The sequence below is a fragment of the Phaethon aethereus genome (assembly GCF_964289735.1).
Source record: "Phaethon aethereus genome assembly, chromosome: 1".
In the NCBI taxonomy this organism is placed as follows: domain Eukaryota; kingdom Metazoa; phylum Chordata; class Aves; order Phaethontiformes; family Phaethontidae; genus Phaethon; species Phaethon aethereus.
In genome coordinates, this window is record NC_138575.1 from 41684333 (window position 1) to 41756421 (window position 72089).

At 39.0% G+C, this 72089-nt stretch overlaps 2 protein-coding genes across 2 annotated transcripts in view; one reads left to right on the forward strand and one right to left on the reverse strand.

Moving 5' to 3' along the window:
- Positions 1-247: 247 nt before the first annotated feature.
- ZFC3H1 (zinc finger C3H1-type containing) lies at positions 248-42633 on the reverse strand. The gene is made up of 35 exons (XM_081999446.1): positions 41868-42633; positions 37635-38054; positions 34742-34806; positions 34283-34481; positions 33873-34099; positions 32157-32280; positions 30401-30498; positions 29241-29444; positions 28366-28530; positions 24770-24907; positions 24245-24363; positions 23763-23909; positions 22530-22704; positions 22211-22342; positions 20923-21474; positions 20730-20839; positions 19555-19686; positions 18342-18463; positions 17618-17719; positions 17114-17230; positions 16054-16237; positions 14077-14263; positions 13481-13672; positions 11285-11522; positions 10038-10143; positions 9769-9967; positions 9206-9300; positions 8124-8234; positions 5725-5829; positions 5473-5638; positions 4628-4728; positions 3381-3482; positions 2744-2783; positions 541-603; positions 248-415 (listed from the first exon to the last, which is right to left on the reverse strand). The coding sequence occupies exons 1-35, from the start codon at positions 42625-42627 to the stop codon at positions 278-280; spliced, it is 6135 nt and encodes a 2044-aa protein (XP_081855572.1). The 5' UTR covers positions 42628-42633; the 3' UTR covers positions 248-277.
- A 26619-nt stretch (positions 42634-69252) lies between these two features.
- Positions 69253-72089, forward strand: part of TMEM19 (transmembrane protein 19) — a gene marked incomplete at its 3' end in the record, with an annotated part of 13565 nt that continues 10728 nt past the window's right edge. The window contains exons 1-2 of the mRNA XM_082002441.1: positions 69253-69320; positions 69454-69604. Of these exons, the coding sequence (XP_081858567.1) occupies positions 69288-69320; positions 69454-69604 (184 nt within the window). The 5' untranslated portion in view covers positions 69253-69287. The remainder of the gene's footprint in view (positions 69321-69453; positions 69605-72089) is intronic.

A 72089-nucleotide genomic window follows, 5' to 3' on the forward strand; every position in this document is an offset into this window, starting at 1 on the left:
CATATAAAAATAATGTCTGTCATTTTGATTAACTATACTTACGTACATGACGTTATGAGAATCTGGCAGGGCCCAGAAGCAAGGCCAGACAGGGAGTTCATTTTTCCAGAGGAGGGTCATGTTAATTGTTTCCAGGTTCAAGGAAAGCAGACTGGAGACTTGATATGCTCAGCAATACTCATCTGCCTTACATAGATCTTAGGCATGGATCAGCCTGAAGAATCATTCAACTGATTTTGGCATTTAATAGGACTTATGGCTGACCGTACCCAGGCGTTCAGTGATTCTTGCTTTCTGTTCTGTAAGTGTTTAAATTTAAAAGCTCATCTAGGCTGACTCCAACCTCTTGGCACTTGGAAACTAGTTTTCTCAGGTTATCAGTTTTACCTCCTCCTGATGCTTCAAACAAGAGTTGCTGTAAGAGATGGGGAAGCAGATATAAGATTTAGCCAGAGCTTGAGCATCACCACATCTATGGATATGGGATATGCAGAAAATTTATATGAAACCTCAAACTGAATCATAAGGAGAAAACATTACATCTTTCCACAGTGTTGCACATAGAGGTAACTTCTGAAGGGCTCTCTGATATAAATGATGGACCTGTAAAATAAAAACAAGTATTAAAGGTCAGCATAATTTGTGCACTCAAAAGAAGTGATTCGAAGCACAAACATCTCGCAATAATTTTTAAAATCTGTTTTTAAAAAAGTTTCGAAGTCAAGCATTAAATTGCTACAAAAAGCAAAGGCAAGTTTATGTCTGACCTTAATTCTGACCCTTGTATGCACATGATTAATTACATGAGGACATTCTATTTTTCTTCACAAGACTCTTGCCTCATTCATTGCACAGGATGGAACACACTCAGGGAATGAAGCAGCTTACTGAATATTTCTCTTTCACCACTCAGTATGTAGTCTCAAGGTCTTGCTTATTGCATACCATCCCAACCCTGCAATGAAAATAACTGTTTCATAGGCTTTTTTCCTTCAGCGTCTATCTATTCGTGCTTTAACAATCAGTATGTGTCTTTGCAACTCTCTGAAAAGGAAAAATGGTTTTACCATTTTATGGTTGGAAATAGAGGACCAAAATGTTTAATAAAGGTATTTATTCATGTCTCCTTCAACTACTAGTATCTGAAGTACCAACTTTAATCAGAGTCATTAGGGGAGGCATTTGTTGGCATTTTAAATACTCATACCCATTTTTATATTTTTAGCAAACCTTTACATGACTTCTGAAGGGAGTAAGTGACAGGTTCTCCAGGAACAGGAAATCCTGAATCTGAATAACAATTCAATTTTAAAACAATATCCTGCTTGTTTACTAGAAAATCCAGTTATCTGGAATGGTCACGGATTTGTATAAACAGTTGTAAGCGCTCACTACATCCCAAACTAACACCCACCCACAAAACCCCAACTGCACTGTGCATGCCTACTTAAGCGATTTTACTCCACACCGTATAGTTAGTGAGGTGGTTGCAGAAGAAAGTCACAACATTTCTTCTGGGTGTAATCCAGCTACAATGTTTTACATATGCCTTCATTCTAATTGGTTCATTTTCTTTAAGGACCCTGTTTTTGATTCATTTGAAATACATTTTTCTTTCTAACACAAAAAAGCAGGGATCTTTTAAGTCACCAGCCTCATTTTAAGGCAGTGCCTTAAAATGTAGTCCATCTAATACAATGACTGAAGCAGGGATCTGTGACTAATTACAGATTACACCAAACCATCAACACGGAGACAGAATTAAGGTTGAATAGGCAAGCCATGCCTTTGATATCTCCTGACTTTGAGCTATTTGATCTTACAGACCGAGTAACTGCCTGCTTGGGGGGTGTTCTTTTTAAACATTCTAGGAGACAGTAAAAAAGGAAAGAGAAGATTTCATATGTGAGTCTAACAATAGCCATGCTACCCATTATGAATCGGTGAAACACTATTAAAGCTTTAAAAGAAAGACTAACAGAAAAGAAGGATGCTGAGAATCAGCCACTACAAGAATGACACAAAACAAGATACAGCACAGAAGTAGCTCAGAAACACCACAAGCAAGTGGCGAGTCACAAACCCAGGGCCTCATGATCCCCCCAATACACAGCATCTTTCCACAGGCAGAAGAGTTATTTTGAAGGTGACAGCAACGATACCAGGAAAATCCATTCTGTTTGAACTGAAAAGCGACTCAGTTGCTGCACCAAAAACCTCTTGTATTTATATATAGAGTGATAAAAATATTGCCCTCCCCCAAGGACCAATGAGTAAACTTGTTATTTTCGGAGAAAAAGAACTGATGTCTTTGATGGGTTTGGGAATTACTCAAACTCTCTGCATACATTGGCTTGGCACACTCACCCTTACAACTACTTGTTAAGATAGTCATTAGCATCTTCCAGCACAACAATCCTTCCTTCCCTCTACTGTATTTCAAGTGCTAGCAATCTCTTCCAGGTAAAAAAAAGTGGGAGAATATAGCCCCCCTGGTAAGGGCAAGATACACACAAACAGTATGCACAAGTACTCATGATGTAATCTGTTCTACCTTGATTGCCACAGATATTTTCCACACTTGAGGCAAATGCTTCATGCTTCGGTGTTTTATATATAGAGTATTTCAACTGTCTAGAAATCTTGGGTTTCAGAGATGACCATTGCTTTGGATGAAGCCAAGGTATGAAGAATTTTACAGAATTTTTTAATTACTCATTTTAAGTAAGCTATGTTGACTTACTTCTCTTTGTCCCATTAGAAAGCATTCGGCAGCAATGGCTCTGAGGAAAAGAAATATATAAAAATATTTATTCTTGAATGATTTTGAATGCCATTAGTGGCAGAATACTGACTGTGGAATGGAATTACAAATTCCTTGAGAAGAAACTGACTAACTTCCAATGATGTTAATCTACAGTGAAAAGATAAAAATAGCCATTTTTTAAAAACAACCTTACATGAGCAAGACATTTCAGTGGTTCCCCATTATGAACAAACACTGAAGAAAAAGATCAGTTCAGCATCACTGGATAATGGAGATTACTGCTATTGTGATATATAAAGGGGAGGGTAGAGAGGGGGAGACAGAAGTCAATAGTTGGATTAGAAAGGCAACTTGTAAATACATCATTCATATTTATCTGCATAATATCCATTCACATCGGTTTTCCCAAGAGGGAAATTCCACTTCTCATTTTAAAGAGGTGACAGTACCTCTGTCTGTTGTAACAAACAGTTACTGTTTAAATAATAAGCTAATGAAAGAGAGACTTCCAGCACAAGCCCAACTGGAAGGATGTTTCAGATTTACCTTTGTGATGTAAACCTTATAAACAAAAGCAATATCTATGAAAACAGATGTATGACTGTTGCATTACATTTTCCAGATGGCCAGGCATGTTGGGATATTATATGTAAACATCTTGGCTTGCAGTTTCAGAATTTGAACATTGCTCTCCTCCCAGTATCGCAGCAGCAGTCTGTAAAAGGCATTCATGAGAAAGGAACACTGCTCTAATCACTGGGAACAGAAAAGCAATCTGAAGATACAAACACATTACACAAGTTATATTGTATGAGCCAAGAGTTGCAAGTAGGAAAAAACCCCAAGCCACTATACACAATATTGACTGAACATGCTCTCAGAACAAAACAAAAAAGATAATTATTCTCTGAAAGTGTAAGTGTGAAATCAGAGAGAAAATATGATCTTGACACATTACAAGATCCATTTATTAGCATGCACAAGGTAACTGTATATTTGAAAGAAGGCTAATCAGTTTTATAGTCACGGGGCTAGGAGATACTGTTCAGTCAGTTCTGCTCACCTATTTCATGTAGTATCAACATTGCCTAAGGAAACTGCAAGTTCCATCTAGACAGAATCGCAACTTGGTTTAAAATGCAGCCAACTTCATGTGCCAGAGGCAGGTGTGTCATACTCTCCCCACACCCCCAACCACACACTTTTTTCAAGTCTTGCTTTGAATACTTTGGGGTCACTGTTGATGATGAACAGTAAATGTTTGGGGACTTTTCAAAATTATTCAGTCGAATGTTCGTAAGTTCACTGCAGCTGAATACAGTAAAACATGGACTCTCTAATCCTGAAAGAGTACATTTTGAAATACTGTCCAAGAAAGAATCAGTGCAATGCTTACATTAACTGTTTCCCATAAACCTTTCTTAAAAAAAAAAAAAAATCTTATCTTTGCTAAATAAATGTCAATTTACACCTTAAAGTAGCACTATTATACACTGGTGTATCCATTTTTATTTGTTCTATGCTGGAACTATACTTTTAATAGATCATTAAGTAACAACAAGATTTTCGTATATATATCTGACATTTCTCTACACGCTTGAAGTTTGGACCATTTGTACTCATCATGTACAATGCAGACTTATTTCCTGTATAATTGTAACCTTTCTGTAGATAGAAGAGAATCCTGGCAAATACAAGAAAGACTGAGATGATGTCAGGAGGCACAATATGTCTCAAGCAACACGCATAATAGAGAAGAGTTTTACTTTTGTAGTAGAAAGCAAATCATGCATGCCTTACACAAAAAACAGTAGTTATGTTAACCAGCTGTTTGTCTTGATTACACGTATTTTTACGTACCTCAGTGCAAGTCCAGGATTAGCAGGCATGGTAGAACAAAACCGTTCCAAGGTTTTGGAATGTTGAGATTTTGGAATGCAGCTCAAATAAAACAGAATTACCTGTAGAGTTTGAATTATAAACATTAATCCACTTTATAGCTGTCTAATTTTGCTAAGAATAACGGAACGACAAACTATGAACATTATGACTAAAGTGAGTTACCACCTACAAACCTTATCAGCTACAAACCTCATCCCTCAAGGGTACAGAAATGAATTTGTCCATTAAAAAGTTAGTGTCAAGTTGCTAACACCACATATTTTAGTCCTTCTACCCTGCACTTAGTGAGAAAAGAGAAATGCACTGGATGTTAGCAAAATGGGACCCAGGATTTCTACAAGCTTTATTCTGCCTAAGTGCTCATCTTGTTTTTACTCCTACTTCTACTTTACTACTTCTGTTTCTCAAGCACTGTAATTTCTCTGATCAAAACTGACAGCTTAAATACTGCTTCCATCTGCCAGTGTTACAGCTCTGCAGACCCCTCTTGCTCAACCATCTCTTCCCTCCCTTACACATTTTCTCTTTTCTGTAGGAAAGAATAGTTTGTCATTAAGAGCTGAATTCACACTACTAAAGCATGCCATAATAAAGTTTCTCTTTGCCTTACACACCCTTTATTCAAAAGGTCATTGCTAGATAGCCTTCTACTCAGAACACTACTCAGATACTTGTTTCTTTTTCTACTAATTCCTAGCTCTCAGTATTCATATACTACTGGTGCTGTATTTGAACAAGTAAATTACAGGTACCTGCTAAAAGGTCATCAGTCTAATTAAAACTGTCCACAGTCACATTTTTACCTTATTATGAAACTCATAATTGGTCCAATAGTCAGCAGTACTAAAAGGAATTGGGTATCGCGTAGGGACTGTAACCAGACATCTGTTCACTAGGTCAGTAAAAAGCTTGAATTCTTGAACTTTGTTGTTGGATCCAACAACTTTGCTATTGATAAAAACAAGGTAACTGGAAGAAAAAAAAAAAAAGATGGTTCTGGTAGCCTTCACTTAATAGTTCTGAGATTAAATTACTTTCCTTCCTTAAGAACTTACTCCAGCCAGATGTTCTGCACAGTTTCTTGCTGCATCACTGCCCCCAGAGCTGCTTCATAAGCATCCAGTGCTTCGCCAACACTCGCATGAAGAGACTGGCACAAACTGTTTATATGAAAAGTTAAAAAGTGTTGTATGTCATAAACAATGCATGTTCATACATATTAAGAGTAAGAAACAGTGAAGAACTTCCCATTCTGAGATGAAAGAAAAAACAGTGTTTTCAGTTTAGTGGCATTATGGACTAATTTACTAGTCAACTTATTAAAATAGGTAAGTCGCAACTGCAGATAATACAGAAACCATGCAGTTTAAAATGCAACTCTTAAATAGACGTGAAATATTACGAGTTGTATTCTGCTCTTGTAGAGTACCATTTTACTAATTCTTATAACAGGGATGCTCTGACTGCTACAGAATGGAGACAAGTCTTAAGCTTCTGTTCAGAAAGCTCCAGAACAATAAATTTCAAAGTCAGATTAAAACCACTTGAGAAATGGTAACAAACTGTGGCAGCAAAAATAGTGTTCTGAAACAAATGCTACTTGGGATGTGGGGTAGAAATATGGTAGAAAAAACACCTGACAATAGTCAAAAATCCCCTCAACTTTGTTCCACAGCCCCTCAAAGAAACATATGGTCAAACCAATGTATAGGACCTCACTGAAGACAGATGTAAACACTTTTTTTTTTTTTACTAAGAGTCAGCAAAAAATCCTTATTTTCAAAGTGTAAAGTAACAGTGAAAAAAGGTAAGACTTTCAGTAAGTCATAAGAGGGGAAAAAAAACCACAAAAGCAAATCCACACTCACGAAGAGAAAGACTACAGAAATGCAAAACTAAGATAGGGCTGATGTTGCTACCTTGCTACAGAACCCTCTTGACTAGGGTCACATACTCAGAGTGCCTGAATCTACTCCTGCTTTCCCCCGAGAACTACAAACTTTATCACTAATTTGCTACTCTTTCTAAAAAAAGTGTGTATACGTTTGTGCACACACATGCACTTGTGTACACACACAAAATGATCTTTCCAAGTAAAACATTGTGCTTTGAGGTTTTGCTGATTTCATTCAGACTATTTTCAATGGGTAAAAGTGAACTTCTATACATTTTGGCCTCTGTACCTTAAAAAAGGAAAGACGGATACATAGGCCAAAATACCTAGGCACTTACTGTAGCAAAATGCAACCAGAGAAACACTAAATTATTAGCTCTGAAAGTCATTTAGGCACTTATTTCAAGAGCACTAATTTTCCTTTCAGAAGCAGGTGCTAAAATACAGAAGTATCTGAGCTTAAGTTAAGGTCCCCACTGACTAGACTAAACAGTAACCTCAAGTGTCTTTTTCACAGTGTTTCTACTGTGCAAGTACCAAAAACTTAAAACTGAACTTGTGAAGTACTTTCTAAAAAAACAATTTCTTTAAATTAGTACTAATGGACAATAACAAAAGAAAACATTAAGATAACTTAATCTAAACCTGATATAAAGGTGTTCTTGAAAACTATACATTTTACCTGTTTATAAGTTGTCCACCAATTATAAACTATAAGCAATAGTGTTGAAGGAGTTCTGAGGAGTTCTCAATCAGTATGTCAAGCATTATCATCTTTGCCCCTTTACTTATCTGAAAAGCCAAATAGCTACTTGAAGACTGAGAAATCCAGACCATGAAATGGTAAACTTCTTAACCAGCCTAAGTCAAGATCTCAGTAACCACAGTTACACTAGTATAGACATCTAATATTCTGGTGCTTGCCGATCCTGGATATTGCTGCTATCAAAAGGAATAGTGGAAGAAAACAACAAAAAGATTGTGTATACATGACAAAGATCTGTCACCTTTGCCAACTCTTGCAGAGGAAAAGGTCACTTGGCTGTATTACTTTGCTACAGAGGGGCATCTGCGGCTAGTTACAACTTTGATAGCCTGTTGATAGCAGCTCCATAAACAGCTGAAACAGTGAGTCAAGGAAGGTGGAGAGACAGGGGCTAAACAAAGTTAAACAGAGTGGGGAAACAATTGTTAAAAAAGGGAGATAACTGAAAGCCAGAAGAATGAAGAACACTACCACTACTACTAACAGTAGCAACATAAAACAGAAGTAAAGCAAAAAAACTTTTTGTGAATGAACACACCTGTTACTGCTCCCATAGGGCAGAATTTCTGAAAGATTTCTTAAGTGGAGCATTTAAGTTGACATGCAATTCACAGTTCCATAAAATTGTCTCTGTTGTGCAGCAGGCAGGTAGGTTCTCTAAGGACTGGCAGATCATTTATTGAAAGAACCCAAAGTGATATAACCTCAGGCAAATAATCAATGTTCTGCTTCTGAAAATGCAATTTACTCAAGACACAATAGCTGTTTCTCAGAAATACTTTATAAAGTCTCACCAGTAGATCTGCCACAGATATGGGATTTGCTGGTTTACAACATCATCTGTCAGATGTTCTTTATAGAGGGGTGACGTAAATTCAATTGGCATTGGAAAATTCAAGAGATATCTACAAGAGATAAAAGTAGTAGTAAATGAGAATATCCTCTACGTGAAAGAGCCCTATGTGGATGTAACTTCTAGTTCCAAAATCCAATTCATGGGAACTATTAAAAAAGATGCACTTTTCCTAGATTATAGTTTAACTCCAAATACAATTTATACAGAAAGCATTACAAAGAAATACAGAAATAGTTACATAGAAAGCATTTACTCCCTCATGATGTACAAAGTTCAATGCTCCTTTACATCTCAGACACTCTACCCTCCACCCCATAAAATACATCAGGTAAGGTACAATCATCTACCTACAGTCAGCTAAGCCACATTGCCAGCACTAAATTTAATGTAAACAAATGTAAGCAGGAATAAAATCTAACACTTAACTTGGAGATAAAAACATTTCAAAGCCTTATCTACATAAGCTTAGCACAGAAGGTCTTCCTTTGAAGATCCCCTCAGAGGGATCTATTTTGACTACAGTGAACTTGCACTTCAGAACTTCAGTAAGTCTCTCAATCAGGTGCTAAAATTTGAATGGAAAATCAGCAGGCTAGATAGGAACCGGTGCCTTTTTAGCAATAATAATCGGCCAATTAATAGCATGCTGGACCTCTGGACTGAGGACTTTAGCAAGTGTCTAAATAGAGTATTTTAGGTATGCAATTTTAGGCTCCTAGCTTTGAAAAACACAACTAAAATACAGAGCCAACTTTGGCATACTTATGACTGATCTCCATTCCCCAAATCCACACATTAAACTTGCTGGCTGTTTCATCCTTAAATGCTTGTGGTTTTACAATTTAGTGTATATGCACAAACAACAAGTATAAACCTTATAAACTACCAAATCATAATTCACTGAAGTTTTAGCAAAACATACCAAGCCAAAAATAGTTTAAAAGTTCTAGATTGTCTTGTTTTTCAAGAAAATGCCAACATTACCAAAATTTAAATAGAAAAAAAATATTCTAAGTGTACCTTAAGAGATCCATGGGACCGTGCTGTCGGCACATATTCTCAAAGAAAGCTGCCACAAAATCTTGTAACAATGGAAGAATACTGCTTGACCTTCCCTGTTTTGGGGTTTTATTTTTTTAAAACAAAAAAAAAATTAAAATCAGACATCAACCTGAAAGTGACAAGAACAATTCAAGCACAATAAATAAAGTTGTGTGTCTATCTCTCTGCAATGCTCCATAGTCTTCACTCTCTGAAGAATGAAGTCTAACTGGGTTGATCTGCAGGTAGCAGGAAAAAGCTGAAAACATATTACAGAGTTTACTGCTAACATCTATTCTTGCATAAGGATATTAACACTGGATTAGAACAAAACTATAGATTTTTGATTTTATATAATTCCTGATTATCTTTAATCATGTCACTAATATTGCCAACTCTGTTTTTCCTATCTATGAAGGAGAAATAGACATTACAAAAATATCATTAAGATTAATCTATTTGATAAGTGTTTGAAACAACACACAAACCCCAAACTTTATAAAGCCAGCAGACCAACAAAATGAGTTTGAGTGGAGGATTACCTGTGAAACAAGGAATTTACACAACCGATAAAAAATTTCTGCATTCTGAGGATTCTTCTCAAAGGCTCCAATCCACACTTTGTAAGCATTGTCACTCTGCTCCATCTGCAAATACAAGGTGGCCAAACTCTCCAAGAGCTGACAGTTGTTAGGGCAGAGCTCCAATAAAGATCTACAAAGTTCTGCAGCAGACTCCCACCTTAAAGAAAAGTGAAGGTAAGTTTTCAAAAAAGCAGAGTTGAGTACTCCAATGTCTTGAAACAACTTACCTTTCAAGAAGTTTCTGCAAAGCTATCATGTTTCTGTAGAGAGGAAAGCAGATAGCTATTTGTTTGTCAGCCTCAAGGCTTTCATCAGTACATGTTTTGACCGCATCTTCAAAACAAAAGTATAAAATAAAACTTTTAGACCTAAAGCAATGTCAAAGTTATTTGAAGCCTTAACATAATAAAACATCTCATTTAACATAATGAAAATACCTAAGCGTGGAAAGATACTTCTGAGAGTGCTGCTTTCGCAAATTATTAAAAAAAGGAAGACAATTGCCTTTGGAAAAGCTTTCTTAACACATCACCACAGAGCAAAGACAACAGTCTTTCAGAAGATATATCCCTCATTCATTTAAAAAACAGGAAACATCCTACCAATGAAGTGTTAAAGCTACATTAGCGATAGCAGCGTATCACTATATTTAAAACTACAGGCCAGGATTTCCAGCATAGCTGCTGAAAGCTACTGAAACAAAAGCTGATGTTATTTTTCTTCTCAATAAAAAGTTACCCAATCATGAACACCCCATTATCATGGCTAGACTGCCTTCACCCCCACAGCTGGGCTACTCCATCTGTCCTTGAATATTTCCATACTGCATTACCATTTGCAGCTAAGATATATTCTCAGTGACAATTCAATATTCCTGCTGGCTAACACGCCAAGTACTGACATTTATACAATGCTATTATAAAGTCTACCTCCGGCAGCACCACAAGTCAAAAATTCTACCTCCTCTACTATCTTCATTTTACATCTTTTAAAAAAAAATATTCAGTTTAATTAAACTTTGAATGAAGACATGTATTCAAGAATATGTATTGCTCTGCCTCTAAGGAAACACACCAATCTTCCAAGAAAGTATCTTTCCAATACACACATCCCATTGAGGGGAGGGAGAGTAAGAGAGAACAGCAGAGGCTTGGCTTTATGCTTGCATAAACCCAAGAAAACTAGCAGTGTCATACTGTCACAAGCCACTGGTCTTTATCTGGATAGAATATCACAGTTCAGAGAAAAAGCTACGGCTTTGAACCATAGATTAAAAACTCAGTGTGTGTGTTAAGTACCTGAGAAAATGGACTCTCCTCATTGCTCAGTTCAAATCAAGCTGAAATATTCACTGAATTAATCCCAATGATTTAACATAGTTATCAGCAATATTGCACTGCCTTGAAGTTGGATAGTATTTCTTGATTTACAAGAAGTGAGCAATGTATTAAGTAGTTTACCTCCTTAATCTTACCTTCAAACATAGCTAACAGCGTATCAGGATCGGTCTTCACATCTTCAACTGTTTGCCATGGTATTAAAAATGGCTCTTTGCTCATGATCCTTGAAGGACTGGCATTAGCTGGATCATAGAACTTGACTGGGAGAATGCCGAATTCCATTAGATGTATGTAAGCCAGCCAAGCCAAGCAACGGTCACTTACAGTAAGGCGTTCTGATATTACCTTTTCATTTGCTGATTTTAAAGCATTCTGTAAAGGTTAAAAGAAATACATTGGATTTCAACCATAAAATCGTTAAAGATCTAAGAATGAGAAAAGGAAACAGTAAGTTTTAATATTCACAAATGTTTTCCATAGAAGAGACAGGAACTCATTCTTTAAGTAAATCATGATTCTATTTGGCTTATGTGAATGTGTGACTGTATTTGAATCGTATGCATAATTTCTAGTAACAGGTTTAGACAAACTGTAGAGGATTGCTACTTTGGAAAGTGAATAGACTTTGAAAACATGCATTGCCCAATACGTGTTCCATTTTTCTGCTTAATTCTTGGACAATTACTTCCAGTTGCACAGAAATAATGCATTAGCTCTAGAGACAACTCATCTACAAGTTGGATTCAGCTTGGTATATCCTACTGGGTTTTGTGGTTTGGGGGTTTTTGTTTGTTGGTTTTTTATGAAGTTCTAGTTATATAGCTAACTAAGTTACAGCTATCCAAGTCTATTGAAAACACCACCATCTCTAGACATTGTTTAAAAAAAAAGTGTTGGAAACATTACTGAGAACAAGGATACGGCTTTTTCTTACTAGTCATATGCAAAACTAGAATAGCCCAGTTAAATTGACAGATCCTAAATAAAATCATTAAAGCATACAATTCAACAAAATTTTTTTTTAAAAACACAGAACAGAATCTCATGGCTAGTGTTGTGCCAACATTTTTCTCGATAAATGCAGTACAATCCAAGAAGGTATTTTCAAGGGAATAAAAGTATTTGCAAATTGAAACAAAATTCAGCAGGATATTTGTCTGGTAAAAGGCAAAAACTGAAGTTTCAAAAACATTTCACTTATTCACCCACCAAAATATTTACTTCAGAAAATATGCTTTCAGGTTTTCAAAGAGACACGTTGCTACTTACTATGAAGTAGCATTTACTTGGAAATTATCTTCTCTTAAATATGGTTAAATAATCTCTCCCCAAAACATTCTTTTCGACTACACATTTCAGATGAATATAAAAAACAACAAAAAATGTTTGGTTTGGTGATGATGCTTTGGGGAACAGTAAGGGAAACTAACCTATGTTATTCCTCCATATACACTGGATTTCCATGTCAATTCGACACAAACTGAGGATTTTTTTCTCCCTCTCTCTTTTTGTTCATTCAGAGTTACATTTATCAGTACTGCTGTGTTTAGAATACCTTTTGGAGGAAGTCAACACAGCATTACACTTTTCTATTTAAGCTGGAGCTAGAAAAAAGCATTACAACCTGAAACCACACAACTGAGAAAAATGTTTTAGGGTGTAGCAAGCAACAGGTGCCACCTGCTGGTAGGAATGAATAAACTTGCAACTGAAACTACAGCAGTTCCCGCTTTTAGCAGGAGCTGATGTCAGCACTCCCATTTCTCACCTTCATCCACCTCTTCTATTCGCTATAGAACAGTAAACAGTGACCTAAATTCTTTCTACAGTCACAGTAAAAGCCTGAGATAACTCCATGACTTCAGAGTTCATAGGATCAATAAAGTCTGATTTAACAGTGTCCAAATTTCGGGCAATACTGTTAGATTACATCATACTACATTCTTTCCCAAGAACTACTGGTTTGATAATTTCTGTAGCAACAAACACTTGCGTACTTAAGGCAATAGATTACTCACAGGCCCTTCACTGCAGAAAAGTGTTCTATGGCTTACCAGAAATCAAGTCGTAAAGCAATTCCCTGGGAATTATTTTCAGATGTAGTGGTCTAGGCTATTAGCTACACAAGCAAAGCAAAATACGGAACAAAACTCCCAAAGGTATGATGCCATTGTAAAATTTGGATATATCTCAAACCAGAAGTCTCTAGGAGAACTCCTTCAGCAAATAAATGAAGGAACAGTTCTTCTAAAGTTGACACTATCAGAGTCACAGACATTAGAAAGGTGAAGGTATGAAGACAGTTACTGGGGTGGTAACCTTCCAGTTACCTGCAGCAGAACAAGAGCATTCTGATGTCTTCCTGTAAACAGGTTTAAGTGAACCCTGTACAGGAGAGTCTCCAGCAGCTGAAAGGACACAAGATTTGGGTTTTCTTCTCCCCCTGTCACTTCCATTAGGAACTGCAGCATCCTCCCACATATGTAGTCTTTTCCATCAAAGGAATTCTCCAAATTCAAAAACTAGAGAGAAATAATTCATATTAATAATAATAATCATCATCAGAATACTACTTAGTATTAGTATAATAATATAATTTAAATATATTTAAATTTAAATATATATTTCAAATATATATTTAAATTTAAAAATATATTTAACCTAGAATAAGCTTCTAGGTTAAAGTTTACAATCACATGATACAAACTTCAGATAATGTCTTTCACCACCTTATGAACCATACTTCCCTCTCTCACACCGAATTTTCACATTAAACCTCAGATAGAGTTTAAATATTAAAGAATAAATAGTGAAAGTTAAATTTTGCAAGCTTAAGCACTGAAAAAATAAGAAACGTAACATCTTGATTTTAAGTAGAAAATGCACACTTACACGAACATTTCAGCATATACTTTTTTATACTTACTGTCCACCAGATTTGATAACAGGGAGCATATTCCACTGCTGTTTCACACATTTCCTGTATCTCCTCCTTGGTTCCTCTTTTTGAGAAGAGTCTGAGGTAGTGACACCAAATTTCAGGATTTTCTTTATTGTTCTCAAGGGCTCGAGCCAAAACATTTAAAGTAGAATCTAAACACTCAGATGATGAGCTGTAACAGTTAAAAAATTAAAAACACACAATCAACTTTGGCAGTTTTATGACTTACACAATATCAAATATGAAAATGGATGCTTATAATTAGAATGGAAGTGACACACACTCAGTCTTTTTTTTTTTTTAAAGATGTGCTTTACTATGAAAGTATCAAAGTTTCAGTAAGTTTTCATCCTTCAAAGGTTATTATGTGCAATTATCATAGCACATAGAAAAATAAGGTTTCCAGGAAAAGAGTGCCAATTCAAATAAAAGTCCAAATTTAACTGAAAATGGGTAAGATTCATCTGTAAGCAGAGGTCTCAAGCTGCAATCATATAAAGACATTTACATGATACAGACTTAAAAACTTAAGTAGAAATTTCAAAGGCTTTGTAAAGTTAGAATGTTTTTACTACATATTTAATTTACTTTCTACAGTCAAATATAAGCCTTTATTTCAGGTTTCTGTGCATGTCATGCAGGTTTCCTCTGCCTCTAAAGTGTAAAAAAGGAGACCACTTTTTGAGACAACTATCATGAGATGATATCAGCAAAAGTAATACAAGATGAGTTCAAATAACTGACTATATTGCAAACCACAAAGTTGAGCTTTAATTCATAAACAAACTTCCATAAAGCCAAGGAAAGCTTCCAAGATCACATTTATTCTGAAAACATCTTTAGAAATTACTTTGCATAGACATTCATGAGAGGAAAAACACATGTCCCAAAATAAAACTAACACAGTTAGCCATGTATAAGTCTGAAGACTCCCCAAACCCCTCTATCACCACTGCCACCTACTAAACCAATTTCTTCAGAGTATTAAAGTGGGGGCGGAGATGGGGGTGTTTTTAAGAAAAGGATGCATTGTCTTCCATTAGGTTTTCTCCCTTTTTTTCTTGGTCTTTTTCTGAATACACTTATGTTTAGAAAGTGTGCTCTTCTTGCCCTGCCACTTGCTGGTAGTATTTTCTTTGAGTACTGGCCTTATCAGTTATATCGCTTCTAGTGTTCAGGCAGCTATTGATATACCTAAATTGATCTTTTCCTACATTTTCCATTATCCACAGTTTACACAAGGCTTTTGAAAGAGAGCTGCTCCTCTCCATTCCCTTTCCTCCCTGCTGCAGCAGCTGCTCAAGCCAGTACCTCACTATTAAAATCTAAGTCAATCTCTAGAATGAAACCGTAATGACAGAATTCCTACCAAAATTATCTGATTGCCAGTAAAAACACAGTACCCTGCAGAATAATTTAGAGGAACAGAAACTAGAGAAACTTAGAAATCCAAAAGTTAAAAAGGTACAAAATAAAAAACTTGAGTGCTCAACTGGACCATTTCTACAGGGATAAAACCATACAGCAGAACTCTTCTTATAAGAAAGCTTTCTGATGAAAGTAGTTTCAAACATTACTCCAATCATCTACTTTGTAGAAGAGAAACTGATTTGAGTTTATTGGTCCACTACTTTATCATTGGGAGTAAAACATTCTGCTGTAATCTTGGGAATGCATTAGGTTGTGCACTTCTCAAAACACAATTATTTCTCCCATACTAATTTCCATCAGCTTCCGTTCGGAATCAGAACCTACCCAAAGATAAACTGTCAGTGTAATGTATTATTCATATACTGTACTGCATACAGTAGGAAGTCTAATCTATTTTTTTAATCTGCTTTTAAGTAATAATTATTTGTGGCATTGTTGAAGAAAGTTCCTCAACATCTGAAAGGAAACTTGGATTACAGCAGCACAAAAGCACAAAATCAAAAATGTAGATGTAAAATGTATGAGACTCACCCTTCATTTTGATTCAAGTATTTGTATGCGAGTTTAATCCAAAGCTGTACATCACAGGGGTTTTCTTGGACACTTGCCTCCAAGTTGGAAATGTCATCAGTCTCACTTGTAAAATACCGGACATCATCTGGAGTCACCACGGCATCAAGAGCTGGAACTCTTTTTTTATGTTCTGTGGGATGGGCTGCAAATAAAAAAAATTAAAACAGTGTGTCTTTTCAAACGAGAAGTGACCTGCAAGATTAAAATGCAACATCTTGTGCGAGTTCATGTTTTATGTATAGCCATTGACCAGAGCAAAATATAGTTACTTCAACATCCTCTAAAACTTAGAAATGTGTAATCTGTAGAAAACTGGTTATATTTCAAATGCAAAAGCAAAAAAGAAATAGCAGTAAAAGGCTGCTTTGATTAACAGACACCAATTAAGGCAGTTAAATTTCTTTGTCAGATGTGTCTATTTCCTAATGCTACCTAATTATCTCAATTCTGAGTCTCTAGAAATCCTTTTTACAGGATTTGCTAACAAATCCTAGAGCTCCCACTTGCATGAGTCGTATGTGAAACTGCCAGGTTGCTGACACTCTAGCAAGCTTTCAAGTATCAAATGCCATTTAACAGCAGCTTTTTTTAACTCCTGACCTCAACACCAAATACTAACTGTACAAATTTAAGATGACCAAACACATGAAGGACTACTTATAGTTCTGGGAGGGGAAAAAAGCAAAAATTAAAAAAAACCCCAATGGTCTATGGGCAAACCAAACACTTAAGGGAAATAGTTCCTTATGTTTCTTTAAAGAACAGGTACGTAGAAATTCCACCTTAACTTCGTCACACATTTGTATTTAAGGGAAAAAAAATAATCTAAAAATTCAGGTCAAACTTTACACAAAAATGTATGCAAGATTAAGTTTGCGTGCAGGAAACATGAAGTCAAGGGAGCTATTAAAAGCATTGGTTTTCTTAAGAATCACTTTAAAAATTAGGTGTTGGGAAGAGGTTAGTAGGTATTTTCCCCCAGTACTCTCTTTTAATGGATGCGACACATCCAGATTACCATATTTAATAGGTCCAATGAACTGTTCCTCTTCACTGCTGCTACTATCTAACAGAGGTTTTCTCCAGTACTTTGGTCTCCATTTCCTTTTATCTTTCCATGTTGTAAATGGAGGTGCTGTAAACAAGCAAAGTAGCAAATTCTTTTACTTTCCTGTATTCAAAGTTAAAACATCTTTGCTAATAAAGATTTCAGATAAAAACATTCTGTGAGTGCAACACAAGTGTATAAGTTATGTAAGTTCTAACACTACTTATTTAAAATCTATCACACTCAAATGCATAAGTCACTTCTTCAAATTGGACTCCAAAACAATTATATTATTGCCTCAAAACAAACTCTGCTGCCTTTAATTTACCTGCCTTTAATAAGCGGAATTTAGAATACCGAGACAAATAAACTAAGCAACAAAAAAATATACTTGGTTTACGAAATCAGTAAGGTGATGATGACTCATACAATTTTAAAAGTTTGTATTGTATTTAATCTAATCAAGTTACTTACTGTGACTTTTACTCTCGTTGACATTGCTGGCCAGAAGAACAGCCATCTGATCCACTGACATTCGGTCTCTGTTTATACCAAAAAGTTTTTCAACATATTTTTCTGAAATGTGAATATTTGTATCTTTGGTAAACACATAAATGAAAACTGATAGGTAACTTAACAGCAGTTTAGCATAACCTATGCTGAATTCATGAAATATGACTGCTTCCAGAGGTATGGTAATTTAACATGCTAGAACAAAGAAATAAAAAACTGAGAAAGTTCTGTTTGGCAACTTGCCTATATGGCAACAGCATTGTTATAAAATTCCAGCTCCACTGAAACAGACCAGTCCAGTAGTTACATAAACTGAGGAAGGAGACAGGGAAAGATTCCACGCCCACTGCTCCCCAATCCCCTGAATCCCAGCAACACTTTTTTTTTTTTTTTTTTTTTTTTTTTTAAGTGAAATGTTCCACAGATCAATTATTTTTTCTTCCTGTAAGACACCAAGGTAACTACCCACTACAAAGGACTGAACTGGACAACTGCAGAAACATTGGTTTGTTGGGTTTTTTGGTGTTTGTTTTGGGGTTTTTTTTGTTTGGTTGGGTTTTTTTTTAAGTTGTATCTTACACATTGCTTTACATCAAAGTCCTTGCACCCAGAGCTTTTAATGAAAGCTACTCCCTCCAGAAATGAATCTTTGAATACAAAAAGTGAACAAAAGACTCTTAAAAACCTGTGGCAGTGCCAATTTCCTCATCGGTGCTTTTTTCTGAACAGCCAATCAGTTCTAAGTTGTAAGACAGAATATCCTGAAACAGCTGCTTACGACTAAGAGTGCAATCTTTCATGTGCTGCCTAAAACAAACAAACAAGCAGTTAATATATTTATCACAGCAACAATTTAATAAGTCTTGTAATTAGAAAGTTGGTTTTAGTACACACTAGGGTGAGGCATAAAGAAAACAATACCCACAGAAAATACTATAGCCTGCTTTGAAATTTCAGGTAAGTATGTCTGGGTCTTCTCTAAACTTAAGCCTGCACCCGTAACTTAATCCTAGTCTTCATTATTTCACTATAGCCTTACTCTTTAATATAAACCTCTACACACTCACTTCGCACTAACACAAAAATACAGTATTTAAAACTTTCCAGTTCTAACAGGATAGTTAGAAGTATTAGGTATCACTTTGTACTTAGAAGATTCAAACTATGGTTTGATGGTAACAGTTAAAAGCAGATTCAAAAAGCTGTCTGCCACTGAAAAGGGCAAAAAAAAAGCTGAAGTCCATGCCTATTATATTTTTCCAGTAGCTAGAAGTTTCCAAATTGAGTTTATTCCTGACTAATTCATATCCATTTGCTCTTGTACCAACTTTTTAAATATACTGTGCAACATTGTTTAACAAACTATTTGTAGTATAATTTAACACCAGGCTTCAAAGAAACAAATTTAGCCAGTATTTTCTCAGAAAACTAGAATTCAACTACTACAATATGCTTTTGGGTTTTTTTACATAATCGCATAATATTTGGTACACGCTTTATTTCGGTTAGCAACATGATACATCTCTAGTGTGCTTAACAGTATCAACCACTACCTGAAGTTCCATGATGTTCTGAAGTTATGCTGAAGTTATAAAGCAAGAGGAGTCCCATTTGAATTACAAATCAGCCAAAAGGTAAAACATACTCTAACCATCTATACAGCTTTTCTAAATTTACATCCAAAGAGCCTCATTTCTTCATGGCTTAGATGAAAGGGTTTTTTCCTGCAACCAAGTATCAGCAACAGGGTATTAAAAGTAACTTTCTTTTCTAGAACTTGTGTATAGGGTCATAAATCCAGACCTTTTTAAGAAATGAAAAAAAAGCCTATTTTGGTCTGAGTTAGACATCTAGAAGAGATGTTTAGTTCAAACGAACAAAATTAAAAAAGAACTCACCACTGACAGTCATCATCATTACATGTGCCTGTTAAATCAAAACGGCAGAAACACTGTTTTGGCTCAATCATATTGCTATACGTTACTGAACTGAGGTACAGTTTTTCCTTGGTTCGGAAATACGGACTAAACCTAAAATGAAACAGTGAATTATTGTTACAAAGTGTACAAGGTAAGACATCAGTTTTACAGAACAAAACATTCAAAGAAATAATCACTTTTTATGTGTGAAATCTCATTATTTCCTACGAGTGAAGAGGAAGGTGAAAACAATGAGAGGGGGAGGTAACAAAACAGTGCTTCTCAATCTAAACACATTCTGTTCTAGCATTCTCTTCTCTCTTAGGTGCAGAACTTCACTGATATAAAAACAGAAAGCGTAGTAATGACCCAGTAGGGAAAGAAAACTGAAATTGAATTTCAGTTTATTTCTAGAAAAACTGCACTCATGCTCTTGTCACATAAGATCAAACAGAAGTATAAAGAGAACCATTGAAGATTAATGTGGAAAAACAGTGAGAGAAATCCACACCAGGTTTTAAAATGTGTAAACAAACAAAAAACAGTCTGACCTGAGCAGACTAATGCTTCTTTTAAATCTTTAGCTAAAGTTTGACAATGTCAATTTTGGGATCTCTATCTCCTTAAGGAATTGAAGCCATAACCTAAGAGAAGTTAAAATGAATACTCCTGTAAAGATAGCATCCTCCACCTTTTGCTACTTAAGAGTATAGAAATAAAAAACCTGAAGCACATGGTAGGATTCAACTGCTCCAGTTTAAATTCCAGACTTTTGTTTTCTAAAATTTAATGTCTAGGAACAAAGCTCTCTTTAGTCCAAAGACAGATGTGTCAAACTGATTACGCTTGCAGGTCCCTACTTTAAGTCAAGATGAATCACCGTGGGCATGCCTCTTTCCACTAAGCAGGCATCCAAAGACAGGTGATTGGCTCAATTTCGACTCAGACAAGGTAAATCCTAGCCAGGTTTAAAGACTACGTAACTGGAATATGCTTCTGTTCACTTTTTCCTGGATTTTAAATTGCTTCATATTGGACATAAAAATCCTGTCTTCAAATGCTTAACTATTATTTTTTAATTTGGTTATACCAAACAATCTAGTTGCAGGGAACAATATGCAATACAATGTAAAAGCAGCCTACAGTCTTCATACCTGTACGATTTAAATACTAGAAGAGGACTATGATACGGTCCAAATGGAAACGGTTTCACTTCGGTTTGTTTATTTTGTGATGTAACAAAATCCATGTCCACTGAAATTTCCTAGGAAACAGATAAACAGGTATATAGCAATTACAATACCACTTAATAGAGACAACCTTCATGTTTAGTGTTAAAGCATTTACCTGACCACACAACAGATCTTCCTTAGGTACTATAAAGGCAGTACTTTTCACTAGCAGCTCTTTCAAGCTGTCAGCTTCAGCATAAAGTTTTTTCAGTTCATCAATATTCAACCCAAGGAACAGCTCAGGCTCCTCTGATGCCTTTTTAGAAATTTTGTTTATAGTTTCTTGTTTTGGAGTGTCCATGTGTTTAAGATTTGGTTTAGTGAAAGAATTAGATTCTCTGAAAGATCTCCTTCGTTCTCGGTTTGAATTAGACAGAACTTCATCATCAAAGTAGTTGTTTTCTTCACTGTCCAAAGACAATTTATCCTGTGTAAGATCATGAAGTGATGGCTGAGGTAATGCAAATTCAGATTCCTCTTCTGCATGAGGTGCAATATTTGATTGTTCCTTGGTTTGAAGTGCGCGGGCCTCTTTCAATTTCTGAATCTTTAGAGCATATTCATACTCTAGTTGCTGTAGTCGTTTTTTCTCTAGTGCAATCAATTCTGCTGAATGCTTTTTTGGACTTGATGCAGGGGAGTTCTCCAATTTCAACATTTTGCTTGGCTGAAAAGGAAAAAAATTCCCTTTATTTCATTTTCACATTTACTGATCTATTGACAGGAGGTAAATGAAACATTGGCAAGATATTTAATTCAGAGTTTATAAAAAGTATTTTAAACTCTTGCCAGAAAATTTCAACAAACAGCAGAAAAACCACAAAGGAGTTTGCCACAATTCACCTGGCAGGTTTGCAGGTTTTTTGATAAAAACTACCCTATGTCATGTATGGGGCTTCAACAGAAGTTCTGGCCACATTTAAAAGGTGAGCTATAAAACAAGTACAAACAGTGGTGTTGGGGGCAGAAACACAAAAACAAAAAGTTTACAAAAAGTATTTTAGCCTTGTTTTTCTGTATTTTGTTTTGAAAAACAAGATCGGGTGTCCTCTTTAGCATCTTACTAGATAGATAGATATTTTAACACGATCAGTAATATCTACAGACAGAGAAGTATTTCATTCTTTCACAGGCATATAGCTTTTATTTACTTATTTAAATAATATTTGTTAATTTATTTATATCAATTTAAATATTTATTAATGACATTCCCCTGGCACAGAAATGTAGCAGCTTTTAAAGTAATTAATGTTTTTTCTGTTGCATTCGCAAAAATACAGGAAACCAATGGAGATTCGTACAGTGCTTTTGAAATGTTTTCCTTTTTTCCTGAAATCCCATTTGAACTAAGTTTCCCAATCAAAAATTGTACAGTGTGGTTTAAAAACATGCAAAAGACTTACTCCAAGATGATCTTGCTCCAGTTTTCGTTTCCCAATTTCCTTACTTGCTACTGCTTTTGCTCGAGCAAGTTCTTCCCCATATTTTAATGTCAGAGCTTTTTTTACTGTAACCCGTTGTTGAACTTTATGAATCTGAAAAAAGAAATTCTATGGTAAGATGCAAATTTTCAGATATGACCACATAATAAAATATAATCAGAAAATACATGGGAATTAATTAATTATTAATGCAAAGAAAGTCTATTGCCTCCAAAAATCAGGTTTCCCATTTCAAGACTTCCAGCTCTAGGAAACAGAAACATTTCAAAATTAAAGTTACTTGTTCCTGAAGCTTCTTGAGAAACATCTTATTAGCATTCAAGATCTTCTCTGTTGCCTGGAGCTGTTCGGCCAGTTTGTTAATTTTATTTTCAGCAATTCGAACATTCTCTCTCTTCTTGGCCTCTTGTTGCAACAAATGTTTCAAGACAGATTCATCCTTCATCAACAGCAGTCTAGAAGTAGAAAATCCATGTAACATGATTTTTTCCAAAGGGAACTTTCTCAGAACTATCACTGCTCCTCTGAAAACCTAGTTATTTAAGAATCCAGCTCTTTTTCACTTATCAACAAACAACAGACTAAGTTTCTCCAGATAGTCTTAGCACCCATGAGACAATAAATATTGGTAGTACATACAGCAGATTTCAGTATCCGAAGTTCAGCATGACAGTATAAAACATTCTAATTATGAAGATAGAGGAAGGTAAGCAAGTGGTGTATCTTTAATACTGTTTTTAACATTAAGACATCCAAAATACACATTCTTGCCTTCTGTTAAGTAACAACCCAATACTTCCTTAGAGCACGTACACACATTAGTAGACTACAAGCCACAGCATTATGGCATAATAGCAGAGTAATTAAGTATAGAAAGCTACACATTAGAGAAAGGAAGATAAAGACTTAGATGGATGGGTATGAATAAAGGCAGGGGGGAAGAATGTCCTTCAATTGACGTCTGACCACCAACTAGTTTGTTCACAAGACCACAGAGAGATAATTAAGCAGCAACAGAAGCAGAGAAGGATGCAAAGCACTTATTTTCCAGAGTAACTTGGAGGAAGCGCGAGAAACATGGAAGAGGCATGCCTAAAGAGAAAAGGCATACAGGAAAAGCTTCAAACAGCATACCTGTTCTGCAGAAACACTTATTTATATATATCAGGCATATCCCATTGAAACATGCTACCCTCAAAGTGTACTGAGTAGTGAAAGGCACATTCATTTTTTCTATTTCAGAGTCATTAGGTGGCACAGATGACATTCTATATTCACCGAACATAAACACAGCTGAAAACTGTTAGCATGACAAATCATACTTAAGTTACCACCAAACACCACACTGGCACTACAACACAATTCCTTTTGTACAGCAATAGAAATCAAGACTGAATAGTTCAAGACAACAGAAAACCAATCATTTGCTGTAATTTAAATGCTACATATTCAAAAAGATCATTTACTATTTTCATCCTGTTAAGCAAGCAAGGTAGGACAGTGTAATATGTACCTGTTTTTCTTAAGCTTTGCTTCTGCTTCAGTAACTTGCTTTGTCACTACTGCTATTCTCCCAATTCCATCAACTTCACCATCAGAATTTGCAGGGGACGAATTGTTCCTCAGGGGATCAGATTTAATTAAACGTTGCTTCTCACGACTAAAACAGATGTTATAAACAAAGATATTCAGTAGCTTCAACATTCATTTTGTTGTGTACTTACAACAGTTTTCAAATCTTAAAAAAAGTAGCAGGACAAGATTTCAATTTAAAAGAAAAAGAACTTTCCACAACTGCAATCAACCACTGTAAGTCAGTTCAAATCCAAGGACTTCCTTTAGACTCCAATGTTGTCTTACTAAAAATTGAGTGGGAGAAAAACCTGAACGTAATGGCAAAAGTTTGCAAACTTGGATTTTCCTTCCAGTTGCAAAAATAGACTAGTAAAGGACTACAAAAAATATACATTTTACTGTATTTAAATTCAGTTGTACCTGGCAATCTCTTCTTTTAGTAGTCTGTATTCTATCTTCTTATCTTCTGGTAGAGCCTCTGGAGTTCTCATTGGATCATTTTCTTTTTCTGATTTTGGAGGGGCTTTGATTTTTGATGCCTGTTACAACAAGGTTCAAGTCAATACTAGTCACTAGGTTAAAATACAGCTATTAACTACTATTTTTAAGAGGCATTTCAGCACAAATGTAAAGCTGTTCAAGGCTAATAAGATCCTTTAAGCCATTTTTTTGCTAGTAATTAAATATGCATTGAATTTTAATTGAAAAAATGAAAACAAAATAGATCACCAATTCTATCTTCAGGATGCCATCTTACCAAAAAATCATTTTAATTAGCTTATGCAATCCAAATTACAAGGTAATGGTCCAGATGGGAGTAATGTACTCAACTCTTGCCCATTTCTGATGTAATCCAATATTTCTTGACCAAATTCTAAAGTTTAAATTCCATATACAAAGCAAAATCATTACAACATAAACTTATTAAATGCTGATAATCTTTACCTCAACATTCCTCCTTGCTTCTTTTATCATAGATTCTAGTCCTCCAAATACGCTGTTAGTTGAGTTAGATGGCTCTCCATCAGACTCGCTATCATCTGAGTCATTTAATGTAACCACAACAGACTTGTGTTTTGGAAGCTGTGAGGAGAACGAAAAAAGTTTTATAGCAACAAGAAAAAGTTAGAGACAGATACACAGTTATACTTAGCTGACCTTACAGTGAGCTCCTCAGGCAGATGAAACAAGATTAATCACTTTTTGCCAACATCACTAGCAGAAACAGCTCACTGAAAATCAGATGACTGTCAATTCCAGCACAAAGAAAGATGCAGAAACAAGCAGACAATTTAGCTTAACTTCAAATGATCTGGAGTTACAGCTTGACAAGAAGCAACTCAATTCACATTTCCAGGACTGCTCTTCCCATCTCCCAGTGCAGGTCTGGACAATTACAGTTAAGACACTTAACCTTTACCTCAGGACAGGACCTCTTCAAAGCTCCAAGTGTCTTTTAAGGGACACACCCCTACTTTCCATTGAAAAAGACTAAATTTCCACAATAATTTCTTTTGTTATATTCTCTGTATTCTCTTTCTTGATGGTCCTTAAAATAAGGATCATATCTACTACTTCAGCACCACCACAGAGCAGGTATGTGAAATTCCAATCTATATTGGTGCAAGAAAACAAAAAAAGGCATTGGTCCCCTCCTCACAAATATTCTCTAGCTGTAGCTCCATGGAAACCTAAATTAATCACGCAAGGCACCCCACCCTTCTCCTCATCTTCAGATGCCCAATACACCCCTTCCCTATCACTGGCTCTTAGTATTAAAAGAGCAAAGCTGTCAAGCTGCTTTTGGCACAGCTGTGTAAACAGTCTCTAACTGCCTTTCCTATTTTTCTTCTAGGGGAAAAGCTGACAGTGGGGAGGGTCAAACTCCACTTTTCTCCATGTGTTTTTTCCCAGGTGTTATTTTTTCCATGTGGTTCAGCAAAGTGTTTAACAATCAGTAAAGTAACACCAGGCAACTACCATCATACTGCCTTCGGTAAGATTAGCTTCTGCTGCACCAGAACCACAGTCTCAGCTGTAACACAGGATCTCTCCATAATGTTGTAAGACATATATTCAATCTGTGGTGAACAGACCCCTGAGTGTCCATGACTACTTTGAAAAAGAGTTACAAGATGTCACTGAAATGACAACCAATACCTGCATATTTCACTATGCAGAGGTCCTCAACTCCACAGAAGAAACCCCAAGGTTTCCAAGTCTAAAACCTCTTCTGAAATGTGGTGAACACACTCAAACATTGAAAAGCTACCAAGACCCCAAAACTATGAGATTAGATTTCAAAAACCTGAGGAATTTGCATTTTCTATACCTTTGTGGTTTTTTAATTTCTGGGTATATTCAACAATGCTCACAGAAAAAATATCAGTTTTTCAGTTCAAAATTAAATTATGAGCACAAATTTTTTTATGCTCTTGTAAGAAACACCAAATACTAAAGTTAAGTCAGAAGCATTCAATACAAATTGTTTATAAAAGCTTATACTAACAGGATTAATTGATATTGTTTTCACAGAGGACAGAAATACCTTGTGACTAGTCTTCTGTGAAAATTATTTGGTCCTAAGTTCTTTAAAACACACACCTATTGTATATATAAATGTTCTATTTCCCAAGCTATTTAAAAAAGTTATTAACAAATGCAAAATGCTTTGTTTCTATAACCATTTTTGTAAAAGACACTAGCCAAGCTAGCTGGTTCAAGTATAAGGTATTAACCTGTCAGCTTTAACTAAGCTAACCATCATTAGCAACAGGCTGTAAATTTCAGCTGCAGGTTTTTTTAACATTTACATAATGCCTTTCAACAGCACAGCTGATGAGACATGTATTATGTTACTAAAACAAACCAACAGCTCCCCAGTAACATGTTCTCCTTTATTTCTGCAACAGCAGTTAATGAAGTCTCAGGGCAATAGAATATGTGGTAGTTTAAGGGTTTTTTCACAATAGGTTTAGTATTTAAATGTAAGAACACTTAAAAATGTAAGTAAATGTGAAATGATTTATTAGCATGCCCAAATTGAACAATTACTTTAGTTGTATCTAGAATCTAAAGTAGATTGTGAAGATGGGTACAGAGAAAAAAAATACATCCACTTTAAGCTTAAGAGCACAATATTCCTACAGAAAGGAAAGTAGGCCTTACAGGGACCAAAAAAGGAACATGCAGGTATCTACCATCTTAAGGTGAGGTTTTTTTTTCCCCCCCCTCCATTAAGGTATCAGGTGACCAAGTGATCATATAGTCTGTATTTATGTACAAGAAAGCTGCTGGCCAGCTACAGCTAGATTTGATAGTGATATAATAGTCTCAAAGACACTATTCCTCCAAACTCAGTAAAAAAAAAAAAAATAGTTTATTAGAGATGCCTTCCACTGGGTGGAGACAAAGGTATAGCCTCAATTATGCCATTCATTAGAGAATCTGCATGGAAAAGAGCTACAACAAACCATCTTTGTAAGACGTGTTATTAAAATAATAGCAAACTATCCACTATGTATGGTTCACTGCCATAAATAGAACAGTAGATTTCATGGGCTTCCAGTCTGGCATAACAGAGGCAAGTATGTTTTTGTAACACATTTCCAATAATCCAAGGAGACTGCAGACATCACAAATCAAATGCTAGCTGCACATACCTCCCTTGACCATTCAAATGAAGGTCAAGTTACAAAATATGGCTTGAATTAATGTAACAAAGTGTGCGGCTGCCTGAAGAGAATACTCTCTCCTCTGTCTTCTACATGCACTCACAGACATGCCATGTGTGACCACTTTTGTTCTAGCTCCGATTCTCACACACTGTTCACTGAAAAAACTCAAGTCCCCCTAGAAGTACTTTCCTCCCCCACCAAGCTTAGTCTTCTACCAGTTTGGCATGTTAAATAAAAGTTAAGCAACAGGACTAATGCTCCAGACCCCAAATTAAAAGAAGGGACACACCATTTGACCAAGAGCAGGAGAAAGAGCAAGATCACCTCTTTTTTGGCAACAGTGGTTAGATTGGCTCAGCTACCACTGAGCAGCAAGCTTTAGTCTGTGCTAATCTGGAAAAGCAATTAATTGAACTATATTTACAGCCTCTTTTAGTTCAGATTAGTGCTGGCATGTTTTGATGCTCTCTTAAGCTGTAAATTATTACTTCAGTTGTCAAATTCTTTCTAGAAGAGCAAATGGATTGCCATAGAATCTTTTCGTAGGAAGGGACCTTTAAAGGTCACCTAGTCCAGCCCTCCTGCAATAAGCAGGGACATCTTCAACTAAATCAGTTTGCTCAGAGCCCCGTCCAACCTGACCTTGAATGTTGCCAGGGATGGGGCATCTACCACCTCTCTGGGCAACCTGTGCCAGTGTTTATTCAGTGACTATCAAAGTTACTAATAATTCAAATGTTTAACTGAAGCTCCACTGTTCTGTGCTGTATCACTAGAAAACCTTAAGTCTATTTGCTGTTCATTTGAACTGAGGACAACTTCAACCCATAGTCTTATTAATAGAAAGCACCAATATTTGCTTACTGTGATCACTGCTCGTGGAGGCCTTGGTACTCTAACAAACTTTGTATTTTGTACCCGTGGCTGAGACACAGTATTAATACTGACAGCGGACAGATTGCTTCTTGGCACAGACTGCAAGTTATCTGGAACAGGAGGGGAGGGTGGACCACTGTTACTTGATGTTTCCTAACAAAATAAAACAAAAATACAATCATAAACACACACACTATACACAGCTATTTTAAAAGAGTATAAATAAGATTGTTCCATACATGTCTTGGAACTTGGAACTGTGATTTTGGTAGACTATCCAAACGTATTAGACAAATCTTGCAAATCTGCAATAACATCTAAAAGGCATGCAAGAATATGCCAGTTATTCACAGGTCAACTGCAAAAGATCTGCAACCTTTTAATGAGGTCAAAAACAATCTAAATTTTCAAAACCACAAACTTTGCTTCTCAGTCCAAAAAAAACCAGACCAACAAAAACCAAAACAGTTAGCCTCTACTAACTCCTTTTGCTAGAAGGTTGAAAAAAAAAGCATATCATTTTCTAATTGACAGCTGATAAATAAAAAAATTTTTTCCCAGAAAATAAAATCCCCATTCCCCTGAACATACTCAATTTTCAGTACCTTGAAGTTTCGCAATTCCTTCAGCAATAAAAGACAAGCTGCAATTAACAATTCAAAGGAGATTCCTGGGTGGGTTTTGTTTCAGGTTCTTCTGAGGGGCAGAGGGTGATGGAAATTCAGAGAAATTATTTGGTTTTTTTTAAAAATCATCAGAAAGGCAGCACAAAAAAAAGCCTGTAACCCTCACTTCGCAGGTCATATTTAAGTTTTGGTCAAGATTGCCATCTAGAGGTTTACATTTGAAAACCAGTGGAGTACCTCAGATCTGAAAGCTCGTTTGTTGGCTAGAGACTTCAGTAATTCTTCTCTTAAGAGCATCTCCTCCTCTTCTTCCTCATCTGCAAATGGAGGTTTTGGTGGCTGTTCAGGCTCTTCAGGGGGAAGAGGTGGAAGAGGTGGAGGTGGCTCAAGAGAAACACAAGAAATACCCTCCACGTAAAGTTGGCTCAAAGATGGTACAGGCTGAGATAAAAAGGAAAACAATGGTTTGAAACATGAAAATTACTACTACTTTATGATTATTTAGCAGAGACTGAGACCTAAATTATTTCAGTTTAAAACTAATTCAAAGTGCAATGGATTTAGATCACTTTCAAAGGCTGCTGCTAAACGGATAGTAATTCCTCAAAGATTTGGAATAATGGAAACAACAAGGTTACATTTGGATAGTAAAGTAGTACAGACATACAAACTAAACATAAATGAGAATTCAGAAGCAGAGATAGTCTAGCCACAGAAATATGGCTGACCAAACAGGCTCACACTGCTTGAAAAAACAGTCCTTAAACAGTTTTATGAAATTGTCTTAGCTAACAAAGTTGCGGTTTCCCCAAGTCAAAAATTAAGAAGCTGTCATGGCAGGGAATGACAACTTTCTACTGCTTTACTAAAAAGAGTAACAATCATTCAGTGAAGAAAAGTGGTGGGAAAAACATCACAGTAATCCAATTTCCATGTGGACTCTTAGGTGAGCAGACAGACAGCATATAGTCCAAATGCAAAGTCTGAAAGAAGGACTGCAATGAGCTAAGTTTTCATCGGGTTCCCCCCCCTCCCCGGTAACAAGTCAGAAAATAAGCATATCTACACACGTGGCCTAGAGATACGAGGCAAAGTGGCCTTGCACTAACAATTCCAATTAATTATTTTTCCTTATGTGTTTCAGGCAATTCTGTCAGGAAACAGCATAGCTCTAACAATGAAGATCCAATTTTAATTCCATAGGGATAACTTCCATTAAACAGGAATTGGATCAGCTGAAATAGAGTTTTAAAAATGCAACCATAAGTCTATTAGATAGTTCAAGGGAATGACCAAATAGAGAATTGTATCCAAAAATAGAAGCTAAATTTAATACTAACATTAGCATTAGAGGTAAGATACAAAATCAAAAACACACTCCTTTCAAGTTTACTTACTGGAATTGGAGGTGGCAGTGGCAAGGAAATTGGTGGTACTGGAGGTGGAAAATATCCTATTGGACACTCAAAGAAAGGAGGCTGCACTGGAGAAGAAGCTACAATTAAAAAAATTATCAAGTGTAAGAAACCTGACAGGTAATTACTAAACACCCACTCATGCTTATACTTCAACTGATTCAATGCAGCAGCAGGAGACATATGACTTTACTATGCACCAGTCTGAAAGGTAACACCAGACACAGCACAGTGCATTTATTTCTTACATATATGTACATAAAAAGAGTAGTTATCTGTCCTTTTTCTATTTGACATACAAAATGCAAGTTCAGCCAAACAGTACTATTAAGATAAAGATTCAGAATTTTTCAGCCCTATTTGATTTAATTTGCAAGAATCTACCTTCTTAAACTAGGTATCTCAACACAGAGTCTCCTGTTTATCGGCCACCAAAAACACAATACAAATTACAACAGAAGCAGACCAAATGCACAGCTGATACTGAATTCTGAAACATAAGACTAGACCTTGAGATACTTCATCAACAGCAGTCATGTAGCTTACGTGTCCAAAACAGCAGGTGCAGTATTTTACCAAACTATTTTATAAGGAAGTCTGACAAGAAAGGAGGGGAAAAAAAAAAGATAAAAAAGAAAAAAAAGATGGAAGATGAAAAGCAAGAGAATAAAAATGGCCAATAAGGTAGTATGTTTAATGAAGCTTTCTCAACACTCCAGATGTTGAGATGGAACAAGGAAACCTGAATACCTTAAACGTACCTCAAACTCAAAATGATTTAGGCTGGAAGAGACCTCTGGAAGGCATATGCCCCAGGTGCTCAAAGCAGGGCTGCCCTCAAAGTCATGTTGCTAAGGGCCTTGCCCAGTCAAGTTCCAAGTATATTTGAGGATGTAGATTCCACAACATTTCCAGTTAGCCTGTTCTAGTGTTTGATCAACCTCTGTGACAGTTTTCCCTTACAGAATACCCAGAATTTATCTTGTTACACTTTAAGTGTTACCCCTTGTCCTTCTGTTGTACATTGCACAGAAGAGTTTGCCTCTGGTCTTCTCTGTAATTGCCCACTAGGTAGTTGAAGACAGCAGCAAAAGCCTTCCTTAGCCTTCTCCTCTCAACACAAACTCAGCTCTTCCATTCTCTTTCCATAAAGTGTTCTAGTCCCCAGCGAACTTTATGAACAAACAGGCTAGAAACAGTTTCCATTATTCAAAAAGGTCCTTTGCTAGTACATCACTATCCTTCTCCTACCGTGAAAATAGAAAACTGATGCAGTCTCGTCAGTATTTAACAGCCCCCTCCAACCAACCACCCACTATAGTCACAGGGCCATAACCCAGGCCACAGTTTGCCTTTATCACCCAAAGCCACGCTGCTGAGTCACATTTCTCTTAATGTCCATTGGGATCATCAGGCCCTTTTTGGCAAAGCTGCTGTCTAACTAGTCAACACCCTGGGGCTCTTACTTCCTACGCAGCTGCTTGGGAATGTAAAAGAATAAACTCTACAGTACTGTAATGACAACAGCATAACCTTGAAGACCTTCAAAATACCACCACAGCAGAGGTGGAGAGGAAAAAGTCAGCATTAAAACCAGATGGAATTAGCTCACCTTAAGATGTTAGTTCTATAACTGTCACATCTCAAAAGAAAGACTTTCCTTCTAAAATGATAGCTCATTCCCTACTTTAAGTATTTTTATCAATCATCATACAAGAAAACTGCAACTAAGTCTTACCTGGAGAGTTAGTTTCACTATCTGTATCCATAGCAACTTCATCATAATTATCATGCTGATATATGCCTGCAGCATTCTCTGTAGTCTGCTTATCCAAAGACCATCTCAAGTCTGTATCTGAAGACTAAACACACAAAAAAGTGTATTTTATTTAGTTAGTCTTATGTTATTCTTTTAGAGCAAACCAGTTAGAAGTAAATTTTAGAAACAGGCCTTTATAATTTTGTCTTCCAATTGCTTTACATATACAATTTACCTAGCTCATACAAAAAGAGCAAACTGAAGATTACCTTTTAATCAAATCCATTGCAGGTAGTGACTTGACAAATTAATAGGCAGTTTTAAAAACGGATCTCTTTGCCATGGGGGGAGTCATGATACTTAGAAGCAATTTTTAAATACCTACGAGGTCATTATGTATCTGGTAAAATGCCATGGTATTATATATTTCTGAAACACTGAAAGAGAATTAATCTGTCATGGCAATTACCAAGAGCACTTGAACAACCCTTGTTAGAAACAACACAAAATCGCACAAGGATCATCTTCATTATGAAAAAGGTTGTATGTTTAGGTGAAATATGTTCTGATTGTTCTAAGACTGATGTCTCAGGTGGAGAACCCTTTTATTGTCCCAGAAGGAACCACATACCACTAAAACATGCCCAGAGACTGTCAACTAATAAATCAGACTGCTTAAAGAATGCTTAACACTATATGGTTGCCAATCAATGTTCAATGAACAATGAAAATATGCAGAACAGGTAAATATGGCTTCTTAAGACTCCTCAGTTTGTATCTTTCAGACACATACAGTAGACATTTCAGTAGCTTTCAAAATTTCTACTGTTTACAGTTAAACACTTTTAGCCTCTATTTTCCACTCATTATTATACAAGAGCCCCATTTATAACATAGGGAGTCACAATTCCCTTAGTTGTGGTTTCACTTCTCATTACAGCACATCAGTAACTCCAAGCACTTGCAACATTTAGCTGCAGCAGCTGTACTACTTCCATGATGAAAGCATTAATGCTGAAGAAACACAGTCATTTTTCTTCTGTAATGTACCAATGTTCTAGAGGAAGAACGCTATTCAAGTGCCTTTTGCCAATCTGAAGATCAGAGAATGAAGGCCGCCTACAAGTGCAGCATGATCACCACTGCAGTAACTGTATTCCCTCATAAATTTGACACAACTCTGTCATCCTGTAAATGAGGCTGAAGTAATTAATCTTTTGTGTCTGGGCATATTTTGTACCTCGGCAAATTAAAAAACACTACAAAGAAACCAAACCTCAGATTACATTTTGAAAGGAGGTGGCCACTGAAGTTGTACAGACACAAAAAGTTTGAAAATGTGGAGACAAAACTGCAATCCAAGACAAGAAAGCCAAGGAAGTTTGGTTGATTGGTTTGTGTTCAATTACAGACTGCTCTTTGATCACAATGTTCAAAATACCTTTAGGAGGAAAATACTCTACCACTGACTTGCAAATGTTCAACTCATGCAAAACTGATCTTACCAAACCCAGAGGTTCGGTAATGCCTGTCTAGCATGGGATTAAAACATTGTGAACACTGAAATGCTTTGAGCTTTTCTTTCTTTTAAGGGAGGCAGTGAAGGAGGGATATAGAACCAGGAGGGTCATAAAGACAGAAATCACTCATGAATCACAAATGTAACACTTGAACACCATATAAAAAATTTGTTACCCTGCTTCTCGATCTCCTCTTTCCTCCAACTAGCTTCATAAACCGATTGTACTGCTCTTCTTGATTTGAGAGGTCCCTAATTTTTCTGATTTCTTCTTCTCTCTTTCTTCTCTCCTCTTCCTCTTCTTGTTTCCTCTGGTCTTCCTCTTTCTGACGCCTGTCTTGTTCCTTTTGCTGCTGTATCTTCTTTGATGTCTTTGTCTGTTGTTTTCTCAAAGCTTGCTTGGCTTTAAATAAAAAGATCTGTGATTAACTCCACCTTACCTAAATGGTTCCCCCTAATCCTAGATTCTTTAAGAGCTTTGAATAGACGTATGCGGTTTTAGAAGGATTAAAGGCTCATTGCCCAATGTTTTTTATTTCAGAGGTCATGCCATTGGTAGCCATTTCAGTAACATTAAACTTATTACCTGTAGCACTAGTTTTTTTTGTTGAATGTGCTTTTGTACTGGCTTTGACTTTCTGTGTTACACTTTTCGTTTTTGTTAATTTTTCCTTGCTTTCCTTCATCACCTGTTGTTCTTTTTGCTGCCATTTTTTACTAGCAGACTGAAGCGCAAGAAGCCTAAGTTGCAATTCAGACATCTCCTCCTCATCATCAAGCAGCTTCTTGAGAAGAAAAGAGAAGAAAGGATAAGACAAAAAGTCAGGAAACGTCATTTAATAACTAAATCTTTTCTGAAAAAGTCTTTTGAAGTCTGTCCCAAATTTTTTACCAGGAGAAAGCTTAAAAATCCTACTGTACTGGTATCATTCCTTAACAATGGACTGCTTCTATTACTGAAACATTTCTGGACTGCAATTTGGAAAAAAGCTATTGGACTAACATAATGCAATTATGCCTCATCTACAGAGGAATACTTTCTTACCTTTTCAGATGTAACATCTGAACTGCTAAGCTTTCGCACTGATGTTTGTTCCTTGCCTTCTCCACCTTCCAAAAGGAAAATACCACATATTTGAATGAGCTGTTTCTCATGAGACAGAGCTTCATTAAAATTTTGTGCAAATTTAATCCATACAAACATATTTTATCAGTAGCATTGGTACATAGTGTAAAACAGAACAGCAGTTGTATGTATAAGAGCACATTAACAAACATTAATATAAGCTTGGCATGTCTGATGAAATCCACATCATCATGATGCCATAAGCCTAAGGCAAGATTTGTCATTTTGTAGTAATTCTCCATCTTAAAATTGACATGTACTTCCCCAAGAAGCAGAGAAAAACAGATTTGGATACAAGGGGAAAAGAAGGCTTCTTGCCATCTGTTTTATGCTACCATCTCATATCAGCTGCTGTCCTGAGCATCTCATATTGCACTGGCAGCTATTTTAAGCAACTGGTCAGTCTTTTGCAGAATTTAATATGAACGCCCAAAGCTGCAGTAAGAACACCTTTGCTCCATTTCATGCCAAAGGAAAATAGAAAAGAGCTATCCTATGGAAATTAATCATAAATAGTAATGCTTTCCTGATAAACATTAAGATGTTGACATACTAATTTGTTAGAATGCCCAAAACCCATATATCCATAGTAATATACATACTATAACTATAGCTAATAGATATTAATAAAATCGATAGAAAAATTTTATATTTATATAATTTATATATAACCACATATATATGTTTACGTGCATCAGAAGGAAATAAACATTTAGAGAGAAGCTTGGAGACCTTTTCCTGTATTAGTCTTTTCTCAGAGAGATTCCTTCCCACAATTCAAATTGGTAGAAAATAAGTTTGCGCTCTGTACAGCTTTTACTCTTCCTAGCATTTTACAAAAAGTCACATTCAGAAAGGCACTGTTTAAAATATACCAAGACCTCATAACCAAAGAAAAATAGTATGTAGCAAATGCTGAAATGTCTTCCTGCTTGCACATGCATGCATTTTTTAACAGCACACATACAAGAGGAAGAAAAATAATATCTAATACTCACATGTATTCTAAACGAAAATTCAAAAGAGTGGACCATTCAGTCCACAGGTTGAAAGTAGGGACACAGAGATGGTACACGAGTTTCTGTGATGCAGGGACATACTACACAAGCTAAAACACTCTTTCAAACCAGAACAGGACAACACTGGCAGAACACTAACAGGCAACAAAGGAAGGAAAACAGCCAATACTGTAAACCTTCTGTCAGAGCAGCTGAACCACAGAGAATTAATTCTAGAACGAGACATAAACTTCCCTGAGTTTTAAGACAAGTTTCTTCAATTTGAACAGGACTGGAAAAATATCCAGTATGCCATTTAAAAGTAAATATAATGGGGAAAAACAAATTTTGCCGATTTCTTAATATATGCATAATCAAGTAGTATACATTCACCTGACACACATTAATCTGAAATACCTGGTATCAGCTGGGTTTTTCTACTTTGGAAGCCTACATTACATTGCCACACAGAGTCACTCATACATAATCTGTCTGCTTTCAGATCATTCTTATGTCATACATTTGAGTAGTGTGCAAAAACTGAGATGCTCTTAATGCACGTGCTACAGCATCTATTTTCACTACCACATGAACTGTACTTTCAACTTCAGTTCTTCTAAGTTTTGAAGTTGGATTTTTTTTGAGATTGTTCTGCTTTTTAAATACCTTTTTTACTCCTGCCTTGCTATGCTCTCTTCCTGCAGGCTACTGTTTTTTCTTCTATGGTCAAGATCAGTTGTTTTTCCCCATGTCTCCCATTAAAAAGTACATGACATCTTAAAGAATACCAGAACTTTTTTTTTTTAATTAATGAGAAAGACACAAGGGGAAGAATATCTAGAATGAGGTGGTTTGACTACTAATTATCAGTTTTCTCTTTTGGTTTCTTTACAGGCTTCATCTTCTAAAGTTTCACCCTGAAGTGATGTATAAATCATTCTGACTTTCAGTGTTCTAGTCCTACCTTCGTATTCCTACTAATTATTCACCTGTGTTCTTAATCCATCCATGTACTGCTTTGTCTCTTCCCACTCAAATTGATAGTTTACACACATTGACAAATTAGCTAACATAAGATGACAAGTGATATCCAGCAGCACACCCTCAACCACAGCAAACGCTTATTAGAACCAGATGAAGTCTCAGAATACAAAGTTTAAGCTAGCTGCTTTACTTTGCTGCAGACTTAAAAGTAAACTCAAGGACTTTTACTGCAGGTCAGCTGGACACAATAACTTGTTTCTCACTAACTGCTTCATGCATCTGAGCAATTACCCTCTTTGGCCCACAGTCCAGAACTACCTGGATAAGACAGTTATTCTACCCTTCAGCTACGTTTCTTCTACAAATCCTTTATACTTCTGGCCTACGATTTCACCACTATTCATGAATACCAATTATGACCAAAATAATTTTGGTGAAAATCTCACATACAGGCTTGTTACACTGAAGAAACCATGTAACAAAGATGAAATGCAGAAAAAGATGTCTCTAAATGTTATCTTTTAAGCTAAAAAAAAAAAAACCCCATGTTTTGCTTCTGCAAAAAAGAACAAGGGAAAAACAGCAGGAAAACTAAGTGAAAGCCAATGATTTCTGCTGTGGACAGCAATTAAAACCTTCAAGTCTTGTAATTCCTTGAATTACAAAAAACAGGAATTAAGTACATTAAACCTATAACTTAAAACATTTAATATTTTAATTAAAATTAGTATTTTAGTTAAAGTCAAATTTTCCCCAATACCTAATAAATAGAATAAACAATCGAAAGCAAAAAGAACTTTACAAGCTAAAACAATTTTATAAGTATTTACCTTGGCCAGATTCTGTGACTTCAGATTTTTGTGATGACTGTTTCGTTCCTTCTTTGCCTTTTTTTAATCTGCTCCTTTCAGCTGGAGTAGGCAGTTTTTGTCTGAGAGGTTTCAATTCGAATGCCTGAAAAGCTATAACCGGATTTTTCTCCTCAGGAGATACTTCTTTCATAGCATCTGTTGTAATACTGTCATTTTCTACAGGTACTTGGTCCTCAGTGTCCACTGTTTTATCATCACCTTCTTGTTCATTTTCTTCCCTGTTGCTCAAAGCCAGTCTTTCATCTTTATTAATGTATTCAAGCTCTAATTGTATCTGCTTATACTTCAAGAGCAGATCCTCAAAACTTTCTTCCACAGAGTTTTCATTTTTAGAAGAGTAGCTCTGCTTTCTAGATGGGGACCTTCCAAAAGTTTTGGCTGAATTACTGGTCAAGGAAACCAAGATAAGAGTATGTACAACCTTAAAACAGTGGCGATATTACCACTGAAGACTAAATTATGACAAACAGAACTGCAGATAATTCTCTGAATAAAATAAAATATATTTTATCTTAGGTTTACCTTAAGGCTAGCTCAAAAACTACCCCTTTATACAGAGCAGCATGCAAAAGATGTATCCATTATTATATATTGACAGCTTAAATAAACATTCTCTCAAACCAACAATTTAAAATATCCTACTTATGACAAGAATTTCATGAATTGCTGAGAATTGTTGCTCTTGCTCACACCACCCTCCCAGAAATAACAGCTGTAATGCTGAGAAGGTTCCCTATCACCAAGAGTAACTCAGACTTCCAGAGTTCGTAACTCAAGTATTGACTTCCCATGCAACATTCTGAAAAAGACAGGTTAAATTAACTCTCACTCATTTTATGCTTTCATAAAATGCTAAGTCTAGCCACAGCACAATTACACACTACAGTAACTGTAGCTCAACAAATGAGGCAAGACACAGAATAATCAACAACTGAAGGGAATAAAAAAAGGTGGCTAAAGACTTGCAGTCAAAACATTCAAAAAAGGCTAAAAGAGGTCTGGGAATTACTAATTACTCAGAAAAGGCTGTCTGTGCATGCTGAAGGGATAGATTTTCTTGACATGTTGTCCAAGGCAGGCAATGGAAACATTCTTAGGCAACTGTATCCAGAATAAAAGTTCTCACTATTAGAGGTTCACTTCCTCTTACCTTAACCCGATACTTGAAAAGCTAAACTATCCTGTAAAATAATCACGCTCGAGGGGCAATCTTTTAGGATACCAAGTCAGGTTTGACTCATTCAGCTTTCACTATCAACCCCACTGTGATAACAGCTGACTCACACCCAGTTATGTGAAATGCTTTTTCATCATCATCATCTCTTAAAACAATAAATGGAGTCAAACTAAAAGCTAAAACAAGTGTCCTCTGTATGCAGACATACTGATCTAGAGGAAGATAACTTTGTCTTCTGCTCTCAACACACATCAACTTGGATGTTTTGGTACGCTAACTCGTAACATAAGTATGAAGAATCTTGGTATGTATCCTACAAAATCAACTTCTGTAATATCAGAAAAGGTTTTGCTATACAATGCTTTAAGCTGCAGCACAAAAAGCAGAAACTAGTGAAGATAAACAACAGAAAGTCAGGAAAGCAATCAAACAATCTTTACATATCCTGAAAATACTAGGAGCTGCATGCAGTAGAGCACCAAATTATGTAATAAGCCTATTTGCCAAATTCACTTCCAACACATTTCTACTTACAAAAGACAAGGACGTCTTAGTGATTTTTTGAGTCACAGGAAAGTCTGAAGCTAATTAAGTGATTTAGCTTCATTTATAATAAGTCTAACTATTATTTGATACTGAAATACTTCAATAGCTTCTGGAGTTGGGTAACACCACAAATACCTGAGATTTTTTTTTTGTGCTTAGGATAATAAAATTGCTACAGCTCCCACAATCAGAATTAATCAGAAATTCTGTTTCATATATGTAGAAATTGTTTTTCTATGTGTTTCTACACACAGAATGCAAGACTACACAGAGTGCTATGAAAGGCAGACAGGCACATATACATTAAAACAGTTATTCTTCAATCAAATCATGAAAAAGTTCATCCTACAACCAAAAAAAAAAAAAAAGAGAGATCAATTGAAGAAATTGGGGCATTAGAAGTGAAGAAAAATGTACACTGGGAAGAGTTCAGAATTCAGTGGAAACAGAAAGTCACATTTCGGTCCCATATTTCAGATTCAGAATTCCTTAATTCTCTGTGCAAGAATTTCTGCAGAATGACTATCCAACAGCTTCATGTTAAAGTTGCTAGGAATTAAAAGTTAATACAAGAATTCTTGTGCTCCACCATGTCGTTTACCCCACTTATACATACACTTCTTCAAAGCACTGTGCAATGTACTAATTCCATGGATAAAGAAAGCGCCATCTCTCTGTCTTAGCAGACACTTAAACATTTCACCTTCCTGGGGGAATTCCAAATACCACTCCAGGCCACAAGTCTCCTGTAGCAGTTGATGTGAAGGCCTCTTCTGAAGTCACATGCCCATGAACTATGCCCCTACTTCATTAATATTAGCAATGTGGAGGTACCTTAATATTTAGGAATACTGTAATATGGACTCCTTCAGAGTGGCAAGGACATGAAAAACACAGAAAAGAACTTGCATTGAGAAAAAAAAAAAAAATCGGGGGCCATCCTTAACTATATGATCCACAAACAACTGAATGTCACTTATTAAAAAGCTATAGTATTAGAACCTTCACTACCATGTTTAAACAGAAGAGTGCATCTTAAGTATCAAGGGAGAAAAAAAAAAATATTTACTCATTTTCTGCTTTTGGTTTGTAAATGGAATTATCAGTTTCTGAATGCCCTTTTAATTAAAAGGGAGAAGGAGACTCTGTAGCAGTATTAACAACTATTGCAAGACCTGTTTAGGATGATCAATACATTTGTGCTGCAAATTACTCATTATACAGAAAGTAACCATTTTCTGGTACTCGGAGCAACACTGCATATTAAGAGACTTAAAATCTATTTTCAGCACCAGAACCATCTTACTGTGCGACCTTGGGCCAATCACATCTTCACCCGCTGCCTCTTGAGATAACATCCTTAAATGAAGGGTTCTTATGAAGACTTCAGTAATGCTGTAACTTTACCAGATGAGATTAAATAAAAACATCTCTTCATCACTAGTTTACATATTCCATCCACATAAAAAAAAAATTAATGACATGGATAAATAACCTTGTATCTAAAATAACACACAGATCCAATGAGTAGCTTTCAGACCCTTAAGTTCTGGCACACAAGTGTTTTTTACACTTGTCTACATTTTCAGTTAGGCAACAAAGCAGTTACATCAAGTTTCACTACCAGGCTGCCCTCAAGTTAACCTGGCATCAGTTCTTTATGTTTTTTTTCTATGGAAAAAATGGAAAATTAGAGGAGTTTTTTTCCATCACTTTCGCAGTTCCTACTCCTAAAAGAAGGAAATACTAGAACTCTACTAAAAGTCACCTAACCAACTCTAACAGTAACCAGTGGAGAATATCCTACAAGGAACACTGGGTACAGCTTTATAGAGAAACAGAGCTTTCCTATGTTACCCAAACTCCCATATGAACCACATTCTGTGCGTACAGTCCCAGTTCAACTTAGGTTGAGCTTTACAGTTAGCTTTAGCTATGTGTAACAGCCATTAAAGGGCTGGAAGTAAAAATGAAAAAACAGTGGCTCCTTCGTTGCCCAACAAAGGAAATTAACAAGCTTAGGGTTTTAGCTTTACAACTGTGACACTTTAATTATACACATTAAAACTGCCGTACCAAAGACTGACCCCGCTTCACAATATTCTCACTTCAGGCTAGAAAAGCAGCCATCTGGGATCCAATCGACTAAGGCTTTGTTTCAGGCTACACTTCCCCCCCCCCCCCCCCCATATGGGACTGACTCGCCAGGTTGCAAGCCAGGTTACGGCTGTAATCCGGCTTCCCAGCAGCCTCTCCTTGAGGAGCAGGGCCCGCTGCCCCAGCCAACCTCTAGGACTAGAAGTGGAGCCTCGCTCTCCATTACCCCTATGAAAGTCCTACTGCCAGAGCAGGAGGGAGAAGCGTCCCTTCCCAGGGTTTTCGGCCACGTAACGCGGCACTGACACACCCAGGCCCACGCCAGCAGCACGGCCACCCCGCCTTCGCTGCCTCTCACGTCTCAAGGATACATTTCCGTGGCGAGGGCTCCCTCCAGCCCTGGCTGCTACTGAATCCGGCACCGCCTCCCCCTCCGGGCGGCCTCCCCGGCGGATTGCCTCCCCGATCGCCGCCGCCTCGGCTCCTACCCCAGCGCCCTCCGCCCCTGTAGGGCCGGCCTCGGAAGCGGAATCGGTCCAGGGCATTGTGGCTGCGCTCCCAGAAAGACAGCCGGGGGCCCGTCTCGGAGTGCGAGCCCGACGGCATCCGCGGCGCCGGCATGGGCGGCGGATGGGACCGGAACGAGTCCTTGGGCCGATACCCGCCGTGTCCGTGCAGGTGCCCCATCTCCGGCGGGGGCTGGTGCCGCGAGCGGGGGAAGCGCCGACCGGAGGAAGAGAGGGACATACCCCCGCGGAGGCCGGGAGGCGGCCTGCGCCTCGAGTAGGGCCTGCTGCTGACGAGGCCGCCGCCGGGCTCAGAGCCGCCGCTGCCACAGGGCCCGAAGCCGTTGTCATCATCGCTGATTTCGCCGTCTTCCAGCTCCCCTTCTTCTTTCGGAGAGAGCCCGCTAGGATCCAGCGCCGCCTCCGCAGGCGCGGCCGCCGCCTCCGCGGCCGCCATGGGGCCCAGGCCAACGGTCTCGGCGAGGCAGAGCCGCACGGGCGGTTTCGTTTCCTGCGCAGGGCGGCCCCAAGCCTCACCCCCTCCCCACCGCCCGCCCGGCTCTGCCCCGGCCCGCACCGACTCTCGCGAGACCACGCCCCACTCCCCCTTGCCCAGGAAGGGCATTACATAAGCGGGGGTGTAAAAAAAAAAAAAAAAAAAAAAAAAGGGGGGCAACTCCCCGAGCGCGTGGTCTCCTGGGTAATGTAGTTCCCAGCTCGGGGCGAGGCAGTGTAAGGTAGGGGGCGGGAAAAGCCGGTGGCTCAGCCTATAGCGGGACGGCGGCGGCGGGCAAACGCCAATGGAGGCTCGACCAGCCATGTTCGCAAAGGAGGCGAATGGGAAGGCCGCCATCTTGTTGAAGCGAAGCGAGTTGCCTGGAGAAGCGCGGTGGTGAAGCGGTGGTTACTGGCTGTGTGGTGGCCGGCTGCGCTGCTCTCTACGATAAGAGTGTCAATGGCAGCTTTCCTTAGCACTGTTCGGGGCATCGCCAGCCACAGCGCTTCTGGGGCGCAGGTCCTCCTGAGCGCTCATGAGGGTGCTTGTTCCCCCAAGCTGCAGACGCTTTCTTCTTGGGTAGGGTCCCCGTCTTGCCAGCCCCCAAACGGGTGCACAGGCTTCTAAAGAAGGAAGAGCAGCGGGTGTCCTGCCAGTGCCCAGCACCCTGGTAGGCATCATTAAACCGCCAGCTTCCTCCCAGCAGCTGAACTGCTGTTGCAGTTTTACAAGGCAGGTTTTTGGGAAGCTCTCCCAACCTGTAATTGCTTTGAAGTGCCCATCAGCCCTAATGGCTTCTGTGACAGGAGTGAAAAGTGAGCATCTGAGAGGGTAAAGCAATTAAATAAAGTCCTTAAATGGTCTTTTTAATTTTACTTCTTTGAGTATTCTGGTGCTGCCTCATCTGTTTCAGGGATGCGGCTTCCTACTAGGGTGTTGTCAGGCGAGCAGTGATGGCTTTCTTTGGCAGAAAGAGAAACTTCATCTTAAAGTTTTTCAGCCTAAGTTAAATTGGTGTCTCCTAGAAAACTCGCAAAACTTGACTTTTAAAACTTATAACACAGTCCTGGAGAATTTCTTCACAATGATCATGCAGGCTAAATATCTTTGCAGACTTGCCATGGTTTTCAAACTTTGAAAAAGGCTTCTGCCTTTTTGTGCTTTTCCAGAGGATGAGTTATGGTGGCTTTTTTTCAGTGAAAAATGTGCTACAAAAGCACAAGTACCAAAAATAAAATTCAGTATCATGTTAACTACTTATTTTTCTTCTCTGCCTTTCTCTCTAGATTTTCCTTAGATCCAACAAGAATAGGAGAGTGGATAATACATATGCTTTGTGAACTCCAAAATGTTGTGCCAAACAAACTTACTTTTCTTTCTTCAAAACATTCTGCATCCTCAAGTTTTGACCTAACTGGACAAACTACATGACTGAGAATAGATACTATTCCAATGACTTGACTTCATAAAAAACTCAGGGTAGAGTAATGGAATGTATATATCATGTCCTAAATGTCTCTTAAGTTCTTCTATTTAAAACAGTGTGGATTCTATCAAGATATTTACAAGGAAAAACAAAGGAAGTTAAAAACTTGCTTTTTTTTCTTTTCTTTTTTTACAGGTATCCATCATACTACAGTACTGTGTTATTTGTGTCAGTTTATTCAAACATCTTACCTCTAGAAATCATGCTTCATTGGTGGCTTATACTATTTTATATATCCTACAGTACTAAAAATATCTGCAGAGGGCTGGCAGATATGACACAGAACCTACTGAAAACTTTCTGAAGTAGCAGCTGAGGTCAGGCAGGTTTCTTAAACAGTGCTAGGTGCCCATGTCTGTGTCTGAAATGTGATCCACTGCAGTGACAACTTTGAATATCACTACGTTGAAACTGCAGTAATTCCTTTCCCAATAGTTGTTTGCTTACTTGGGCATCCCAGAGCTTTGCGTATATCTGGTTCCAGTTTCCTTTGTACAATTAGCTTTATTTCTATGTATTTTCACACACCAGTAGGAAATGACTATCAGCATCTTTTAGAGTGGGAAGGAAAATGTTTATAGAACTGTAAGGTATTGGCAAAGAAGCAGCAGCAATATGAGAAATTAACCTGATGTGGGTATTCCTGCTCTATTGGTTGTTACTGTATGTTTGCCTACAGTTCATCCAACAAGTGTGCTGAATTTATTCAACAATGCTATATCATCTGTGTTATAAATGTCTAGCTGAGACAACCATCTGAAAAAGAAGATCCTGAGAATCTTCCAGTGGTTTTGCATATCCAATGGTATCATATGTCCCTTCTTTTATTTCAGTCATCTGATACTGCCTGCTTTTTTCTCTCATCTAGGGTTATCAGGCAAGTAATTTTATGTCTAAATTTTCAGGAATAAGCGTATTCATCAACTCTATTAATCACTGTTAATAAACAGGGAAATTGAAAGTGTTGTATTCTCTTCTATAAAGGGAGTAAAATGGCATGTGTAAAAAGAATGTGTTGATCTGGTGATTTTGATATCTACACATTTGAACAAGAGGCCATAAACATTTGAAAACTGCAAGGGAGCTTATGACATGGGTAACAGATGAAGAATTTTTTGTGAGGTTTCATTGCAATGTGTAAATTTAAGACAAAATCAAAAATAAAGACATTTTATCTTAGCTGCATTTGACTTCATGCCTTTTAAAGAGGTTATGTTGCTTCGGGAGAACAAATTTTTGTGTTAAATACTGAATATGTTTTCAGTACAGTACAAATGGAATAATTTGAAATATAGAAAAGCATGTGTCTTAATACTAGAGCACAGAGTTTGATTTATTCTTTATCATGTTCTCTGACTATTACCTGCACCTCTAGACATGGGCAAAAAAGCACTGGAGAAATAGCATATTTGTGAAGATGTACTTGAATTACTGAAATTTGTGTACATAATCTGAGACTCAAGGAATTAAAAGATATCTTCAAGATCTCTTCCTGTGACTCAGCTTGTGCATTTAGTAACAAGTTCTGTATTTAAATGTCAATAGCAAAGGTCATGGGACAGTTACACAGCTTTAATGCAATTAAGACTCATTTGCATATTTTACAAATGTGAACTATGACCATTAGTGCAGCTATCCTAATCCTAGCAGTATTATTTCTGTTAAAGTTTTAAATATTTCTGATATAAAAAATTACCATATTCTCATTTTCTCATGATATGCATCTCAAGCTCTTTATCCAGAGCTGGAGTTAGTGGCCTCAATGACGTTTTTGCTTTAAGTGACCTCATTTCTCGTCCACAAAACATTAAAAAAAGATCAAATTTTCAAAGTTTGAGGCAGAAAATTGTTAACATGTTCACCGCCTAAATTAAATTAAGTGGTTACAAGTAAAGTGGAATCTTGTTTTTCAGAAGCACAATCTGAGCTTTAAGGACTGGGCCACATTTCAGAATATTAAAGATGTTTGGTATCCTTTGATATTATAATGTTTGGCTGAGGCTAATTATATGATTATTTTTTTTCCCTCTTTCCTTTGTGAGTGTCAATTACAGTTGTCTAATACCAACACAAGACTTAATCTAGCCAAGTTTAAGCTTAATTGACTTTACATTCAATTGAAACTTGTATTGGTGTGCTTGGTCTGGCTGGGATGGAGTTTCTTCATCACAGCCCGTAATGGTGCTGTGTTTCGGGCTTGTGACTAAAAACAGTGTAGGTAACACCAGTGTTTTGGCTGTTGCTGAACCCTGCCTGCACAGCCTCAAGGCTCACTCTTTTTACCGCTCTGCCCGTGCCGCCACCAGTAGGCTGGGGGTGGGCAGGAGGTGGGGAGGGGACACAGCCAGGACAGCTGGCCCAAACTGGCCAAAGGGATATTCCACACCATGTAACCTTGCATTCAGCAATAAAAAGCAGTAGAGGAAGAAGAAGGATGGTGGGGGAGTTGCCTTCCAAGCTGACCATTGCTCAAAGACTGGCTGGGCATCAGTTTGCCTGTGGGAGGTGGCCAAGTGATTCCTTTTGCAATGTGTGTGTTTTTATAATTTAACTCACCTATTAAACTGGCTTTTACCTCAGTCCGTGAGTTTTCTCGCTTTTGTTCTTCCTATTAATCCCCCTGTCCCACTGGTGGGGGGGAAGTGAGTGAGCGAGCGAGTGTCATGATTTAGCCCCAGCCAGCAACTAAGCACCGCATAGCCGCTTGCTCGCCTCCCCCTCGCCCAGGTTGGATGGAGGAGAGAATTGGAAAAAAAAGCACAGGTTGAGATAAAAACAGTTTAATGGGACAGCAAAGGAAGAGGAAATAATAATAATAATAATAATAATAATAATAATAATAATAATAATAATAATAATAATAATAATAATAATAATAATAATAATATACAAAAACAAGTGATGCACAATGCAACAATTGCTCACCAACCAGTAACTGATAGCCTGTCCCCAAGCAGCAATTCCCGTCCCCTGGCCAACTCCAGTTCTATATACTGAGCATGATGTGATATGGTATGGAATATCATAGACTAGATATTAGGAAAACTTCTTTACTGATAGAGTGGTCAAACATTGTAGCTGGCTGCCCAGGGAGGTGGTGGAGTCAACATCTCTGGAAGTGTTCAAAAAACGTGTGGACGTGGCACTTTGGGACATGGTTTAGTGGGTATGGTGGTATTGGGTTGATGGTTGGACTTGATCTTAAAGTTCTTTTCCAACCTTAATGATTCTGTAATTCTGTGATCCCTGTGGCCAGCCTGGGTCAGCTGTCCTGGCTGTGCCCCCTCCCAGCTTCTTGTGCACCTCCCCGCCGGCAGAGCGTGGGAAGCTGAGAACTCATTGACTGAGTATAAGCACTGCAGCTACTTAGGAACAGCTAAAAAAATCAGTGCGTTATCAACATGATTCTCACACTAAATCCAAACACAGCACTATACCAGCTATTAGGAAGAAAATTAACTCTATCTCGGCTGGAACCAGGACAGCGAGCAGCTGTGTGGTTGCTCAGCTGCTGGCAAGGGTCAATCCAGCACAGCTGGATCCATAAACTATGCACAGTGTATACATGTGCTACTAGTTAGTGCTTATTCATACTCACTGGTTTTTCCCACCCTCACTTCTGACAGATTGAACTGTAATACCTTTTACATGATTATACAATAAATCTTTCTGGAACTAAGAGACTTCAATGCCTTTTGTTTGACTGCTTGTTTTCTTCTTGGTATTCAAACAACTATAATTTTAAATACAATGAACTATAAATATTGAGGAATTTTTTTTCTAATCAAGAAAACATGAAGCAGTTAAAAATTTGGGTCAATGATGAGGACAAAGTATGTGACTGTGAAATGCTTCATAGGTTCGGGTGGGGTCAAATGTTATGATGAAGGCATTCTACAGAAATAGTTGAACACTGTATAGATTGTATTGGAATTTCTGAGGATTATGTTTAGTTAAGCCATAATTTGACACTATGCAAGTTACACAATTTCACATCACTTTGTTCTTCTGTTTCCTAATTCATTCCTTCTAGGTTTTTTTAATCCTTTTTTTTTTTTTTTAACAGAAGCCTGTGTGAAGTCTTCCTAGGAAGAAAGAGGTTTATATTCAAGAAGGAACATCCAACTTCAAAATAAACAAGTTCTTACTGAACACAGTTAATGCCTTCAAAAGACATGTGAAAGTAAAAAGAAGTAAAACTTAGAGGAAACAGTAAGATTGAGAAACAGAATGAAGAATTGCATTTAACAGAAGGCAGAGCTACACAATGACAGATCAAAATACTTGCCTCATCAGAAGCTTAAAATCAAATAATATTTCACCAAGAAATATCTGAGCAAATTGTATTATATGCCTTAAGGAATCTTCCCTTGGATGAGTTAAAAATGCAAGATAAAAATATGCAATACCTGTATGAGATACGAGATTAAAATGAGATGTTTTGCAGAAGGCAATTTAGAAAAGCTTTTCAAATCAAAAAGTATTTGTGATTGTTACTTTGGTATTTATGCTGAGTTAATGATAAAATATGAATCAGTCACATTGATATGCTCTCAGACATTCACTCAGTGATGAGAAAAATCTCCTTTTTATGACTGTTTAATTATTCAATATCAGTTACTAATGAAGACTTCTTTAAAATCTGGAAGATATTAAAATGTTATTTTAGGCTTTCACCTCAGTAATAATAGTGTCTGATGAAAAAGCTGGTTCTGTGAGTTCAGTCTTTCCCAAAGTGCACACAAGCAGCTTTTTTCTTTTGGAAGAGGCTTTATTTTTAGGAACATAAAGTAATTGCTGCAGAGAACTTCAGATGGAACATGCTGAAGTAGCAGTTAACTTCCTTCTGTTAGATGTTGCTAAAAAGAATGGCAGTTTCCTCTAGGGAACCTCAGCACCCTTTCTTTTATCCCTTGAGTTTTACAACTGAGGATCCTGTGTTGGTACTTGAGACTCTACACAAGCCTCTCTAAGGACTCAGAGAAGTGAATGACACGTTGAAGAGAAGTAAGCAAGCAAGGTCAGAAACTGAACCATAGAACTCATGCCCGCTTTAAGGCAAAGAGGACTGCAGGCTTTTTCTGTTGAGTTTGTATTGTACTTGCAATTGTACTTGTGTTGTACATGTAGCCCAAGGTTAACCCCAAAGACTGTGGTGTGTAATGCTTTTTTTGCCCTTTGATGGGATGATTGTTGTTTCCTTATTCCTTCAAATTCTGTTCATGGCTGACCAAAAGAAAGAACTAGAAAGATCTTGTAGTGTTTTCCTTTCATTTCCCATTCTACCATATGCATGTATTTTTACTAATCAAAAATATCTTGGAGTTTAGTTCCTCTTTAGATACAAGATTGAGAGAGTTGTTGTTTATAGTATGGTGGATGCTACAGCCGATTTCATATTATTGATATTTAGCAGATCAAATGTCTGCGGTAATTTTTTACACTTTAATAAGTATGCAAGTACATGCGTAGATGACGAAGTGCAACAAATTCCATTATTTTGGTATTTTCAATACTGGTAATTAGGTTTTTCCTAAATGCTTTTTAAATGCTTCAAATATTCCTTAAAACTGAAAACCTGAAACTAAGGGCTCAAATTAGCGTGATTTAAAATAGTATAAGCACTTGTACCTTTTCTATTTGACGGGTAAATACTGCCATGGGTTGGGTTGCACACAGAATGTTGGAAGGAGAAAGAAGTGAAACCAACCAGCCCAGGAGCCACAGGTATGCTAATGTACCACGAATGAAATAGGCTCCCAAGGAAGTATATATAGAAGATGATGTCAACTCACAGTTTTGTGATTTACCAAGTAAATGTCTAGTAACATTCTGACAATTAATATTTCGGGTACAAGTACTCTGTCCCATGTGGCACGTTGCATTTTCTTTCAAGTAACAACTGTTCCCAGGGGCAGCTAATCCCAGGTGGTGGGTAGGAGTTGGAGCTTCATGCACCTCTGTATTGGATCAACTTGGATCACTTCCCACTTATTGTCACTGGGGATGATCCTGGACAAAGGACTTCTGCCCTCTGGGGATTCCAGACTGGTCTATTTACTGTTGAATTACATGCTATAGGAAACATGGTGACACCTTCACTAGAGTCATAAGGGATACAGAAACACACCCAACATTTTGAAACATCTAAGTCGTTAGCATAATGGTAGGCCAGCTGAAGAAAGGTATTTTAATAGTTTATGTGAAGATATAAAGACTTTCAACTCTTGGAGAGCAGAGCATCTTTATGGGTTCCATTCTGTAGATCTTGAGTCATCTGTGTGTCACCTTGATACGGACCCAAGTCTACAGGTTCTCAAGAGTGGCACATTCAGAGGCAGGTTCTGGAAGGACTTCTTTCATCTGTGAGTGAATAGTCCTCACACATTTCATTAGAGCCTTGCAGTAATTCAGCATAACATTATCAGTCATCTGTAGCTTGGATCTATGTGGTGGTGGTGTGGTTTAACCTGACAAGTAGCTATAACAACCACACAGCTGTTCGCTCACCACCACCTCCCAGCAGGATGGGGGAGAGAATCGGGGGGGAAAAAAAAAAGGTAGAACTTGTGGGTTGAGATAAAGACAGTTTAACAGGATAAGAAAAAAAAAGATAAAAGAATATACAAATGATGCACAGCACAATTGCTCACCACCCACTGACTGATGCCTAGTTAGTTCCCAAGCAGCAGCACCTCCCCGGCCAACTCCCTCAGTTTACGTACTGGGCATGACATCGTACGGTATGGAATATCCCTTTGGCCAGCCTGGGTCAGCTGTCCCGGCTGTGCCCCTCCCAGCTTCTTGTGCACCCCCAGCCCACTCGCTGGCAGGCCGGAGCACGGGAAGCTGGACAGTCCTGGACCACTTAGCAACAATGGAAAACATCAGTGTGTTATCAACATTATTTTCACCCCAAATTGAAAACACAGCACTGTACCAGCTACCAGCAAGAAAATTAACTCTATCCCAGCTGAAACCAGGACAGGTGGCTTAGGTGGGGTATGCAGTAACCTTATGTAGGTTTACCCATTACAGCTTCATATGGAGATAGTGCCTGGTTTTTATTCACAGTGCTCTTGAGGTATATTAGGGCCAACAGTAAAGCATTTGGCCATTTAAGTCCAGTTTCTTCACAAATTTTGGCCAGTATATTTCTTGAAGCAGAATTCTTCCTTTCAGCATCTCCACATGTAAATGCCGCTAGATTCCTAGGGATTTACAGACCACCTGAACAACTTGTCCTGTGAAATGAGTTCCCCGGTCGCTGTGCAGTACAAGGAGTACTCCAAGATGAAGTATTCTCTCAAAGCTTTCTTGGTGACATTAGTAGCATCTGCATTTCTACATGGGCAGGCCCCTACCCATCCTGAGAACACATTTTATGATTACAAAAATGTATTTGCAGTTACAGCATTTGGGCATCTGTATAAAATCCATTTTAAAATTTACAAAGGAAATGCATGGTTTCAGGTGTGCTGCAGCTTTATTTCAACCCTTCATCTGATGTTATGGAACAAACAAAGAGGACACATGCTGCAGTACTATTATGCTCTTACAGAGGAACTCGGGGCAAACCAACCCTGTTGTAGTGCTGCAATCATAGACACACACCCCCTCTTGCCACTGCAAGCCACCAGGTGGGTACCACCAGCAGGGAAAGGGAGTAGAACTGGAGGTGCACTGAGGTGGCCATCCGGGGAGCGCCACAGGGAATCGAGGTGTAACTGGCAGCCCTGGCGCAGACAGACAGCGTTTTCATCTCCTGGGGCTGGGTCCTTGTGGTGGGTTGACCCTGGCTGGGTGCCAGGCGCCCACCAAAGCCGCTCTATCACTCCCCTCCTCAGCTGGGCAGGGGAGAGAAAATATAACAAAAGGCTTGTGAGTCGAGATAAGGACAGGGAGAGATCACTCAGCAATTATTGTCATGGGCAAAACAGACTCAACTCAGGGAAATTAGGTTAATTTATTACCAATCAAATCAGAGTAGGAAAATGAGAAATAAAACCAAATCTTAAAACACCTTCCCCCTACCCCTCCCTTCTTCTCAGGCTCAACTTCACTCATGATTTTCTACCTCTTCCTCCCCCCAAGCAGCGCAGGGGGACAGGGAATAGGGGCTGTGGTCAGTTCATCACACGTTGTCTCTGCCGGTCCTTCCTCCTCAGGGGGAGGACTCATCACACTCTTCCTCTGCTCCAGAGTGGGGTCCCTCCCACAGGAGACAGTCCTCCATGAACTTCTCCAATGTGAGTCCTTCCCACAGGCTGTAGTTCTTCATGAACTGCTCAGCCTGGGTCCCCTCCGTGGGGTGCCGACCTTCAGGAACAGGCTGCTCCAGCCTGGGTTCCCCGCGGGGTCACAAGTCCTGCCAGCAAACCTGCTCCAGCGCAGGCTTCCCATGGGGTCACAGCCTCCTTTGGGCATCCACTTGCTCTGGCATGGGGTCCTCCAAGGGCTGCAGGTGGATATCTCCTCCACCGTGGAGCTCCATGGCTGCAGGGGGACGGCCTGCCTCACCATGGTCTTCGTCACGGGCTGCAGGGGAATCTCTGCTCCGGCGCCTGGAGCACCTCCTGCCCCTCCTTCTGCTCTGACCTGGGTGCCTGCAGAGTTGTTGCATATATTTTCAGTCCTCTCTCCAGCTGCAATTGCTGTGTGCTGGTTTTTTTCCCCTTGTTAAATCTATTACCCCAGAGGCGCTGCCACCATCGCTAATGGGCTTGGCCTTGGCCAGCAGCGGGTCCATCTGGTCCATCCATGACTGGCATGGGCTCTATCGGACATGGGGGAAGCTTCTAGCAGCTTCTGACAGAAGCCACCCCTGCAGCCACCCCCCCCCACTACCAAAACCTTGCCACGTAAACCCAATACAGTCCTGTAAAATAGTCAGTTCTGGAGGAGAAGTAGGTGGTGACTGCTCTGTGGAAAGACTGGTGAGAGCATGTTCAGGAGTATGCTGTCCCAAAAGGCTGACTGTCCTTGCTGATTGATCAGTTAGGGCATTTTCTTGTGTGATATCATAAGAAAAAACATGAGTTTAGTATTTTACTATTGCTAAAGGAAAGGGTAATAGTAATGCTAGCAGAAGAGCTTCAACATAGCAGCTGTTTCAAATAGGAGTGACGTCAAGAAGTTGAGCTGTTTTCCAAGTTGCCCACAGTTGTGCACAACCCCAAGGGCGTATCGGGAATTGCTGTAAACAGTGGCTGACTGCCCTTGTGCAAGTACAGAGGCAGGAGTCAGGACAAGAAGTTCTGCAATTTGTGCTGAAGGGATGGTTGGCAATGAATAAGCTTCTAGACCATTGGTGCAAGTACAGACAGCACACCCTGCAGCTGGATGCCCTGTGGAGCCATGGGGACAGGACCCATCTACAAAAAGGACTATGTCTAGCTCTGCAGGGGAACATCTCTGAAGGTCCCAGAGGGCTGCCAGGGGTTGTTCTGTGACAGAAAGATGGTCATGGCGGTCTCTATGGGCAGGGGCAGGATGTAATACTGCAGTTAAGGACAGAACAGCAAGAGAAATGCTGGCTGCTGACTGGAGTCATTTTTGTTGGAAAATAAGTTTGTGCAAGCTGGGTTTTCCCTTTTAAAAGGAGGGCTGCAACAGGGTGGGGGACAGCAACAGTTAGGGGATGACCCAGGACCAGAGTATCCAGGGTTGTTTTTCAATCAAAAAAACATCAGCAGTGACTTTCTGTGATTTCTTTTGTTTGGGTTTTGTTTTGCTTTTTTACATTGGATGTCTTTTCATACTAGCTGAAAAAGACATCCCATTGGACCTGGACCGCCAGGTTGCCTGAGTATTTATACTATTAAACATATCAACAAGGGAGCCAAACTTTTAAAAATGAATGCCTTATAAAAGTTATATTAAAAAAAAGGAGTATGCATGTTACTTCTCAGCTGGTAGCTGCAAAAAGTGTTGGAATTGCAGTCCTGGAGAATTAAACTGATATGCAAAGAGCTGTAACATGACCCTCAGTGCCAAGACAGTTCTTTCAACTTTTCTTGCAACACTTTACTGTTATTCTTCAGCCTAATCTGAACTATGAATATGTAGGAAAATTAAAGAATTTGAAGTGTTTTGTCCAGCTCCAGACATCTTTTCTTTACACTATCTTCAGGAAAGCTCAGGAACCTTAACTCAGCAAGAAAACAGAAGTGGAAGGGGATGATATTCACAAAGGCCCCAATTTAAAGCACAGAAGGCTAATATTTGACTTCATCTGTCCTGCTAAATATGTGGGCTTGGGTCCAATCCCTGACCTCAAGGCCAACTGGTGCTTACGACTAGCCCACTCTCTAGGCACCTGCTGGAAACAGCTCGTTGGAGCAGTCCAAATACAGCTGGAGAATAAGTTTACAGTTAGGCAGTGTCAATTACGGATAGGTCAGTGCTTGAGCTGCACCCAGGTGCTATTTATTTAGCAGTATAAATTTATCATCAAAGTCTTCTCTCTTAGTTAATGGAGAAAGAAAAATTTCTTTACTGGTTGTTTCAGTTCACCAAATGTCAAGTGACTTCAGAAGGGGTACATGTTGCAGAAATCTCCTTGTGTTAATTAATAGGAGGGCAGTGGCTTCCTTAGGCTGAACTTAACTTTTAGATATATAACACAAATGTCGTAAGACAATGAATCCTTGAATATCATAGCATGAGCCATTTCTGCAAAAGTTTCAGTACCTTACATCAGCGAGCAGCTACTAGTGGCCTGATACAGAAGACTTTTCATTACTAGTTATATTTTGGGTGTGAGCATTTTCTAGTGAAACTGTAAGATCAGTTTATCAGTTTTCAGGACAAAGAATAAATTCGGAAGCTCTCTGGGTGGCAGTACTGACTCTGGAAGAGTTCTTGAATTCCTCATTTGCAAGACACAAATCTAAAGCCTTTGACAAAAGTTCATTTTGTGTTTGAATCTTTAGGCAAAATTTTTTTTTTTTTTGATGCAAGTACGTTGCTCACAGACTGGAACAGCTACAGCGTGCCTAAGGCTTATGACTAAATCGGTGGCTGACATAAGAGAAATTAAACGTTTAAGATGCACAGGTGGGAGGCTCAAATAATTAACATAAAAGCAGACTGGATGAAGTCTCAAGACAGAACAATGCAAAATATATCAAAAAATCATGATCCATTCTACTAAAATGATCACAGATGTTAAAAATATTGCCTTTTTATTTATGTCTTCAGAGTTCTCTTGAGAAAATTTTGTTTGAATCTAAGTCATTCTCTTTCCTGCATTCATATTACCTAATGTCCATGCCATCAAGAAAAAATATCAAATGTAGCCAGGACTTGTCAGCCATGAGATAACCTCCTGTTGTTATGGTAATGTCCCAGACTTTCCAAAACTGAAGTATCTCAGATTTATGTGGAAAAGCAGAGCACAAAGTTTTGGTTTTTTTTGTTATGACCATGCTAGGGAATAAATACAGACTCCTTTCTTAAGAATGCTTTTTTTTCTTCCCCATAGCTAGTCAAAAATATAATCTTTTCTGAGATTAAAACAGTGGTACCTTGGAGGTTTTTGTACAGTGATAGGGCGCTCTGCAACTTCAATACCTATTTATGACACTGGGTGGATCTCTGAAGTCAGGAGACAAAGAAAATAAATCTTTAATTGACACTGTCTTGGCATGAGAAGAGTGGATTGGGCTCCACCCTGTTTGTTAGCGTCTTGATTTCTCCATTTCTCATCTGCTTCATGACAAGATGATTTGCTGTGGCATCACTGTACTGTTTGTGACTGAAAGAATGGGAATAAATTATCATGGCAAAGCAGCAGAATAGGCAGTTAAATATTCTTTTTGATGAGAAATTTCAGTCACTGAAAATGTTGGGAATCTACAATTCTTCATCATAGAACTTAAACACATCTTGCTTTTGAAATACTACTTCTGTGCCACTTCTACTGAATCTGGACTGAAGTCTTGAAAGGTAAGGGATACTGCTGCTTAACCTTTGAGCGCACATTGTTATAGCCACCTCTTTTAGGTAAAACTCTCCTTCCTTCCTCTGTAGTTTTAGTTTTCCAGGATGTCTTCACATTTCTTACATAATTATCCCGTTTATAAAGTGAAAAAGTCTTCAGCTCCTTAGCAGTGTATAAAGTTAGACATGCAGGTGTTTGTCCGTGGTGCACCAGGACCAAACTTTTGTATTGCCAAAATCAAAAGTATTGCATTTGCATATGAAAAGTATTTAATGATACAAAAATTATTCTTTATTAAAAAGCAAATCTGAAATCCATTTTGTTGGCCACAGAGAACTTGCTGCTTTCATCTACCTGCAAAATGTAGCTACATCTGTAGTGTGCTTAACAAATGCATTATCCTCTAATATATATCTCTCCAAGTAAATAATATTTATCTGGTTTAACAGAAAACTGAACATCTGTCCAGGTACTACATATAATTTTTCAGATACAATCCTACAAGTACATATTTACAATCTACTGTAGATCTAAGAATTACGGGGTTTAATTTATATTTTATATACAAATTTTATATCTTTACAATAATTCTGCAGTGTAGGTAAGAAAAATAACCCTCTTTAAAAACACATCAGACACCACTGCTGTCTGTAGTAGTTTTTAATAGGCTGCTACTAACGTGTAGGGTCTTCTGTGTCCTGAGGCCAAATCAGTACAAGGCTTTTACAATGTATGAAATGTGTGGAAGGTCCCATAGTGCTATAGATTTGAATCTGGGTACACCCCTCAGCTGGATAATTCCCGCATGAACTTTCCTTAGAGTTTCTTTGGTAGGTATTGAGGTAAACGTTGAAGGATGATTTTATAATTTATTTTATTACAGGATCCAGAGGCTCTGCTTAGGACTTACAGCATCTTTTACAAATGTTTAATAAAATGTTTACTATAATGTTTCATTGTGTATGAAAGAACTGGCAGATCATCTGGTTTTATGTTGTTCTTGATTCACTTTCTGGTATGGTCTGGAACAAGATGTTTACCAATATTATTTTCCTCCCCTAAACTTTGCCAAAATGTAATGTTTGTGAAGTTTTTTAACCTCTTATGGTTGAACTGCTATAGAAATGCAAAGTACGTGTTACCAATTCAGAGACAGAATACCCTCAGTACTTAAGCTGTGTCTTCATAATTGATGCTCCTGCCTCTCAGATGCATATAACAGCCAGCCATAATGTTACACTAATAGTGCCTTCATATCATAATTCAGTCAGTTTAAAATTCAGATTGCTTTTGATACTTCACTTTCAGATAACCCTGTTCTTAGTAACCTACAAAAAGCGAAATAAAGCTGCTTTGAAGTTGATTTATAAGAGACATTTTACATGCTTCACTAGATTGTATATAATGGCTTATAATTTTAAGCTAAGAATATATAACTGCAGAAAAGAGTTGTGAAAGCTATTTTTCTATACTTCCCTAGTGAGAATTGAATTTAGTACATGTGCAGTAACCTCTATTGTGCCTCTAATCTTAATCAACTGAAACAAATACAAATGAAGACTACATTCAATAATGGATGAAGTGGTGACTACTTTATTTCTTCTATCAGAACTACCAGGAGCACATTGGTATTCATCATATGATTCAGCTGCAATGAACACACATCACTGGAAATTTGATTTGTATCACTTTCATCCATGCATCTAATAGAAGTCCAAACTGTAATGGCTAGGCAGCTAAAGCAAAGTATACTAGTAGGGACAGTGCCTTCATCATCTGTTCTTCGCTGTCATCTGTCTTTATCAGGTTAGCAAAGGCTGGCTTTGTGGGCCATAGCTTTGCAGGCCATAGCTTTGCTGTCTAGTAAGTACCTAAGCATAATTCTTCCTCTGGTTTAAAGGAGATATATGTACAAGGTAGAGGTCACCCAAAATGCAGGCATTTTGTGATTTACTACTTTGAAAACATTTGTCACTAATAAAAAATACCACTTCCCATGTTTATTTCTCAGAAGCAATTAAAAAAAAAAGGCCAAGTGGAAATTTAATGAAGAACAAGCAGCAAAAAAGTAGAGAAAAAGAAAATAGATGCATTTAAGTGGTGTTTGAGAACCAATCTCTCCTTTAATAAAAAGCAATTCTCACTGCATGTCTGCTTTTAAAATGATAATTAGTGAGCAAATACATCCATTTGATGGTGTCAACATCATCTACCTTGAGTTTTTGCTTCAGATCTGCACATTGTATAATACACCACAACTTCACTGACTTGCGTGGTGTTGCAGCATCATACAGCCACAAAGGGTTCATCCCAAAATTTATATAAGTCTCTGTTTTGTTACAAAAGCATGCTGCCCTCCTTCACAAGGAAAAGGCAAAGAACCGGAGTCACTATAGCTTAGAGCAACTGAAAAAACGTTGGAAAAAGGGAGTAGGAGGAGATACAAAGTCATGCCCTGACTGGAGACCTGGCAGGTAAAACACTACCAGTTGATTACACTGGCAGTTACCCCTGCAGACAGCCATTGTGTAGTTCAGTGCTGTTTTATTTCAGATGCGGATAAAGACGTCATGAGCAACTGCTTGAAAAGTCTTAGTTAAAAGCTCTTCACATAGACACTGCATTTTGGTACTTAAGCCACTGCTCAAGGAAAGCATAGTTTACAATTCTATTAAGGAGATTATTTTTGAAATGTGAGTCACATTATTTCCCTGTTGCTCTTCATCTTCCAATGGCTTGTAGAGTGGTCTACTTTTTAAAACGTCTACAATGAAACATAAATTCAACAAATAGTTGGACTTGATAGCCTGTTGTGGTTTCTCTATCAGGAAGAAATGTTTAGGAATTTTACAATCTTCTTTTTCCTTTTGTGAAGTGCTCTTGTGCTAAAATCAAAACATATCCATTTCAATGATTTTTTTTTGTTGGGAAGCTCCTGAAGTCAGGACAGAATGTGGACAAAACTCTTATAGTAGGAACATCCCTTAGAAAAGCCAGTAGTCTGATGGTTGGAGTAGTCAGTTAAAAATAGTAAACCCAGTTTCAATCCTTGTTCTGCTTAGTTCTGTGAAGACAAGTAAAGACCAGTAAACATTGGTCTTCTACATGCCCAGTGATTTCCAAACCACTAAATCATTTGAAGATGAAGGCATTCAACTTAATTTTTTTTATGAAACTGTCATGTCTGCAGCCAAAAACCTCTTTCCAAGCTCAATTCTTCTGATTTTGCTGACAAGAAGGCAAAAAAAGGGATTTCTTCTGTTCGCATTTAAGTCTGAAAATTGGTGTCGAGGTGTGTTGGGAGCATCCACTTTGCGCTTGTACATCCATGCATTATGTTACTACTGCTACCTCCCTACCTATGTGTTTCTTCTTGCTGGTGTCATTCAGCAAAGCTTTTTCAATCGCTTGTTCTCCTGACAGTTCTTCTTATGTTCCAGACTATCTCCACTGGTGTTTCCCAGACATTCTGCCTGCTCTTCTTTTCTTTGCAATTCTTTTTTTTTTTTTTTTTTTTTTAACCTGAAGCCACCAATCCTCTTTTATATGAAGCCCCAGCTCAACAATTTCATAGTTCCCATCCGCCCTTCCTCTGGATTGCATTTCCAAGTATTTTCCCTTTAAAGGACTACAGCTTATGTCTTCAAAAATATTTGGGCATCCATTTCCAACTAAAATCAAATGGGAGTTTGGCAAACCTGTAAGAATCCAGGTCTAGCCACTAATAACCTGTAGGACAATATTTTTTAATTAGGATTTTATTCTATATCTAGATTCAGCTTTGGTTCATCCCAGCCCGTGTCTCTTATGAATGATTTTAAACACAGTAAAAAGTTAGTCATCTTAAATCTTGAGCAGTATTTACCAGAATTCTCCAATTCTGCTAAATATCCTAGTGGTAAATGTGATGTAGTTCTTTTACTGAAAATCTTAAATCTATCAGTTTGACCTATGGAGAGAAAAAAATATATATGTGCGTAGTTCCATTACTTCTGCACAGTCTGCCTAAACAAGTCAAACTGCTGATTTGAATCATTATGTGTGACACGTTACACCTACTTGTGCTGAGGCAGACGTGGAAGGACATGTGTTTTCACAGGCTAAAAATGTATGTAACTTAATGATTCTGAATCATTTAAAAGTTATCTAAATCTAAGAGCCAGCCAATCCTGTTCCCTTGCATAGCTATTATTCTGTCAACATAGACTATGCTCTACCTAGCACGGTGATATAGAACAATGATGCAGCTTTGATGCCAGTCCCATGGTGGTTCTCATCCACCGTATGTTGGTATTCATTTCTCAAAGCAGTTTTGATGTACTTGAGCTAGATTCCTCCTGGAGCAGCCTAACCTCCCAGTTTCCTTCCAGGTACACTGAAAGGCTTGAGGGGTCTGACCCCACATGAGGACCATGCCTTCGCAAAGTCCCACAGCATGTGGGACTAACAAATGCCAATAGAAGGCTTTCAAGCAGGGCAGAGCTCTCAAACACCCTGGATGCATCTGATGCTGTAGAGAGCCAAATGCCATGGGAGCATTTGCCTCAGCTGCCAGCTCTCAGCTCTTTCTCAAGACTCTGCTGATCCTTCCTCAATCATCCACTTTCCTTGTGCAAAGTCCTTTCCCATCTTTACCTGCCTTACTTGCTGTTACTCTTCCCCATTGCTGAACCCTTTATTTTTTTATTGTCTTATTTTTACAGTCTAGTTCAATCTCTTTAACTTTCCTGCTGTATTAAATGCCTTCCGGCTCTCAGAAATCCACTAACAACATTACTTGTTCACCTGAAAGTGACAAAGGTATCATGAAAACAATAGGCTAACTCAGTGACAGTACCAGGAGGTTGCTAACCCCAAGACTGCTACCAAATATGAGAGGATCAGTGAGCCATCGTGGTGGGTTGACCCTGGCTGGACCCCAGGTGCCCATCAAAGCCGCTCTATCACTCCCCTCCTCAGCTGGGCAAGGGAGAGAAAATACAACAAAAGGCTTGTGAGTCGAGATAAGGATGGGGAGAGATCACTCAGCAATTACATCATGGGCAAAACAGACTCAACTTGGGGAAATTAATTTAACTTATTACCATCAAATCAGAGTAGGATAATGAGAAATAAAACTTGAAGCACCATCCCCCACCCACCCCTTCTTCCCAGGCTTCACTTCACTCCCTGTTTTCTACCTCCTCCCTGCAAGCAGCGCAAGGGGACGGGGAATGGGTGTTGTGGTCAGTTCATCACATGTTGTCTCTGCCCGTCCTCCTCCTCAGGGGAGGACTCCTCACACTCTTCCCCTGCTCCAGTGTGGGGTCCCTCCCCAGGGGACAGTCCTCCATGAACTTCCTCAACGTGAGCCCTTCCCATGGGTTGCAGTTCTTCACGAACTGCTCCAGAGTGGGTCCCTTCCATGGGGTGCTGTCCTTCAGGAACAGACTGCTCCAGTGCGGGTCCCCCACGGGGCCACAGGTCTTGCCAGGAGCTTGCTCCAGCATGGGCTTTCCCTGGGAAAACTGCGCTCAGGGACAAGGGAGCAGAGCAGAGCTGGCAGATCTTTAAAGATGCTTTCCACAGAGCACAAGAGCTCTCAATCCCTAGGTGTAAGAAAGTGGGAAAGGAAGGCAAGAAACCAGCATGGCTGAGTGGAGACTTGCAAGAAGGAAATGCACAGGCAGTGGAAGCAGGGACAGGTATCCTGGGAAGAGTACAGGGACACCACTCAGTTGTGCAGAGATGAGGTTAGGAGGGCCAAGGCGCGGCTGGAGCTGAAGGGATGCAAAGAATAATAAGGAGGGCTTCTACAGGAATGTCAGCCAGAAAAGGAAGGTCAAAGAAAGCGTACCCTCCTTGATGAGCAAGACTGGCAAGACTGGTAAAGACAGACAAGGAGAAGGCTGAGGTACTCAATGACTTCTTTGCCTCAGTCTCCACTGGCAGTGTCTCTTTCCATGCCTCTCGAGTGGATGGACTGCAAGATGGGGACGGGAGGAACAAAGTTGGAACAGGTTGCCCAGAGAGGTGGGAGATGCCCCATCCCTGGAAACATTCCAGGTCAGGTTGGACAAGGCTCTGAGCAACCTGATCTAGTTGAAGATGTTCCTGCTCATTGCAGGGGGGTTGAACTAGATGGCCTTTAAAGGTCCCTTCCAACCCAAATATTCTATAATTCTATGAAAACATTTTAGAATATTATGAATACATTTAATTGGTGTCACTGTTCTTGAGAAAACTGAATCAACAAAAAGCTAAAGCTAAAGCTTTTATCCATACATATTTAATAAATTTAAATTTAAAGTGTCATTCTGTGTTCTTTTCATTGAGACAGTTGGATATTTACTTTACTGTTCATCATTCGTTGCTATATAGTCCACAATCCAAATCCTGCTATGATTGGGTTTTATACAGTATTAATCACTAACATTTTTGGCTGCCTAAAAAATGTTATGAATTCATCTGTGTAGCAACTTCTGTGGTATGAAAATGACTGCAATTTGGTTGGCATTTTCACAGGTGACTACTAATTTTGGGTGCTCTACTTAAGACAGGTATTTACCTGCAGTATTATGCTTTTCCTTCTGTTTTCTGTAGACTGTCTAGTGATGCTATCAGCATAAAATTTTACAGTCTTACTACTTTGTTATTTCTACATGTGTGAATGTTATCCAAGGACTTTGCAAGTAGCTATACTAGAGCAATGTTAACAATGTTTCCAGATTTTTCATCTCATGTATTCAATAGCATTTTGTCTTCAATCAGTTTTTGGTTATTGAAAAGACAAGTTTATCAAAGAAGAATTTAAAAAATGCTTCTATTATTATTTAAGTTTCAAGCTATATTATTCGTAATGCATTCTATCAAGCACAAAACTATAAAGGCAACTGATAAAAAGCAGCAATATTCCCTTAAGTAAATATAAGTATATATAAAAAATATTGTGGAGTGTAATGAAGTGTAACAAAGAAAGTAGAGCATAAAAATTCATGTCCAAGTATGGTGTATGGCCTGTAATAACTAAGTAAAAAATCGAAGATCATCACAGGAGTTTTTCTTCTTTCACTGCCATATTAGCTAGAAGACAAAAAATACTTCTCACCAGACAGAATTTTAATAAAGTCATCTATTCAGCTTTTAAAAAACAGTGGCCAGCTCCCCTTATATTTCTTCTTACCTCTACTATAAACAATATTTCATATCCTGTAAAAAAGACTACTGAGGGAGGTGAAATGGCTTATTCCATGGTCAGATCAGCATTTCTTATTAATGTTATACTACTAAGAAAGAAGGATAGCATAACGAAAACAGAGCTCTCACAAACATTAATAATGTTTTAAGAAGTGAAGAGAAATGAAGAGTACTATCTCAGAAATACAAAACAAGAGGCAGTAAAGCAAAACAGAACAGGAAGTCTACTTCTAAAATCTTGATGAAAATTTGGAAATTTTATGCTATACTATAGCAAATCTAAATTCTAACATATTCCTGGGAAAACAATGAATGTACAAGAGTGGTTAGCACGCTATGTACAGCAACATGCTATTATCTTTAGTTTGTCATGCTGCCTTTACTCATCTCACATTCCTGTCTCCAATTAAATCATATTTATTTTTACTTCTAGACTCTGCACTGGTCGTGTTTTGCGTCCTATAGATCTAGGTAAAAGGTAAGAAGGAACTCTTCTTCTAAATATTGGGCAGCTTATAATGCTAACTTTTTTTAGATTTAAGCTTCTCAGATTTTTCTTCTTTCAACCATTTATTTTTATAGGAAAGCATAAAGCTTTCAGGTCTATTTGACTCAAGCAACTGTTAGTTGCCATTTTTTTAATTATCAAGCTTATAAATATTATCAATTATAAGTGTGCAGGAGGAATGTGCTTCTTTGTAAGTAAAAATTGTTTATGAAATGTATGTATTGCATGTATTAAATATGCATAATACTCTTCTTACTGATTCAAGATGGCATTTTAAGTATGTGAACTCTAAATTCACAATATTGTGAACATCTAGATGGACTTTTAAAACTTTTTTCCCCAACATTTGCCCACATTAAAAGTACTGTGATTTTTTTTATTGCAGGACCTAGTAGAACCAAAGGTCACCATTTAGAAAAGAGGACTTTAAAAATAGGTTTTGGGCCAATGGCAGTAACTGCTGTAGACTCATTACTTTAAAAAATGTGCCTACTTCTTTCAGTTCGAAATGTAGAAAGAAGTCTAACTTTAGATTTCTTTCTTTTTCATTTTCTGATCTACTTGTAACATTTAATGTGTACCAAGCAACTGTGGGAAAATACATTGGTTTCATATAATCAACAACACTGAAGGAGATGTACGAAGCCACATTTAACAAAAACCTCAGAGCTAAAAGAGGAGTCAAAGGCAACATTATTCACACAATGGTTGTTACAGATTTCATGACTAGAACCACCTTTCTCACACCAGGCATCGAGAACAGTACTCTTGCTTTTCTTGCTCATGTAAACTCCAACAGCAGCAGCATCTGTGGCTTTAAGCCAAGATGCAAGGTCTGTGGATAAGCCAGTGCAATAGTTTGGCAAGTCTCTGTAAATTACCGCAAGTGCTACTTAACACAGGTATGGGATCTATGAAGGAAGCTGAAGGGTCCCTTAGAGCTCTGCAAACCTGCCCCATCTGCGCATCAGCCTATGTGTTAGCACTAATCACATCCCACGTTTGTACAGTGACATATGTATCAGCCAGGGCTGTATGATTCCTGCAGGAACTTTGTTTCTGCCCTAAAAATTCAAGTATCAGCTTATGCTGCAGTTTAGAAAACAACAAGTAAGCAATGAATTCAATAAAGCACTATTGCACTTAAGGGTGTATTTGAATGAATAAACTTATGGGAGCTGATTACAGCTAAACAAGCAGCTACTTGTTCAGACACCAGACTAAGTAAAGTTGATCGTTTTCTGGTTGAAAAATTTGGTTGCTTAGATTTTGGCAGGAGTATCTAAGCAATGTTGTATCAGTGTCATCCTTCAAAAGGTATACTGCTCTTACAAAGCAGCCCAGCTACTCAGCCCCTGATTTTTAGATTTAAAATCCAGATCTGAGATAGAGGTTTAAAGAAAATTTTGGAGGTAAGAAGGAAGACCAGATAACCAAAGGCAGTCCTGGTACATTAGTGTTAATGTTTTGGCGATCTCTAGTTCAGAGAAAATTTCTATGTTCCAAGTCTTTATTATCAATAAATACAGCAGAAAATAAGATAAAGCCTGCCCAACCTTGTCTAAGGCACCTGGTCCGAATTTTGGTTATAATTGCCTTAAGCCAATACATTGTAAACATCCAAGAGTTAACTTTAACCTCTGGAATAAGGAGGTTATCTGTCTTCAGATAAACCAAGTATCTGTAAGTCTTTGCAGAATGTGTTCCCTAGTTTAGACAACATCTGAAAAAGAAATCCTGAGTGATAACTGAGTATTTCTTTCACAAAAAACACAAAATTATAACTTTCTGTTGCAAAAGAATCCACAACCTGGACTTTGTACACATCCTGTTAGAAATTTACTCTAGATGCTGAATGAAAAATAACTGAACATGCCTCAAAGATGAATCAGGAGTCAATGAGCTACAACTAGTATTAAATTCAGTAGAGATAATACCAGCTCTTACACCAAAATTACTAGAATTATTGACCTGAAAAACTACTCCTGTTCCTCAAAGTATCACCCAAGCCTACAAATAAATGTGCTACTGTTGGAAGTATGTGAAGAATGAAGCTGAGGGTATTGTTTAGTCTCTGTGAGTAGGTAACGAGGCACAACTTTGAAGGAAGGAACAATATAACTACAAAGAGAAGACAACTATGGAACTTTGAGAGAACTATCATAGAATGACAGAATCTTTGGGTTGGAAGGCACCTTTAAAGGTCATCTAGTCCAACCTCCGTGCAGTAAGCAGGGACATCTTCAAGTAGATCAGGTTGCTCAGAGCCCCGTCCAACATGACCTTCAATGTTTCTAAGGATGGGGCATCTATCATCTCTCTGGACAACCTGTACCAGTGTTTCACCACCCTCATTGTCAAAAATTTCTTCCTTGGATCTAGTCAAAATCTATCCTCTTTTAATTTAAAACCATTACCCCTTGTCCTAGTGCTACAGGCCCTGCTAAAAAGTCTGTTGTCATCTTTCTTATAAGCCCCCTTGAAGTATTGGAAGGCTGCAAAAAGGTCTCCCTGGAGCCTTCTCTTCTCCAGACTGAACAACCCCAACTCTCTCAGCCTGTCCTCATAGGAGAGGTGTTCCATCCCTCTAATGATTTTTGTAGCCCTCCTCTGGACCCGCTCCAACAGGTCCATGTCCTTCCGGTGCTGAGGGCTCCAGAGCTGGACACAGGACTGCAGGTGGGGTCTCACCAGAGTGGAGTAGATGGGCAGAATCACCTCCCTCGACCTGCTGGCCACGCTGCTTTAGATGCAGCCCAGGATACGGTTGGCCTTCTGGGCTGCAAGCGCACATTGCCAGCTCATGTCCAGCTTTCCATCCACCAGTACCCCCAGGTCCTTCTCAGCAGCACTGCTCTCAAACCCTTCATCCTCCAGCTTTTAGTGATCCCAAGGGTAGCCCCGACCCAGGTGCAGGACCCTGCGCTTGGCCTTGTTGAACCTTATGAGGTTCACGCAGGCCCATTCCTCGAGCTTGTCCAGGTCCCTCTGGATGGCATCCTGTCCCTCAGGCATGTCAACCGCACCACTCAGCTTGGTTTCATCTGCAAATTTGCTGAGGGTGCACTCATTCCACTGTCTATGTCACTGATGAAGATATTAAATAGTACTGGTCCCAATATGGACCCCTGAGGGACACCACTCATCACTGATCTCCATCTGGACATTGTACCACTGACCACTACCCTCTGGGTGCAACCATCCAACCAATTCCTCATCCACCCAACAGTCCACCCATCAACTCCATGTCTCTCCAATTTGGAGAGAAGGATGTTGTGGGGGACCATGTCAAAGGACTTACAGAAGTCCAGATAGATGAAATCCATAGTTCTTCCCTTGTCCACTGATGTGGTCACTCCATCCTGGAAGGCCACTAGGTTGGTGAGGCATGCCTGGCCCTTGGTGAAGCCATGCTGGCTGTCTCAAATCACCTCCCTGTCCTCCATGTGTCTTAGCATAGCTTCTAGGAGGATCTGTTCCATGACCTTCCCACGCACAGAGGTGAGGCTGACGGCTTGGTAGTTCCCAAGGTCCTCCTTTCTGCCCTTTTTAAAAATGCATTGCAGTCTTTCCCTTTTTCCAGTATCCAGGGACTTCACCTGACTGCCAGGACTTTTCAAATATTATGGACAGTGGCTTGGCAACTACATAAGCCAGTTCCTTAGGACTCTGGGATGCATCTCATAAGGTCCCATAGACTTGTGCATGTTCAGGTTCCTCAGGTGGTCTTGAACCTGACCTTAACTATCCTAATTAACATCTAATTAACATCTAATTGGCATAGTAGAAACTCACCTTTGGTTAGGGAATGCCCCCTACCCACAGCAGCCCCTTCCTTACTGAGCATGCACAATAAAAACAAAGATCACTGTGACTTTTAAGATGAGGCTTGCAGGAACTGATAGGAACAAGGGTGGTGACTGAGCCAACTTGCAAAAATACTCGTAACTGGTGCCTGAAATGTATAAATATTTTCCATGTGTTAACCCAGGTGCACTAGCTTAGTGGACCTAGCACCCAATCACCTCTGTGCAGATCTGGAATAAAAGCAAGTATCTCAACTCTGTGTGTCTTTTGGCTCTCTGCACACCAGGTGAAAGAATCCATATTTGGGACAACACTACCTGTTATATGTAAAAGATCTTTTAATTCACTTTTTCATATTACTGTGCCTCTCACTGAATAGTTAACTAAAGATTCTATTCTTTAGTTACCTGAGGTCATTGATGTTCATGAGGTGACTCATCTGTACCAGTGTTTGTAAACTTGAAGGTTTTTCGTCTACCTTCCACTGAAGTAATGTTGAATACATAAATGCTACTTCAAAACTATCTTCTGCCATGCCTAAAGTCGTTTATTTTATAGGCAGCTGCCTCAAAATGAAGGGGGGGTGTTGAGAAGTTCTGCAGCTTCACGAAAAGTTTTCTGTGCTTTGTTGACAAAGCCTCTGATGTGTGGAAGTGGGAGATGTGGAGGCCTAGTAACTCGTGTTAGCTTCTTTATTTTCAGCTGAGCGTTTTGACAGTAATTCTGGCATGCCTGAAGAAAAGCTACCAGGCAGGTTTGGCTTGTTTTCATCCCAAGTTACCTTTAAGAAGTGTTTCAAGTCACTTTCTGCTAGTGTTAATGAACTTCGCAGCTTTCCAGCAAGTTTTAAACCTCATCCAGGTACTCGCTGGTATCACTAATTATCAACCGATTTTGTACTTTTCATGGTGGTGTCATTCCTCTGTTTTTATTTCACAAACATTATTTTGCAAATTGGATTTCTATTTAACCAGCGTTTCTTCCTTTGGCACGCACAACAGTTGTTATCTGGGGCCACCAGGTAAAGAGTGGCACGTCGTGGCACACAGGCCAACCATGGGCCCGGCAGCCTGGCGTGAGTGAGAGCTGGCTCCCGCAGAGGGGGCACGCTCAAAGCATAGGCCTTTGTCAAGGTCAGACCCGGGGCTCGCTGAGGACTCTTGCCCGGGAGCCCACCCGGGGCTGGAACAGGCTCCGGGTCGGGGAGCACGGCGGTACCTCTGTACCAAGGCCTGTGGAGCGGTGATGAGCTCGCAGGCCCAGGCACCAGCCTGGCTCTCCGGCAGGGAGAGGCCGGATCAGAGCGGTGACGTGCCCGACGGAAGCGCGGCGCCTCGGGGCGGAGGGCACGGCCCTGTCAGCCGGGGGGCCCGGCTGGCTCCGTTCGGCCTGCAACGGCCGCCCCCGGCAGCGGAGCGGCCCCCTCGCCCTGCGGAGGGGCAGGGTGCGGGGGAGCCCGTGCTATGGCGACGGGCCGATGCTGGGACGGTAGGCAGCGTCTGGCGGAGGGAAACGACCCCATCCCAGAGCCAAAGAGGGTACAGTCTCCACTGAGGGCAAAACAGCGCTGACGCGTCTCTGCGGCGGTGAGGGCAGTGCCCAGTGCGACCGCAGGGAGGGCCGTGTTGCTCCGCGCCGCGTCCTGGCGCAGGGCGCCTCCTCTCTCCCTCCTCGCCGACGGAGACGCAAGCGGAGGCAGGCGGTCGCGCGGCGGCCGACAGAGCATGCGCGGAGTGGCGGCGCGGCGGGATGGTGGCGGCGCCGGAGGGCCGTGGGAGCGGGTCGGTGGCGGAGTGGGGGGCTTCCAGCCAGCGAGCGCTCGCGGTCCAGCCCCGAGCCGGCAGGTCGGGCCGCAGCCGCCTCCCCGTATGCGTCTCGGTGTTGCCTCACAGCGCCCGGAGGTGCCGGGGGCGAGAGGCGGCCGCGGGGGCGGTGCGGGCCGGGACGCGGCTCGGGCCGGGCGGGAGGAGAGGGAGGTAGTGGTGGTGGTAGCGGTGTCTCGCTGATGCGCTGCGCCTTGTGCTTCCCCGCCAGGTGTTCTCCCTCTGGCTTCCTATGTCGTATTACCAGGAGAATTTCTTCAAAGAGTACCTGAAGATGATGGCGAATATTGTCGTCCTGAACTTGCTCATTTGTATTTCTCTGGCTTTCTGGATCGTGTCCATAACTGCAAGTACGTACTACGGTGAGTCCAAAGGCCGGGGGCTGGTGAGAGGCCGGCAGGGCATGGCGAGGGGTGGCCCGAGCTGCCCTCCCCTCCAGCCCCTGCAGGCTGGTGGGGAGAGGGGTTTGGAAGAGGGGTGTGCACAGCTCCTTCCGTCGTCCGAAGGGCTGCAAACCTTGCTCCTGGCAGTAGCTGTTAGTAGTTAGAAGGTGTTAACGGCCACTGTACGCTAAAGCTTTGCAGCTCTGCCCCGGGCATCCCGTTGAATTTAAAACGTTGGTATCCTTTATGATTTATCTCCATAAAAGAAAGCAAATAAGATAAAAATGGAAAGGTGAAAAGAAAGAGCGAGCTGGTAGATGTCTGTCTTTATCAGGGAAGTAGTGACAGCACGGGAGGAGCGGGCCAGCCTTGAAAACAGTTTGAGGAAGTCAGCAGGGCATGTGAGAAGCGTTCAAGGACTAGAGAAACAGGGGAAATGGTGCAAGAAGAGAAGGATGTCTCTGGCATGGATGTATACAGTCAGCTCTGTGTTCTTTTCAGGCAGGCTGGGGCATAGTTGGGTGTAGTTGCAGGGACACTAGTGCTTTCTGTGGTATATCATTTCCATTCTAGGACCATTTTTACAGCAATGTGCAAAAGCAGCAGTACTGCCTGCAGCATCATTTCAAGCCTGGAAGAGTTTAACTGTTTTCCCAGGTCAGGTAAAGACCTGTCCTTAAAATCTCAGCCAGTTTCATGCAGGCGGAGCTCCAGTATCATTGTAGTGCTGCTGAGAGTATCTATGGATGCAGTATGAACACTCTCAACTGCCTACTGTCACACTGGATCCAGAGGAAGGTAGAATAAATATCCCGCCAGTATATATGCTGATTTTTGCAGTGGCAGTTGGATGCCTCTGCTCAGTGTTTTTCAGTGCTTTGGGTTTTAGGACAGGGTATTAATCCTGGTACAGCATTAAGTCTGTGTTGTCTGGACACTTCTACTTTGGCTTGTAGTGATACGACAGATACCTAGAAGGTATCTGGCAGAAGCAGGCTTCACAAACAGGTTTTGTTGGTGTCATTTAGAGCTAGCCGAGTTGGATTTAAACACGCAACTTCATTTGTGTGTGTCTGCTCTTTATAGGTACAGCTCTCTGAGTTTTGCCTCTAATTTGAGTATTCTGGTCCTTGCTATCTAACATCATTGAGAATTGACAGCATAGAGTGGAGAGGCCTGATGTCAGGTGAATCGAGATAGGGACTGATACAAAGGAGACCACTGCAGACAAATCCTCCTTTTTGTGGAGAATGACTATGGAACAAGAAGGACATAAGGACTTTTATTGTCCATTTGCCTGATACTATGGACAGACCTTGGCTTGAGGAGGTGAATGAAGTGTATAGTAGCAGTGGGATTAATGAAGTGGGAGTGATAATAAGTTCAGCCCATAAAAGCTATTAAATTCAAAGTTCTTACCCATAAATATAAAAATACTACAAACATGCATTTATTAATTTACATTTTATAGTTCATAGTAATGCTTAAACACCAAATAGTGACCAAAATGTTGATAAAATGGGAGTATTAAAGAATTAATAATAAACTGATGAATGTATTCTTAGTCTTAACTGCTTACATTTAGTTGTAATTTAGTACAAATACTCCTCTCACTCCCCCCTCCCCCCAAGGAAATACAAAAAGGTCAGTTTAAAAATTACCTTAAAAAGATGAAAATTCTGTTTGTTAACCAACCAAAAAGAACCTCTTTTGTTCTGGTACTGCTCACACTCAATTTAATATCAAGAACCTTCTTGGTTTGTGTTTAGCAATGCCAGACTATAGAACACTGGACATCTCATACACAGCCAATGCTTGTCTTTTGAGTTTTTGAGTCAACACTTGTCTGCAAGACTCCCTTGTGCACCTCCTACAGCATTGGGGCTTTTCAGTACACAGAAGTTTTCATCTTGTGTATCTTTGTGCTTGCAATGAAAAGTATTTTACTATGAAATATGTTTGCCTTTGTACCAGGGAAGCTGTATATCTGCAAAGCTCTAGGTACTGCTGACACAAAAGTTCTTGCTGAGAACCATTGTGTTTAGTTTTCCAGCAAGAAATCCTGTGTGCCTGTGTGAAATCTTTCTTCTTTGAGTTTGAAAACCACTGTATTTCTAGACTTTGATACTTGTATAGCAGATATGATAAATCACTTCTCATGATTTTGTATTTTTTAGCTCAAAAGCTATGTTAACAATTGGCTTTACTTTTTAATTTATTTTTTTAAACTAAAACTGTCACTTTAAATCTTGAGGTGGTCATCAACTTAAAGTATATTTTTGAGAGCCTTACACCAAGTTCAAAAGGATTGAAAGGGCTTAATTTTTTTTAGAAAGCCGTCATGCCACTTTTGGCTAGTAGACTGGCTTTCTTGCCATTTTTCTGCTAGTGAAATTCGTGAAAGTAGTGTAGTTCAGGATGTAATTAGTATTCTTGTCTCTGACTGCAAAGATGGAAGACTTTC

What these genes read in the sequence shown, in the direction of transcription:
- ZFC3H1 (XM_081999446.1), bottom strand. Translation starts at nt 42,627, where the DNA reads ATGCCCTTCCTGGGCAAGGGGGAGTGGGGCGTGGTCTCGCGAGAGTCG. An exon ending in AAGATCTGTTGTGTGGTCAG is followed by an intron (nt 20,840 to 20,922) that starts GTAAATGCTTTA and finishes TCTGTTTCCTAG; the next exon opens with GAAATTTCAGTGGACATGGA. An exon ending in CAACGAGAGTAAAAGTCACA is followed by an intron (nt 17,231 to 17,617) that starts GTAAGTAACTTG and finishes GCTTGTTTACAG; the next exon opens with CACCTCCATTTACAACATGG.